Source organism: Pristis pectinata, chromosome 4 (assembly GCF_009764475.1).
Source record: "Pristis pectinata isolate sPriPec2 chromosome 4, sPriPec2.1.pri, whole genome shotgun sequence".
In the NCBI taxonomy this organism is placed as follows: domain Eukaryota; kingdom Metazoa; phylum Chordata; class Chondrichthyes; order Rhinopristiformes; family Pristidae; genus Pristis; species Pristis pectinata.
This window is the reverse complement of record NC_067408.1, coordinates 111,909,309-111,981,397: the sequence shown is the minus strand read 5'-3', so window position 1 is coordinate 111,981,397 and position 72,089 is coordinate 111,909,309. Positions and strand designations below refer to the sequence as shown.

Below are 72,089 nucleotides of genomic sequence, written 5' to 3'. Positions count from 1 at the left end.
ACAAAACAGGTTTTATATTGCAGAGAATGTGTGCAAGACACAGATAACAAAGTTCCGTGATCGGATGGAGAGCGGAAGAGATTGAGATACGTTGGTGGTGGTGAAAGAGGGTGGTGAAGATAATTTCTGTATGAGATGTAAATGGAGGAGATGAATGAAATTTGAAATTTAAATCACATTTTGGCATTTAATTTAGTTCAGATTTTGGCATGAGATTCCAGTCAAGTTTTGGTTAAAATTCCAATTAGTTTTCAGCATGAAAGTCAACTCAAGTTTTGTCACGAAAGTCAAAATTGGTTTTGACAAGTAATTCCAATCAGGCTTTGGTATGGGATTCCAATTATGTTTTAGCATATGATTCAAGTCAGGTTTTGGCATTCAGTTAATATCAGTTTTTGACATGAAATTCTAATAAAGACTAGGTGGGGACTGTACATGAATGAGCTCTGCAGAAATTGTTAACTTCATGCGGGGTGCAACCTCACTCTATCAGAAACAGTCATTTCACTCGTATTGTCTGAGAGCAATAGGTCTGCATGACTCAGAATTATGCCACACTTACCTACTAAGTCATTAGGAGAGTTCTGAATATTTTATGGCAGCTCTCTGTACTTGTATGTTTATTTGCCTTTGATTACTGTAATAGTTCAGACAGTTATGGCCACACACAGATTTGGTTATTTTTTCCCTCTGAATAGAATTATTTCTGCCCCAGCGCCAGAAGTGGTTTATCTTTAAATGTACATCTCTAAAAAAAAACAAAAATTAAAAATTATATGCTGTTTCATGAGGACATTAATAAATAAAAATTGTTTACCTTGTCAACTGCTAAGTACCTCATCAACATAAATTTGATTCTATATCATTATGAATATATGTCAGTGAAATACTCTTCAAACATTTTTTTAAAGTAAAGTGTTTTTTCAACTGAATAACATAAAGTTAATGAATACCATCTGAGTGTATTTAAATATAGGGCAACCTTTTTTTTAATCTAAAGAGAATTGATTTATAGTGTGGCCTAAATTTTGCTGGAGAAGCTCAAAGTTTCAGATGATATTATATCCAGCAGTGCCCTATATGAAAGAAAATATGGCTTTGTAACGTGCTTCTAATATATTTGTCAATATTCTTATCTCTGCAATCAAAGGGGATGCAATAATCGTTCATTGCCACATCCAACACCCAGTCCAAAGTATGAGACATCAAAGTCAGAAAGGTTAGTTCACATGGGATCCAGGGTGAGCTAGTCAATTGGATACAAAATTGGCTTGGTGGTAGGAGACAGAGGGTGGTAGTGGAGGGTTGTTTCTCAGATTAGAGACCTGAGATCAGCGGTGTGCTGCAGGGATTGGTTCTGGGTTCATTGTTGTTTGCCATCTATATTAACGATTTGGATGAGAATATAGATGGCACGGTTAGTAAGTTTTCAGATGACACTAAAATTGGTGCTATAGTGGACAATGAAGAAGATTACCTAAGATTACAGCAGGACCTAGGTCAACTAGGAAAGCAGTAGGAATGACAGATGGAATTGACATACTTTAGAACATAGAACACTACAGCACAGGTCAGGCCCTTCGGCCCACAATGTTGTGCCGACATTTTATCCCGCTCTAAGATCTATCTAACCCTTCCCTCCCACATACCCCTCCATTTCTCTATCGTTTATGTGTCTACCTAAGAGTCTCTTAAATGTCCCTAATGTATCTACCCCCACATCCTCTGCTGACAGTACGGTCCACGCACCCACCCCTCTCTGTGTAAAAAACCTACCCCTGACATCCCCTTTATATCTTCCTCCAATCACCTTAAAATTATGTCCTCTCGTGTTAGCCATTTTCACCCTGGGGAAAAAATCTCTGACTGTCCGTTTGATCTATCCTCTTATCATCTTGCACACCTCTATCAAGTCACCTCTCATCCTCCTGCTCTCCAAAGAGAAAAGCCCCAGTTCACTCAACCTATCCTCATAAAACATGCTCTCCAGTCCAGGCAGCATCCTGGTAAATCTGCTCTGCACCTTCTCTAAAGCTTCCACATCCTTCCTATAATGAGGTGACCAGAACTGAACACAATACTCCAGGTGTGGTCTAACCAGAGTTTTATAGAACTGCAACATTACCTCGTGGTGCTTGAACTCAATCCCCCGACTAATGAAGGCCAACACAACATACACCTTTTTAACAACCCGATCAACTTGCGCTGCAACTTGGAGGGATATTTTATAGAACTGACGGCTTTTGATAAGGGTAAATAAAAATAAATTGTTTCCATTTCTAGGAGAGTTGGTTACAACTAATTGAGATCAACCACTAAAAGAAGACCCACATTCGTAAGGGAGGGGACAGCCTCATGAGTGAAAAAGTATGTTAAATAGATAAATGAAAGAAAGTACAGTAGTTGTGCGTTAGGTTACTTGTGAAGGGGAAAGCTGAAAGAGGCAAATCAATGACATCAAAAAATACAACTTCAGACAAATTCTGAGTGGAGGTCGGTGACCAGTGGTGTACCTCAGGGATCTGTACTGGGACCCTTACTATTTGTGATTTTTATAAATGACCTGGATGAGGAAGTGGAGGGGTGGGTTAGTAAGTTTGCAGATGACACGAAGGTTGGGGGTGTTGTGGATAGTTTGGAGGGCTGTCAGAGGTTACAGAGGGATATAGATAGGATGCAGAGTTGGGCTGAGAAGTGGCAGATGCAGTTCAACCCAGATAAGTGTGAAGTGGTTCATTTTGGTAGGTCAAATATGTTGGCGGAATATAGTCTTAGTGGTAGGACTCTTGGCAGTGTGGAGGATCAGGGGGATCTTGGGGTCCGAGTCCATAGGATGCTCAAAGCGGCTGCGCAGGTTGACTCTGTGGTTAAGAAGGCATATGGTGTATTGTCCTTCATCAATCGGGGAATTGAATTTTGGAGCCGTGAAGTATTGTTGCAGCTATATAGGTCCCTGGTCAGACCCCACTTGGAGTACTGTGCTCAGTTCTGGTCGCCTCACTACAGGAAAGATGTGGAAGCCATAGAGAGGGTGCAGAGGAGATTTACAAGGATGCTGCCTGGGATGCAGAGCATGCCTTATGAAAGCAGGTTGAGGGAACTCGGCCTTTTCTCCTTGGAGAGATGGAGGATGAGGGGGGACCTGATAGAGGTGTATAAGATGATGAGAGGTATTGATAGGGTAGATAGTCAAAGGCTTTTCCCCAGGGCTGAATTGGTGGCCACAAGAGGACATAGGTTTAAGGTGCTGGGGAGTAGATATAGAGGAGATGTCAGGGGTAAGTTTTTTACTCAGAGAGTGGTGAGTGCATGGAATGGGCTGCCGGAAATGGTGATGGAGGCTGATACGATAGGGTCTTTCAAGAGACTGTTAGATCGGTATATGGAGCTGAGTAAAATAGAGGGCTATGGGTAAGCCTAGTAATTCCTAGGGTAGGGACATGTTCGGCACAGCTTTGTGGGCCGAAAGGCCTGAATTGTGCTGTAATTGTTCTATGTTCTATGTTGTGTGGTCCAAACTAACAGCTTTATAAAAGGAGTGCAAGAAGGAAAATGAAATGAAGGCAGTAATAGAGCTTCAAGGTCAAGATCAGGTGGTCATTGCTCAGGCAAGGCTACTCAATGGTCAAAACCAGGTATATCAGGTTATAAGATCTGCAGAAGAGATAGAGAAATGGAAAGAGGAGGGGAGTGGCTTCAGAGATTTTGGATGAAATCACTCCAGTGATGATGAGAATATAATAATATCATGTGGTATAGTGACGATGGTGGAGTTAAGGTGAGGGGAAGAAATTTTAAGGAGATCTGAAGGGTTAGTTTTTCACACAGAGGGTGGTGAATATCTGAAACGAGCTGCCGGGAGAGGTGGTGGAGGCAGATACAATTACAACATTTAAGCAGCACTTGGACAGGTACTTGGATAGGAAAGGAGGAGGATATGCACCTAATGCAGGAAAATGGGATTTGAGTAGATAAGCATCATGGCCAACATGGACAAAGTGGGCTGAAAGGGCCCCTTTCTGTGCTGTACAATTCCACGGTTCTACGATAATAAGAGATAAATTGGCATTGGAGATATTATGAATAAAGTTAAAAAAAAGTTGATCTAAGGCTAGTGAGCTGCCTAGGTCCCTGGTACCCATTTTGTGTAAAATCCTGCTGGGATGTGTGACACAGTAGAAGGCATAATTCAGACGTTAGCATGCATATAATAAAGATAGATTGGTTTTAATGGGTATTAACTTTCAAATAGGTTGGGGTAGAAAAGCTAGCTTGCATTAGAAAGAGAGCAAATTTCTTCAGGATAGTTTGCTGCAACAGTATGTCTCTAATATTAAAAGAGAATGGGCTATATAAATTTAACAATAACTAATAAGCCATTGTAGGTAACAGCCTAATGATCAATATCCTTCTAATAGTGATCATAATAGAGCTGATCGTATGATTTAAAAGAGAAAAATGTGAAACAGCTTTTTTTTTGGTAAACTAAATTTAACTTAATAAGAGAATTCTGTGTTAAATTAATCAAAGCTCATAATGAGTAAAGCTGCCCACAAAAAGCGGAGGAACTCAGCGGGTCAGGCAGCATCTGTGGAGGGAAATGGACAGTCGACATTTCAGGTCAAGACCCTTCATCTGGACTGGGTGCTGCCTGACCTCCTGAGTTCCTCCAGCATCTTGTTTGTCTGAGGCAAGATGAAGGCTCTCAACCTGAACCGTCGACTGTCCATCTCCCTCCATAGGTGCTGCCTGACCCACTGAGTTCCTCCAGCTTTTTGTGTGTTGCTCCGGATTCCAGCATCTGCAGTCTCTTGTGTCTCCAATGAATAAAGCCATATCAGCGGAGGGTGTTCAAAAATATAAGATAATATAAATTCAGGTTAAACCCCTTCTTCTTTTTAGGGAGTCTCTCGGGATCAAGGATGACTGCTCCGGTCTCTGAGTTCTGAGGTGCTGGAGAGGCCAATGAGGAAACCACAAACTCTTTCCACATGGATGTCACATGACAGTAACGACGCTGGCCCCCGCTGACTGGAGGACAGCATTGCTCCTCTGATCGGAAGTGATACTACTGTCAATCAAGGTGCGGCTCCACCCACCCCTCAGGTGTGAGAGTATCTTTGCATCTGAACCTGTCTGACCAGTATCCTCTGTCTCTGAACCTGTTGACCACTGGCTGTGGCAGGAACCTTTGTCTTTGACTTCAACACCATTGGTTTGTTCAAATCATAACAGTGAGGCTCCACCCAGCCTCCTAGCCCCATAAAAAGGGCTGTGTCTACTAGCCCTTCCTCTTTTGACGACCCCAGGAGTAGTGAGACAACGCTGCAGAGATCATTGGTAAGAGTGCATCACCACATGGTCAGGGAGCGTTCCACTCAGAATCCGGGCAGTATTAGAGCCAATGCTAGTGTGGGATGGGCATTGAAGTGTTATATCCTGAAGTTGTACATTGTTACTGTGTGCTTGTGTGTATCAGTGTGTGTGGTGTGAGTGTATTTTACCCCAGTTGCAATTCCCCTCTCATGTTCGTGGTATCCTGTGCGCGAGACCGTGTGTCTGTTCCCATCCATTCTGTCCCGCGTTTGCCTTTGTGATTAAACTAGTTTTGGTCTACAAAGCTCGAGTCCAGAGTTCTCTATCCTTAAGACAGTTAAAAGAACCATTTCACACAACAGGTGGGCAAGTGGGTAGTTGGTGAGATGGTACACTCCTTATGCCATTTATGCAGGGCCTCTGTGTGTTCCTAATACATGGCCTTGAGGTTCTCCATACTATCCTGAATATTGCTTCTCTTCTTTCCAGAGAGAAAAAACAATTGATGATAAAAGAGGAATTCCATAAGACGAAAAGAAAAGACATACAAAAATGCAAAAATGAGCATAGATCTTGGCAATAGACTCATGCAAAGAATAAAAAGGTGTTGAACCATACGAGAAGGACTGCAGAAAGGGAGTATGAAAGGAAAATCAAATTCAACATCAACTATTTTTACAATTACATCGAGAAAATGAGAGTGATCAAGACCACAGCAACTTCACTGAAAACTGAAAAGGATGAAACTGTAGATTAAAAAATAAATTATGGCAGAAATAAAATTACACTTAGCTTAGTATCTGCAATGATACCATGCCAAATATCACTTGGAAACTAATATTGAATCAGAGTTGGGTTAACCAAAATTAGCAAAATAATAGTATTGAAAAACTATAGAGTGGCAAGGCCCCAGGGCCAGATGGTTTTCATTCTAGGATCTTAGTAGGTGAGAAGATTACAAATACAATCTGCAAAAGTTCTCTTGGTTTAGGAAAGGCAGAGAATTGGAGGGCATAGCTTTAAGGTGAGAGGGGGAAAGGTTAAAGGAGATTTGTGTGGCATTTCTCTGTAACTGTAACACTTTATTCTTCATTCTGTTATTGTTTTCCCTTGTACTACCTCAATGCACTGATGTGATGAAATGATCTGTATGGGTGACATGCGAAACAAAGTCTTTCACTGTACCTCAGTACATGTGACAAAAATAAACCAATTTACCAATTTCTTTACACAGTGGATGGTGGGTGCCTGGAACAGGCTGCCAGGGGTGGTGGTGGAAGCAGATACAACAGTGGCATTCAAGAGGCTTTTAGATAGACAGATAAATATGCTGGGAATGGAGGGATATGGATCACGTGCAGGTGGAAAGGATTATTTTAATTCGGCATCATGCTTGGTGTCGACATCATGGGCCGAAGGGCCTGTTCCTGTGCTATGTTCTGTGTTAACTAACCACTGTTGTTGGGAAATTACTAGTGTGTATCATTAAGTTAAGAATGAAGTTACAAGATAAAGTGGGTGGTGGAGAATGTGTAACTCTCTTCCGCAAACATAGACTGATACTAGATCAATAAATAATCTTAAATCTATTAATTAATAGCCTTTTGTTAACTGTAGATTTTAAGGGATGTGGACAAAGGTGGATATATGGAGATCAAAATATTTCAGATGCGGGAAATCTGAAATAAAACAAAATGCTGGAAACATCCAGCACGCAAGGCAGCATCTATGGAAATAGTTCTGATGAAGAGTCCCGACCTCAGGCGTTGGCTGTTTTCCACGGATGTTGCCTGGCCTGGTAGATAGACAGAGTTGAGTTGTTCAACCTCTCCCACCTGTGTTATCTGTAAGATCATCAGGTAATCGCAGGATTGAGGAGATTAATGGCCTCTTCCTGTTCCTATGATCCCATCTAAAAGAATTGGCCAAGAGGAAGGTGGAGAGAATTTGCTTTATGCAGCAAGCTGCTTTGATCCCAACAACTTACTTTAATCTTTAAATAAATTTTAAGTCGACACAGACACAATGTCTAAAATGGCCTCTTTCAGTGTTGTGGAATTCTATGATATCAAGTTCAGTCCTCACTATAGGCATAGCTCTGACCTGTCTGTAGCTTATCGATAACTCCTCCAATAAAGTCCCACGGCATTTCAATTCTCCGGCAGCCTTCCACCATTGGAATCTCTGGAATTCTATACCCCAGCGAGCTGTGGATGCCAAGTCATTTAATATGTTCAAGGCTGAGATAGGTTTCTGGACTAAAGAGGAATCAAGGGCTGTGGAAATCAAGCATGAAAATGTTGAATCCAATAGTCATATCAACTTATTGCACAGGCTCAAGGCGATGTATGACTTTCTTCTCTGCCTATATATTACATACTTATATTCATCTGTCATTGGGAGATCCTGAGATTGCGGGTTGCTGTTTTTTTAACATACTTCAAAAATAAACTTTATTCATAATTTAAATATATATACAAAAAAGTGAACACAGTGCAAAGCGCTTTACATTCTTGGTGCCGTTTGGTCAATACATTCAGCGTTGCTGGACCATTACACAGAGGGCAGTGAGTGCCTGGAATGAGTTGTTGGAGAAAGTGCTCGAGGCAGGTACAATTGCAACATTTAAGAGGCATTTGGAAAGGTACCTGGAAGGGAGGGGCTTGGAGGGCTATTGGCTGAACACTGGCAACTGGGACTAGCAGGGAGGTTGCTGTGGCCAGTATGGACTAGTTGAGCCGAAGGTCCTGTTTCCGTGTTGTATTACTCTATGACTCTATGATCTATACATAGTAATGTTAGCGTGTTTTTTTACATGGCTCCATTGTTAATCATGTGCCCCCCCCCCCCCCCCCAGCGTGATACACCCTTCTGTTGTTTGAGGGGCTTCCCTGCTGGACTCAGCCCCTCAATGTCCAGTTGTGGAAGGAGCCCAGACTATGGGCCTTCCCCACAGAGCCTTGGCATTAGCTGCACCGAGCTTCAGTTCGTCCCTCAGCATGTACTCCTGCAGCCTGGACTGTGCCGGTCTGCAGCATTCCCTTACAGACTTCTCGCTGTGCTGGGAGACCAACAAGTTTCAGGCAAACTAAAGGGCATCTTTCACTGAGTGGATGACATTCCAGCAGCAACTGATTGTAGGTTGCTGGTTAAACAATGTGTTATGGTTTCTTTGAATTCTTTAGCCTGCAGTTCAATGAGACTGAATAGCCAAGCGTTAAACCCACCACTTAACAGATGGTGACTAGCCACCTTTTGATTCCAGAAGTTGTGGTGAAACAATTTTACCTTGGCTGCAGTTTGATAAATATGCTGCAAAGCTAGCGTCAGTTCAAGTTTCAGCTCTGAACAGGCGACCAGCTGTCAAAAGGGATCTCACACCATGTGAAGTGTAACCAATTTGTGTCAAGTGAATTATATAATGTTTAGAAAAGTTCCAGCCACTTTTAAGTTTAGTACAGTCATAAAAGAGCAGACTAAGTCTCAGAATCCCAAGAACAGTTGGATTGTACACCTGCAGACATACTGTTCTAAATTAAGTATCAAAACTAGACTAGTAGTTTCGGAATGAGTACTGTATTGGGAATATCCACACCCTAACTACCCCATTATTCTTCAATTATTGTACTTATAGTCAATCACGAAAGAAACATGAATGCATGACCCATGCTAACAACACCAAGGCATACTGTTGGAGGTGCTGTCTCTCAAATGAGGAATTAAACAAATCTGTCATCTCAAGTGGATACAAAAAATCTCCAGGATTTATTTTGAAGAACAGATTATTCATTGGTAAAACTGTTTCAATGACCTGGAGATTTGGTGAGCTGTATGACTTATACAAACACTCTATTTCACCGGAAAACAAGGTCCACTTAAAAAGCAGAGGTACAGCTACATCTCCCACTTAAAATAGGGGAATTTCCTGAGAAAAATACAGTGAGTGGTGGATAGGTGCATACAAACTATATGTAGAAATGAAACTTAAGTCACTTATACAGTAGTTGTGTGGTCACCAAACTTGATTGACAGGGCAATCAGTCAATCACATGCCTGGTGGTGACATTGTAACCAGATAAACCTTTGCAGAAAAGCTGGGAGTTTATTAGTGTCCAGGCTAATTTAATTCTCAACCAATGTTTTAAAAATCAGGTTACTCGGGGTAATGTCAAGAACTGTTCCATTCAGCTATGTGTAGATAATGTCCCAGACATATTGTCCATGGATTTCGAGTGTGGCCATTAGGAGATAAAACATAATTTTTGTATATTTATTTTTACTATTTTTAGAAACATAGAAAACCTACTGCACAATTCAGGCCCTTTGGCCCACACAGCTGTGCTGAACATGTCCCTACCTTAGAAATTACTAGGCTTACCCATAGTCCTCTATTTTCCTAAGCTCCATGTTTTAGTTGGCTATCAGTGCTTTAATGGGGTTAATATATTTCATTTCAAAAAAAGTGTTTTTTTAAATATTTAAAGCAATGTTAATAGTAATTAAAAGACCATCTAATACTCTTGTTATGTAGTACAGGCTTTGACACGAGGCAAGGCTCCATATCCCCGGTCATCTAGGGGCAGGGCCCCACTTTATGCCAGCTGATGCCCAGTCCTACAGAGGCCTTGCTACATCTCACTGCTCAAGTCTGGGACCTGAAGACGCAGGGCAGTCCGAGCTATTGCTACGATACAGATTTGGTGCAGGTTGGGGGAGAGCATAAGGGGGGAGCAAGAATGAGTCCAAGCTCATTGCTTTTGTGGGGGGGTCTGCAATGTGAAAACTGGTTGCTTTGTTTCCTATATCACAAACCTCAAAAACCTTGAGGTTATATTCGTCCTGATGCAGGGTTTCAACCCAAAACATCCATAATCCCTTTCCCCTCCACAGATGCTGCTCAAACTGCTGAGTTCCTCCAGCATCTTGTTAGTTGCTGCAGACTCCAGCATCTGCAGACTCTTGTGCCTGGAGAATTATTTCACTGGCTGCAAAAAAACTCTGGGACATCCTGAGGTAGATCAAGAGTCTATATAAATGCAAGTGTTTCTGTTCCTTTAAAAATAGATAAATTAAAAAATAATCTGGTAGACTCAAAAGCAGTCTGAAGTTAAACATATCTGCACTTAATTATTGGACAGGGTGGTCTATTTTAATCACTCAAAGGGACATCTGTGAAGGAAAAGTTTTGAATCATGAGTACTGCCCAAGAATTGTCTTGCCTTATAAGTGCGATTAAAATAGGTTAAAACCAAATGAGACCAGAGAAGCTACATTGTTTAGGACAACAATGTTATTTCTGGTTAGGAGCTGATTATTATTGGTGCTCAGAGATTGGCCTACAGAGCTGGCTAGTTAGGCTTTGCTCCTGTCATAGTTATTTATCTGGCAGATGGAGACCGAGAAATTCCTGCCAGACCACAGAAATATTACAGCACAAAAAAAAATCGCATCAGCCAAAGGCATTACAGCTACACACACACACACACACACACACACACACACACACACACACACACACACACACACACACACACACACACACACACACACACACACACACACACACACACACACAAAGAAACATACAGCTCTTTAAATCGATAACACTGGAGTCCTCTGCTTGGCTTCAGACTTCACCACAACCTTGGTCCAAAGGTTGACCAGAGAACTGAGTTCGAGAGGTGAGGTGAGAGTGACTGCCTTGACCACAAGGCAGCATCTCACCAAGCATGATGTCAAGGAGCTCCAGTAAAACTGGTCAATGGGCATCAAAGGGAAAACACTCCAATGTTTGGTGTCAAACGTCACACAAAGGAAGTTGGTTGTTGTCGTTGGAGGTCAGTCTTCCCAATCCGATGACATCAGCCCAGGAGTTCCTCAAGGCAGTGCCTTGGGCTCAACAAACTCCAGCTACTTCATCAACAACCTTCCTTCCATCATAAGTGCGGATATTCCTTGATGATTGCACAAGGTTCAATTCCATTTCAGATTCAGATTAGTTTATTGTCAGGATGCAATGAAATTCCTTGCTCACATAAGCTCACAGAATACACGGTAATAATAAATACAGCAATAAATACAGCGACGAGCGCAAAACAATGCAGTGGTGCAAAGTATAGAACATAGAACAATACAGCACAGAAACAGGCCAATGGCCCATGATGCCAAATTAAACTAAATCCCTTCTGCGTGTACATGATCCATATCCCTCCATTGCCTGCATATTTCTGTGTCTAACAGCCTCTTAAACGCCATTATCGTATCTGCTTCCACCACTACCCCTGACAGCCCATTCCACACCCACCGCTCTCTGCGTAAAACACTTGCCCCACACATCTCCTCTAAACTGTCCCCCTCTTGCCTTAAATGAATGTCGTCCAGTTTTTGACCTTTCTACCCCGGGAAAAAGAATCTGACTGTCTGCCCTATCTCTGCCTCTCATCACTTTATAAACCTCTATCAGGTCTCCTCTCAGCCTCCAGCAGCCCAGAGAAAACAGCCCAAGTTTGTCCAACCTCTCCTTGTAGCTCATACTGTCTAATCCAGGCAGCATTCAGATAAACCTCTTCTGCACCCTTTCCAAAGCCTCCACATCCCTCCTGTAATGGGGTGACCAAAACTGCACACGATATAGTAATGCAGACTGAAGTAGCACAAAAAGAAATGCCAAAGAGAGAATAATGGAAAAGATAGAATTAAGGGTTCGAGAATGTGCTGAAATGAAGCAGCCCTTGCCTGCTTGCAGCAAGACCAAGACAAATTTCAGGCATGTAACATTCATCAGCCAAAGGTGCCGGGCAATAATGATCAAGGGAGAGCGCAATCATCTACAGCTAACATTCACAGAGTCATAGAGAAACACAGCACAGATACAGGCCCTTCATCCCAACCAGTCCATGCTGACCACGGTGCCCACCCAGCTGGTCCCAATTTCCTGCGTTCAGCCTAAATCCCTCCAGGCTCTGCCCCTCCATGTACCTATCCAAGTGTTTCTTAAATGATTCTATTGTACCTGCCTCACCCACTTCCTCTGGCAGCTCATTCCATATACCCACCACCCTCTGTGTGAAAAAGTTGCCCCTCACGTCACTTTTAAATCTTTCCCCTCTCACCCTAAACCTATACCCCCGAATTTTGGGCTCCCCCACCCTGGGGAAAAGACTCTCACCTTATCTATCCCTCTCCTAATTTTAAACGTATCCATAAGATCGCCTCTCATTCTCCTATGTTCCAAGGAATAAAGACCGAGCTTGACCAAGCTCTCCCTATAACTCAGGCCCTCTAGTCCTGGCCACATCCTCGTAAATCTTTTCTGCACTCTATCTAGTTTAATTACGTCTTTCTTAGTACAGGGTGACCAGAATTTAATACAGTACTCCAAGTGCAGCCTCACCAACAACTTATACAGATAAGATCTTTATTAGTCACATGTACATCGAAACACACAGTGAAATGCATTTTTTGCGTAGTGTTTTGGGGGGCAGCCCGCAAGTGTCACCATGCTTGCGGCGCCAACATAGCATGCCCACAACTTCCTAACCCGTACGTCTTTGGAATGTGGGAGGAAACCAGAGCACCCAGAGGAAACCCACGCAGACACGGGGAGAACGTACAAACTCCTTACAGACAGTGGCAGGAATTGAACCCGTATACAACTACAACTTAATGTCCCAACCCTTATACTCAATGCCCTGACTGATGAAGGCCAGCGTGCTAAGCACCTTTTTCACCACCCTGTCTACCTGTAATGCCACTTTCAATGAACTATGCACTTGTACTCCTCTGTTCCATTACATTCCCCAGTGCCCTACCATTCATAGTGTAAGTCCTACGCTGGTTTGGCTTTCCAAAATGCATCACCTCACACTTATCTGTATTGAAGTCCATTTGCCACTCCTCAGCCCACTTCCCTAACTGATCAAGATCCCCCTGTAATCTATAATAACCTTTTTCACTATCAACAACACCTCCCAATTTCATATCATCTGCAAACTTGCTGATTAAGCCTTGTGCATTCACATCCATATCATTTCTATAAATAATGAATAACAAGGGTCCCAACACCAACCCCTGTGGCACACCACTAGTCACTGGTCTCCAAACCAAGAAACAATCTTCAACCACCACCCTCTGCCTCCTACCTCCGAGCCAATTTTGAATTCACCTAACTAGCTCTCCCTGGATTCCATGGTGCCTAACCTTCCAGACCAGCCTGCCATGTGGAACCTTGTCGAAGACCTTGTCCAAATAGACCCCATCCACTGCCCTACCCTCATCTACCCTTTTGGTTACCTCCTTAAAGGACTTTAAAAGATTTGTCAAGCACAACCTCCCATGCACAAAGCTATGCTGACTCCTCCTAATCAGACTCTATCTATCCAAAGGCTGGTAGACTCAATAGCATTACTATCACTGAGTCCCCACCATCAACTTGCTAAGGGTCATCATTGACTAGTTCAACTAGTCCAGTCACATAAATTCCGTGACAACAAGTCAAAGGCTGTAGCAAGTGACACAGCTGCTGACACCACACCATCTACAAAGTCAACAGAGTGGTGGAACACTCTCCACTTGCCTAGATGTGCAGCTCCAGCCACTCTCAAGAAGCTTGACAACATCCAGGACCAAGCAACCCACCTGTTAGCAACCACGTAAGATTTTCATCCCCTCCACCACCAGTTCACAGTGTCAGTAGTGTGTACAATCTACAAAATACACCCCAGTTACTCGACAGCCCTCTTTGACAACACCTCCCGAACTTGCGATGTATACCGCTAGGGTCAAGGGTCCCCTCCAAATCGCACATCACACTGACTGGGGAATGTTTCGGGTGCATCAGGGTCTGGTACCGCAATTCAAATGTGCAGGAATGTAAGAAGCTGCAGAGAGCAGTGGACTCAGCCTAAAACATCACGGGCACATCCCTCCCCACCATCAGTAGTATCTACAGGAGGTGCTGCCTCAAGAAGGCAACATCCATCATCAAAGATCCCCACCATCCAGGCCATGCCATCTCCTTGCAGCTACCATCAGGCAGGAGGTACAGAAGCCTGAAGTCCCACCCCACCAGGTTCAAGAACAGCTACTTCCCTTCAGCCATTTGGTTCTTGAAACAACGCCAATCACTACCTCAGTATCACAACATTATGAGCACTTTGCACTACAACAGTCTTTATTTTTCTTTGTTCTAATTGTATTCTTTCTTGTAAAAATTGTGTATTACTTATGTTGATCATTTATGTTTTTCTTGTGAATGTTGTGTATCTTACGCTATGTGCCTGTGATGCTGCTGTAAGTAATTTTTTTCATTGCACCTGTGCACATGTACTTGTGCATATGACAATAAACTTGACTTTGACTTTGTAATATATTGCAGGTCCTTCATGGTCCCTGGGTCTATAACATGGAACTCCCTCCCCAACTGTACTGTGGGAGCACGTTCACCAGAAGGACTGCAATGAATCAAGAAGGTGGCTCACCTGCACCTTCTCAAGGGCTCATAGGGATGTGCAATAGATGCTGACTATGCCCATTAACCATAAAATAAATTTAAGAAACAAAAATCCTGCTAGGAGGAGAGAAACATGTATAAGACCTCCATCCTAATTAGTTCACTTCTAATTTTCTTCAGCCCTTTTCCCGTATTTCCTTTCTCCTCGGAGAATTCTTCAAATTATCACCCGTGCACTGTAATTTCCTTCAATGTTCTTCCTCTGTTCCTTTCCCAGGCACTAAGGTCCCAGCTGCCAAATGGATCCAAGAGGTCAGAAAGGAAACATTCCCAGCAACTGCGTCCAAGTACTTTGCCACTGATACGTAATGTTATTTGTAGATTGTGTGTTTATTCCCAAATACAGGAATATACATACACACGACAGATGGATCGAGAGACAGATAGACAGATGGACATGGATAGACAGACAGACAGACAGATAGATAGATAGATAGGATAGATAGATAGACACATACAGACAAATAGATAGATAAATAGATAGATGGATAAATAGATAGATAGATATAGACAGATAGGCAAACATATAGATAGAGATAGATAGGTGGATATATAGAGATAGATAGACAGACAGATAGGCAGACAGATAGATAGACATAGATAGAGATAGATAGACAAACATAGATAGATAGATAGACAGACAGACAGACAGATAGATAGGCATAGACATAGACAGATAGATAGATAGATAGATAGATAGATAGATAGATAGATAGATAGATAGATAGATAGATAGATAGATAGATAGATAGATAGATAGATAGATAGATAGATAGATAGACAGATAGATAGGCATAGAGATAGATAGATAGATAGATAGATAGATAGATAGATAGATAGATAGATAGATAGATAGATAGATAGATAGATAGATAGATAGATAGATAGATAGATAGATAGATAGATAGATAGATAGATAGATAGATAGATAGATAGATAGTAACAAATGCGTGCGTTTATCTATGTGTAGGCAGAATCATGCTGGAAATTACACGGAATAGTCGCACATACAGACTGAACCTGTGTTTCCCGCTCGCAGTCTATGAACACTGCTCCCTACTGGGCACATAGAGTATAGACTTAACTTTTCGAATTTTACATCAACAATCAGTATTGCACGGATTCATTGTTTCGGCGATTAAAATTTCCTAAATATAACTGTGCAAGATTTTAGTGCATGCAAAACATCATTCTGTATATTTCAGTACATGCGGTTGTTCTGAAAACAGAACAAGTCTGCCACCTCACATCAACGGTCGGCAGTCAGTCATCACAACCAGGTGGATGAGGTTAGATGCGGGTCTTTCTCTGTGTTGTATTTACACAAAGCACAAACTCCCGGCTAAGACGTGGGATAAGAGGCGGCAGTAACGTTCTCCGCTAGAATGAAACCAGTAATTTGGGAAACGGTTACATTTTTAAACACCTCCTTTCATGTGAAGTAATGTTTGCACATTCCTCAAATTCTCACCCAGAAATTATATACCGGTTGAGACTGTGAATGAAAGATGTCCCGTCGCAGATGGTTTTGCAAAGCGTTCGGGGGTGGGCAGAGAGGGGGGAGACGGAGGGGGAGGGGGGGGAGGTGCGCAAGGAACGCAGTTCCATGGTCTCCCCTTTCCCGGAGGCGCCTGCCCTTGCTCCTATTCGGGACTGGGATTCACCTGCCCGGCCAAGTGAAGGGGCATCACACCCCAGCCAACCCCGTGCGGGACTCAGCAAATGGGACAGGGACTCTCCGACAGGTAGCGTTTCTCCACGACGAGGGGTTCCCTTCACGACCCAGGCACCGTGCACTCAAGTGCAGGTTGGACTACAAACCTAAGAGCTTCCTAATCGAGTAATACAGCACGGAAACAGGCCCTTCGGCCCAACCAGTCCATGCCGACCAAGATACCCATCTAAACTAGTCCCATTGGCCCGCATCCCTCTAAACCTTTCCTATCCATGTACCTGTCCAAGTGTTTAGTTATTAGTGCCTTTACATGTTGTTACTCGCTATGTCCATCCCACATCACTGCGCTAAAGATGTCAACCCGCTTTTCGAAGGCAAAATTCCATTAACCAATTCCCTTGCCAACTCGGGAGACACAAGAGACTGCAGATGCTGGAATCTGGAGCAAGAAAAAACGGCCCGGAGCTTGGCCCGCTGAGTTCCTCCAGCATTTTAATGTCTAGCCCCTGTCAACTTACAGTAAGATTAAAGGCTGCGTGCAGGTGCATAGAGAGAGAGCGAGAGAGACGATTCTGGCATCATTTCCCCCAATAAGCTTTCCTTGAAAATGACTGTCCCTGGGATGTAATCAGATAATCAGCCATCGTTGAACCAGTGACCCAGACTTTACGATTGGTCATTACGAACAATATTTCGCGCCGCCAAGTTTGGGGTGCGTGGTTGGAGAGTGTGAACCCACGTCGCTTTCACAATCAGGTCTTGACTGAGTAAACGGGTGACGCTGTTTGGACGGCGGTGATTGGGTTACCGCCAGGCTATTGCCAAAGGGAAGGGGGAGGGTGCGGTGGGAACCTCGCCTTTAACACGCAGCGGTGACGATCTGTTGCAGCCGGTGCCGGTATGAGAACTCGCTATAAATTCAATGGTACTCTACCTTCCCTCTTAGACTCGACTCCCTTCTCCGCTGGTCGCAGTGAGGAGGGGGAGGTGACAGCAGCTTTGCAAATAACTTTACTTGCAAAATAAACATTGCAAGGCTAAACATTTGGGAACTTGGGAAGTTTGCGGTGTCTTTTCATGATTTAGCTTTGAGATAATTATTTAGCGACCGGTTCATTTTTTATCGCATTTTTTTTTTCTTATTATCCCCTGCATTGCCTGCGGACAATGTTGTGGTTGCTCGCCGTGTGGAGTGTGCCGGTGCTGTGCCTTGCGGGTGAGCCGCCGGCTCTCGGTCGGAGGCACGCCGAGCGGAATCTGTTCCCCCTGCGGCCGGGATGGAGGAAGAGGAGCGGGATAGTGCAGGCGGTGGATCGGATCTACGCGGGGGACGGCAAGCTCGGTTACATGCTGTACGCGGACGGCAAGAGGTTCCTGCTGGACCTGCAGCGGGACGAAGCTGTCACCTCGCCCCGCTTCGGCGCCTCTGTGCTGGGGGGCTTGGAGCTGGGCGAAGGGACGAGCGGCCGCTGCTACTACCGGGGAACGGTGGACAGTAACCCAGAGTCGCTGGCCGTCTTCAACGTGTGCGGGGCTCTGGATGGCTTCTTTGCCCTGGGCAACTCGCGTTACACCATCAGCCCGTTGTTGGCCGGCACGGGATCCCGGGGGCACCGGGCGTTCGGGGATGGCTCGGAGCCGGTGCTTCACATCTTCTCCAGGGATGGTTTCAGGTTCCAGACCTTGGGGCAGCCCAGCCGCTGCGAGATCCGTGACAAGGACGGGCAGCCCGCCAGGCGCAAGCATCCCAACTCCTCCGACAGCCCGGGGGAGCCGAAGCTGCCCGGCCGCTCCAAGCGCTCGGTGTCCCGGCCACGGTACGTGAAGCTGCTGCTGGTGGCCGACGCCTCCATGTCCGCCAAGTACGGGCGCAACATCCAGCACTACCTGCTGACGCTGGCTTCCATCGCTTCCAAGCTGTTCGGCCACGCCAGCATTGAGAACCCGGTGCGCCTGGCCGTGGTCAACATCACGGTCATCGGCGATGCGGCCGAAGGTCCGCGGGTCAACAAGAACGCCGCCACCACCCTGAAGAGCTTCTGCGAGTGGCAACACGCCCGGTACGGCGAGGCGGACGGGCAGACGGAGCGGCACGATGCCGCCCTCCTCTTCACCCGAGAGGTAAGCCCCCCCCCCCCGCCCCTTGGTCCGGGTCTCTGACACCCTCCCCTGCCCGGTGCCAGTAACGTGTACCTCCTGTGGTTTGCATTGAGAACTTTCCCGTGGATTGGAGCTAGGTGGGAAGGGTCATGTAGTCCCATAGAATCTGACCGTTCCCCCCCCCCAATCCCATAGAATCTGACCCTTCCCCCAATCCCATAGAATCTGACCCTTCCCCCAATCCCATAAAATCTGACCCTTCCCCCAATCCCATAGAATCTGACCCTTCCCCCATCCCATAAAATCTGACCTTCCCCCCCCCGTTCCATAGAATCTGACCCTTCCCCCCCCCCCACTGACTCTGTGTGTGTGTGTGTGTGTGTGTGTGTGTGTGTGTGTGTGTGTGTGTGTGTGTGGAGGAACATGTGTCAGATTCCAAAGTGCCCTCTGGTTGAACCTGCCCCCCCCCCCGTAAAACAGAGGGGCGTCATGGACACGACCCCGCCGCACATCCCAGAATTTGTGCTGGTCACCCCTGCCTCACCCGTATCTTTCCCCCCCCCCCCCCCCACCCCATCCTTCCCCAGTCCTTTATCAATAACTTTGTCCCTATTCCCCCACTTACAACGAGCCTCGGTGTGCCATCATCAGTGTGTGTTTACTTTATAAAATGGTTACTAATCTCCTGGAGAATGGACCAATTGGTTCTCCTCCAACCAATTTGCAAAATTGCTTTAAAAAAATAAACTTTATGAATACGGTATTTTGAAAATGAATTGCATTGCTGGCGGTCATCTGTCAAGCTGTTTGGTGGGCATGCTGTTAGCCTTGGGCTCCCGAGTTGTACAGGAGGTGGTCTGGATAACTTGTCTGTCCCCTCGGGTCGGGATAGCAACTTGCGGTCGTTCTGCAGAGCGCCTGCGGACGAAGTCAACCCGAACCGGCAACATCCTACCCAATTCAGTGAGATGTTTATAAACACGGCTCTGTGGGTTGCAAGCCGGGAACACGTGCTTGCAAATTAAAGGGATACCAAGTTCATTGAAGCGTCTTCTGGCAAATGTTATTTTCCATTTGTTCGCAAACATGTTGTGTCAGTCGAGTGCATTGTGATTTACGGGCTTATTCCCTCTGCGAACTGTCTTGCCAAGCGTTTAATCTTCCTTTAAAGGCAGCGTTCCTTTAAATCGTCCTGACGGTAATTCTCGTCCAGTTTTGGGATTTGGTCAAATGCAAGAGGTTCCTCCGCGGGAAATATCAGCAGCCACGGTCTGTGCGTTCAGTAGTTGGAGGAGCCCTTGCGAACATAAACCCCCGCCTTATCCTCGCTGTTTCTTCACGTTTGTAATCTGCAGAAGGCTTGTGGAATTTAGCTAAAGACTACAGGGGAGTAAGCACCCATTAAAAACACAGGCATTGGATGAGAGTTGGCGGGGGGGGGGAGTGTTTGGGGCGGGGAGAGAGATAATCCACCCCCAGATTATGTTGGTGTGCATTCTGTTCTTTCTTCACGCCCTGCTCCATATCCCAGAATTAGCTGGTCAACCATCCCCCCACACATCAACCTCCACCCCAACACTTTATGGACAGATTTGTCTCCAATTCCAATTACATTGGAGTATTGTGTGCAGTTCTGATCTCAACACCATAGGAGGGATGTGATAGCGCTAGAGAGAGTGCAGAAGAGATTCACCAGGATTGGTATTGGAATTGGTTTATTATTGTCACTTGTACCGAGGTACAGTGAAAAACATGTCTTGCATACCGATCCTACGGGTCAATTCATCACACAGTGTAGTTGCATTGAGTTAGTACAGAGCGCACTGAGTACAATCCAGGATGTTGCCTGGATTGGAGGACTTTAGTTATGGGAAAGATTAGATGGGCTGGGTTTGTCTTCTCAGGAGCAAAGGACCCAATAGAAGTATATAAGATTATGAGAGGCATAGATATGGTAGATAGTCAAGTCTTTTTTCCCATGGGAGGGATATCAAAAACAAGAAGTCATAGGTTCAGGATCAGAATCAGGTTTATTATCACTGACGTATGTCGTGAGATTTGTTGTTTTGCAGCAGCAGTACAGTGCAAAGACATAAGAATTACTATAAGTTACAAAAATAAATAAATAGTGCAAAAGAGGAATAACGAGGTAGTGTTCATGGGTTCATGGACCGTTCAGAAATCTGATGGCGGAGGGGAAGAAGCTGTTCCTGAATTGTTGAGTGTGGGTCTTCAAGCTCCTGTACCTCCTCCCCGATGGTAGTAACATGAAGAGGGCATGTCCCGGTTGGTGAGGATCCTTAAATTACAAAAATAAATAAATAGTGCAAAAGAAGAATAATGAGGTAGTGTTCATGGACTGTTCAGAAATATTTAAAGGGGATCTGAGGGGTGAGATTTTTACACAGAGAGTGGTCGATATCTGGAACTCACTGCCAGAGGTGGTGGTGGAATCAGGTACAATACTACCTGTAAGAGGCATTTAGACAGACACTTAAATAGACAAGGCATAGCAGGATACAGTACTAGTGCAGGCAAATGGGATTGGTGCAGATGGGCAAAAAGGTCAGCATGGACGTGGTGGGACAAAGGGCCTGGTTCTGTGCCGTGTGAATCTGATATTAAGCAGTGACATTTTTTAAGTGAATTGTGGTGTTCTCAGTTGTGCAAGGCCTTTTGTGGTACAGGTCCTTCTTGAAATGTCAAGTGGAGTGGCACATGGGAAGTAATTGTATAGTTTTGGCATCTTTCCCTGTCTAGTTATCTATTCTTCCCGCTCAAATGACTGCATTTGTAAAGCCATGGAAATTCAGTTCTGTTCCAAGTTTGTTTCTAAGGAAGAAACCAGATTTCAGAATAAGGTGAATCGCCAGAGTTATCTTTTGGGGTCTGGGTGTCACTGACAAGGCCAGCATTTATTGCCCCTGCCTCATTGCCCTTGAGAAAGTGGTGGTGAGCTGCCTCAAACCACAGCAATCCTTCTATTGAAGGTACTTCCACTTTGCTGTTGGGCAGGCAGTTCCAGGATTTAGCCCCTGTGACAGCCAAGGACCAGTTGCCCTTGTACTGTCCTGGAGATACGTCTACCTTCAAATTCCTGAGGGTAGTGTTCCTTTCCTTCCTTCCAACAAGTTATGGAGACATGATATTTCTGGTGCATTTCCCAAGTGTGCTTTCAATTCTGATGCTCACCTACCATCCTCCAATCTGAACTCTGAAAATAACTCTTGTTTTCTACCATTAAGCCAATTTCTGATCCAGTGACCCTGTTATTCCATGGGCCTCCATGGGTGAGAGGAGAGAGATTTAAAAGGGACCTGAGGGGCAAATTTTTCACCCAGAGGGTGGTGGGTATATGGAACAAGTTGCCAGAGGAAATGGTTGAGGCAGGTAAAATAGTGTCATTTACAAAACACTTGTATAACGGTTAGCGCAACGCTATTACAGCGCCAGCCACCTAGGTTCAATTCCACTGCTGTCTGTAAGGAGTTTGTACGTTCTCCCCGTGTGTCTGCATGGGTTTCCTCCGGTGCTCCAGTTTCCTCCCACATCCCAAAGACGTACGGGTTAGGAAGCTGTGGACATGCTATGTTGGCGCTGGAAGTGTGGCGACACTTGCAGCTGCCCTAGAACACTCTACACAAAAGATGCATTTCACTGTGTGTTTCGATGTGCATGTGACTAATAAAGATATCTTATCTTACTTGGATAGATACATGGAGGGGCGGGGTTTAGAGAGATATGGGCCGAAGGCAGGAAATTGGGACTAACTGGGTGGGCACCGTGGTCAGCATGGACTGGTTGGGCCGAAGGGCCTGTATCCGTGCTGTATTGCTCGATGAATCTACGACTCCATCTTGCTAACCATCTTGATGTCATATCTAACTCAGTTTTTTTAACAAGGATCTGGAAACTGTTAACATGGCTTTTATCCATGGTATCGAGCCATAAAGTTGAAGATTGCTGATTGATTCATCGAAGCTGGATAACAGTAACATGATTGTAAGATAAGATTTCTTTATTAGTCACATGTACATTGAAACACACAGTGAAATGCATCTTTTGCGTAGAGTGTTCTGGGGACAGCCACAAGTGTCGCCACGCTTCCGGCGCCAACGTGACATGCCCACAACTTCCTAACCCGTACGTCTTTGGAATGTGGGAGAAAACCAGAGCATCCGGAGAAAACCCACGCAGAACAGGGGGAGAACGTACAAACTCCTCACAGACAGCGGCAGGAATTGAACCCAGGTCGCTGGCGCTGTAATAGCATTACGCTAACCGCTACACTACCGTGCCATTAATGCCACTGGACAAGGGGTATTGAAGCACTGAGTTTCCCGCTCACAATTTCAATTGGTCCCCATCCCTAACCCCCACCCCTCAGAGAAACGTGTACAGTGATTGCTGGAAGATAGGGTTGATTTTGCCCATTGCTCCTCCAGCATTAACTCATTGTCAGACGTACTGTGACATCGTGACCAATTGGAGTGAGGTCAAAGAGTCATACAGCATGGAAGCAGGCCCTTCGGCCCAACTCATCCATACCAACCAAGGTGCCCATCTAAGCTGGTCCCATTTGCACATATCCCTCTGAACCTTTCCTTTCTGTGTACAAGTGTCTTTTAAGTGCCTCAACCACTTTCTCTGGCAGTTCATTCCAAATACACACCACGCTCTGCATGAAGTTGCCCCTCAGGTCCCTTTTAAACCTTTAAACTCTCACACAGTTGTGTAGCGGTTAGCGTAACGCTTTACAGCGCCAGAAACCCGGGTTCAATTCCAGCCACTGTCTGTAAGGAGTTTATACATTCTCCCCGTGTCTGCGTGGGTTTCCTCCGGGTGTTCCGGTTTCCTCCCACATTCCAAAGACATACGGGTTAGGAAGTTGTGGGCATGCTATGTTGGTGCCAGAAGCATGGCAGCACTTGCAGGCTGCCCCCAGAACACTACGCAAAAGATGTATTTCACTGTGTATTTCGATGTACATGTGACTAATAAGATCTTATCTTATTCCCTCTAGTTCTTGACTCCCTTTCCCTGAGAAAAAGATCATGTGTATTCACCCTATCTACAGCCCTCATAATTTTATGCACCTCAGTGAGTTAACTGCTCAGTTTCCTATGCTCCAAGGAATAAAGTCCTAGCCTGCCCAACCTCTCCCTATAACCCAGGCCCTCGAATCCTGGCAATATTCTCCTAAATCTTCTTTCCAACGAAATGACATCTTTCCTATAACAGAGCAACCAAAACTGTACACAATACTCCAGGTGTGGCCTCACCAATATCTTGCATAACTGCAACATAACATCCCAACTCCTATACTCAGTGCCCTGACTGATGAAGGCCAGCTTGTCAAACCCCTTTTACACCATCCTGTCTACCTTTGACGCCACTTTCAGGGAACTGTGCTTGGGCTCCAATGTCCCTCTGTTCTACAGCACTCCCCAGGGCCCTACTGTTCACGGTGGAAGTCCTACCCTGGTCTGACTTCCTGAAATGCAACACCTCATACTTGTACATGGTCCCACCTATGGATCTATTGATTCAGACTGCAGCCAGGGGAACAAACTGGAAAAACCCAAAAAAAAACTTTAAAGGAATCTGGTAGTGGAACCAGGCAAACATCTCATTGGGGGATGGGGAAAAAAGGATTCATGTAACTCTACGATCATGTTTCCAAAATATTACCAGGTTTCACATTGGTATTGGTATTGGTTTATTATTGTCTCTTGTACTGAGGTACAGTGAAAAGCTTGTCTTACAAACCGATCGTACAGGTCAATTCATTACACAGTGCAGTTACATTGAGTTAGTACAGAGTGCACTGATGTAGTACAGGTAAAAACAATAACAGTACAGAGTTAAGTGTCACAGCCACAGCTACATCAAGTGAAGCTTAAGCATTTCCTGTGTATGAGACTGATTTCAACCTTGGCACTTGGTCGCCAAGATACTGAATTAATACCGGGAAGGTTTTACTATCTCTGGCTTGCAAACCAAGGAAGTAATATTTCACACCCCTGCATACCCACAATCACCCCTTGCCCAAACTAACAAGGAATTGTTTATCAGTTTTCCCGCGAGAGTAAAACATGAGACCAGTGCCTGGGTCGTGTGGTGGAGGGCAGACCACGTTATTGTTGGTTTCAGTGCCCTGACGCTGAAGTGCATTGACTGCATTGAGTGTATTACCAGAGGTTGTCTCATTCCTCAGCTACTGTCAGCTTGTCCTCTCGGTAACATTACTTGAAGGACCAAAGAGTGGTGGTGAAAGGTTGTCACTTGGTCTGGAGAGAGGAGTACAGAGGACTTCCCTGGGGTCAGTGCTGGGACGACTGCTTTTAATATTCATTCATGATTAGAGCAAAATTCCCAGATCAAAGTCGAGTTTATTGTCATATGCACAAGTATGTTTATGAACAGGTGCAATGTAAAACTTGCAGCAGCATCACAAGCACATAGCATCAGATATGCAACATTCACAAGAAAAACATGAATTATACAAAATTTACACAAGAAAAAACACAACTAGAACAAAAAGAAGAGTCCATTGTAGAGCAAAGTGGTCAAAGTGTTTCTTATTCTGAGGTAGTGATTAGGGTTGTGCAGGTTGGTTCAAGAACGAAATGGTTGAAGTCAAGTAGCTGTTCTTGAACCTGGTGGTGTGGGGACTTCAGGCTTCTGTACCTCCTGCCCGATGGTGGCTGCGAGAAGATGACATGGCCCGGATGGTGCACAAGAATTGGAGGCAGACTGAACTGTGGGAAGGTGGTAGAACAGTAACACAGAGCCCTGCACAAGCAATCAAGAGGCCCAAGGACAGCACTGAGGTACAGTGGGTAGAACCACTGCCTCACAGCGCCAGAGACCCAGGTTCAATCCCAACCTCCGGTTCTGTCTGTGTGGAGTTTGCACTTTCTCCCTGTGACTGTGTGGGTTTCCCCTGAGTGCTCCAATTTCCTCCCACATCCCAAAGACGTTTGGGTCAGTGAGTTAATCGGTTGCTGCGAATGGGCAGGTGGGAGAGAATGGGAGGTAACTGTGATTAAAGGGATTGCTCCTCTGGGAGCCAGCATGGTTCCTTAAGGTTGAATGGCCTCCTGTGTTGTTCTACACATTAGATAAGAAATCCCAACAGCCATTAAAGATCTGGAATTAAAAGAAATACGGTCTAGTCATTAGCAATAACAAATACAAAATGACAGGATTGTCGTACAGCTCTTGTTAACCGATGTTGTTTGGGGAGGAGATGTGCTGTCCCCATCTGGTCCGTGATTCCTGACCATAAGACATAGGAGCAGAATTAGGCCATTCGACCCATCGAGTCTGCTCCACCATTCGATCATGGCTGATTTATTGTTCCCCCTCAACCCCATTCTCCTGCCTTCTCCCCGTAACCTTTGACACCCTTACTAATCAAGAAACCATCAACCTCCGCTTTAAATACACCCAATGACTTGGCCTCCACAGATGTCTGTGGCAATGAATTCCACAGATTCACCCTCTGGCTAAAAAAAATTCCTCCTCATCTCTGTTGCAAAGAGACGTCCTTCTATTCTGAGGCTGTGCCCTCTGGTCCTAGACTCTCCCACTGCTGGAAACATCCTCTCGACATCCACTCTATCCAGGCCTCTTAATGTCCTTATGCAGGCCTTGTGACCCACCCATAGAATGGACTCCTGGTAGCCATGAGAGATAGCCAGCCAACCGCTCAGCTCCAGAGCAGTAAACGTGAGTGTTACCAGTAACACCCAGATCTGGAAACCTGAATAAATAAAACGCGGATGAGCTGGTGTGAACTGGTGAACAGGTGGCAGAGTTTGATGCTGAGGAATGGAAGGTGTTACAGGCTGGCAGGGAGAACAAGGAGAAGCAACACAAGTAGAGGGGTATAGTGTAAGGGTGTACAAGCACACAGGGGCCTGGGGTTAGATGGAGTATTGTGTTCAGTTTCGGTCGCTCTGCTATTAAGAAAGATGTTATTAAACTGGAAAGAGTGCAGAAAAGATTTACAAGGATGTTGCCAGGACTCAAGGGACAGAGTTATGGAGAGAGGTTGTGCAGGTTGGGACTTTATTCCTTGGAGCGCAGGAGACTGAGAGGTGATCTTAGAGGTGTATAAAATCATGAGGGGCATAGATAGGGTGAATGCACTCAGTCTTTTTCCCAGGGAAAGAGAATCAAGAACTAGAGGGCATAGGTTTTAAGGTGAGAGGGGAAAAGATTTGATAAGAACTTGAGGGGTAACTTTTTTACACGAAGGGTTGTCGGTATGTGAAACGAGCTGCCAGAGGAAGTGGTTGAGGCAGGTACAATAACAACTTTTAAAAGACAGTCAGACAGGTACATGGATAGGAAAGGTTTAGAAGGTTATGGGCCAAATGTGGGCAAATGGGACTAGCTTGGATGGGCATCTTGGTCAGCATGGACCAGTTGGGCTGAAGGGCCTGTTTCCCTGCTGTATGACTGTAAGAAGTTGGCTCTCCTCATAACATCACAAGAGTACAATGACATTGGTCAAAAATAGCACCTGCTATGCCAGTTTCAGCAAGTACTTCTCCATTTCCACAGACTATGTAATGTAGTGACCTCTTAGACAGGAACTGAAAGGTCAATGGATTGTGCTTTCCGTGAATTGTCAAATGCTTTTCCATTATGCATTCTCATCCGCAATGCAAGGATGTCAAAGACACCAGAATCATTGCTCCTATCCTGCACAAGCAAGAAAAGAAACCCATGCACCCAAGAACACTCTCATTTTCTCCCACCTCTCCAGAAGCTGTGGTTGATGCAGTGGTACTGTAGGTGGTGCAACTGCAGTGCCCCAGGTTTGATTCTGTCCTCTGGTGCTGTCTGTGTGGAGTTTGCACATTCTCATTTAGAGCGTGTGGATTTCCTCCGAGTGCTCCAGTTTCCTCCCACATCCCAAAGATGTGCTGGTTGGTAGATTAATTGGCATTTGTAAGTTACCCCTTGTATTGATGCTGGTCGGACAATCAATGTGGATGTTAACATGCAGGTGTGAGGGGATAGATTACAGTGAGATTGGTCGGAATGCTCTGGCAGCCAGCGTCAACCTGATGGGCTGAATGGCCTATTTCTAGGTCATTTGGAGATATAAGCTCTCAAGCATGAGGTGTGACAACAATCCAGGTGTCAAACACATCTCAGTCCATCACTCAAGTTGTTCTTCTTTATGCATGAATCAAGACAGTGAACATCACAAGGCTTTACTAGTCACTAGGTGAGCGCTTTGCCAAGCCCCTGTGCTCCATCTGCCATGGCCATCTGGAGCTCCCGGATGCCTGCCATTTTAAATCCCCTCCCCGTTCTCACACCAACCTGCCTGTCCTTGGCCTCCTCCACTGCCAAGGTGAGGCCAGACACAAACCAGAGGAACAGCCCCTCATACTCCGCCTGGGTAGTCTTCAACCCGACAGCATGAACGTCGAATTCTCCAATTTCAGGCAACCTGCTCCCCCTCTGCCCCTTTTCTCTCCTTCTCCTGGTCCACACAGTTCCTCCTACACCTACACCCCACTCAACCAGCCCCCTATCATTCTGTTTCTTTCCTCTCCTCCACCCACACACTCTGCCCACCATCCTTCCCTTATTTGGTTCCACACTCCACCTCCGTCTTCTATCAGATTCGATCACCTGCAGCCCTTTGTCGCCTCCACCCCTCACCTCCCAGCCTCTGTCGCTGTCTCCACCCTTCCCACCTCCACCTACCTGTCACCCCTCCTCACCTGGATCCACCAATCACTCGCCAGCTCTTGCCCCGCCCCTCCCCCTCGCCTCTTTCTACTGGCTATCTCCCTTCTAATCTTTCAGTCCGGATGAAGGGTCTCGACCCGAAACGTCGGCTGTCCATTTCCCTCCACAGATGCTGCCTGACCCGCTGAGTTCCTCTGGCAGTTTATTTTTTGGTCCAGATTCCAGCATCTGCAGTCTCTTGTGTGTTCACTTTAGTCTCTCTCAGTTGCTCCTCATTGCATTTGAGCTATTTAATCTCAATTTTTGAATTTTTCCCAAGAAGGCCCAGGTGGTATAAATCTTAAAATACTTATGCTTCTTCTTGAAACTCCAACAGTACATGACAACCATACTTTTCAACATAGATTGCCACAGTTTAATTGCTGTTAAATTCATTTTGACTGTACAGAACAAATTGAGTTCTGCTTATAATTGTACAGCAGTTAAGTATGTTTCTATTATCAATTAGCGCTGCCTAAGGATAATTACTTTAAATTCTGCAAGTTTGTAGAGGTGAACTATCTAAATTGGGTAAAAGATTAAGCAAAACCTCTTACCCAGGCAGCTCTCTTATGTAATCTTGCCAGCTGTTGAATAAGCATGTAAGTAGAAGTAGAGAACCAACTGGAGATAAAAGCAGAAAATGCTGGAAACACTCAGCAGGTCAAGCAGCATCTGTGGAAGGAGACACAGTAGTGTCTCAGGTCTGGACCCTTCATCAGGACCCTTCTGAGTAAAGACATGTTTCCAGTTGAATGAATTGGATGGGGTCATCTTTGCATGAATAATATTGCTTCTTGATTGCTTCCTGAGTAAAAGCATTGATCCTTTCAGACAGGGGAATCTTTGGGTCTTTGATTGAGCTGGATTTAGCCAATTGTTCTCAGCTGCAGTGAGGGTAAGGGTCTGGGTTCCAGTGCCAACAGGGTAAAGGTTGTTACTCCTGATCACTGCTCCTCCTCTAGACGGTGCCTAGATGTGGATGTGGACACCACATTAAAACATGGCCTGACACAGACTCTGCAAGATTATTTTTAGATCTGGAGGGCTGTTATCACCAGCAGGCTCGTACCTCTGGACAAATCAACACCTTCAGAAGAGCAGGCATGCAAGAGGGAAGACAAAGTTCTGTTTTAGCTACGTTGATGTAAGTCAGAATCTGCTTCAAATTGTTGTTTGAAAGACTGTCAGATTCCTGGTTTATGCTGTGGTATAACCCCAGTGCTGACAATGTAACCCCAGTGGCAACACAGTTAGTCCCCTAGCATTACAATAACCCCATTGGTAATACAGTAACACCAATGTCAGCACTGCAACCCCAGTACCAACAGAATTACTACATTGATAACACAGTAACCCCAATGCCAGGACCATAACACCAATGCCATAGTCACAGTTCAAATACTTTAACCCTACTGGCAACACTTTAACCCCAGTGCAAGCACCAGAACCCCAGTGCCAACACAATAATTCTGTTGATTATACAGTACTCTAACCCTATCAGCAACACAATAACCCCAGCGCCAGTAAAAGTCAGCCCCGTGCCAAACCCCAACAGCAATGCAGCAATCCCACTGGCAATACAGTAAGCCCACTGGTATTGTTTTATTATTGTCACTTGTACCAAGGTACAGTGAAAAACTTGTCCTGCATACCGATCGTACAGATCAATTCATTACACAGTGCAGATACATTGAGTTAGTACAGAGTGCATTAAGGTAGTATAGGTAAAAAAAACAATAACAGAGTACAGAGTAAAGTGTCACAGCTACAGGGTAGTGCATTGCAGGTAGACAATAAGGTGTACGGTCATAACAAGGTAGATTGTGAGGTCAAGAGTCTATCTCATCATATAAGGGAACCATTCAATATCACAGTGGGATAGAGGCTGTCCTTGAGCCTGGTGGTACGTGCCCTCAGGCTCCTGTATCTTCTGCCTGATGGGAGAGGAGAGAAGAGAGAATGACCCGGGTGGGTGGGGTCTATGATTATGCTGGCTGCTTCATCAAGGCAGCGAGAGATATAGACATAGAGTCCAAGGAGGGGAGGCTGGTTTCCATGGCGCACTGGGCTGTGTCCACAACTCTCTGCAGTTTCTTGCGGTCCTGGGCAGAGCAGTTGCCATACCAAGCTGTGATGCATCCAGATAGGACAGTAAGCCCACTGGTGATACAAAGACCACATTGGCCATGCAGTAGCCAAAATTCTCTTGCTTTTAGCCAGTAGGTTGTTTTTTAAGTGCATTGGGTAGAATTCCCTTATGGTCCACTCCCCTGTCTATAAGCTCAACTGAGTATCTTGTGAGACCTTTCATCAGAATTTAGTGTGCCTTTCATTGAGGCAACCTGCCCATGTCATTTAGTATATTACAGGGGGAAATGGCCATTAATTACTTATCTATCTGCTCACCATGTGGTATGTTATTTCTAGAACATTTTAAGCAAAGTAATTTTAAATTCCTGTCCCATTTTAGAGCGGGTGCATGGATTGAACCAGACGTGTGTAGGAACAGGTAAAACCTGTTTGGCTGTGTTGAGGGGAGGGGATTCAGTTCAAGAGTGGTCAGCACCTTGTGTTTATCAATAACTGTACTATGAATAGATGAACTTACTCAGGAAAGGCTGACTGCTGACAAGGTAACCATCAAATCCCACACCGGAACATAATTGTGACCAATAACATACAAGGGGTTTTGGGTCCTAATACTGTGTAAATAATGAACACTAAGGCTGTTTGTTTCTGTATGTTTGTCCATGTATATTTGTGCATGTGAGTGTATGTGTTCCTACACACTTTCACAGACATCTATTTATTTTCCCAAAGATATTGTGTTGGCCAAAAGGAAAAGCAACACTGCTATGTTGCCCTGTGCCTTTAATTGGGTGCACCAGTCGGTACAGTGTGCTGACCAACAGACACCTGACTCTAGAGCCTTTGAACTAATGCCAGGGTTTTGCATGAAAACACCACACATTGCCTCTTCCCTCCACCGTGTTATTTTTTATAATTACTATTTTTTTTGTCCCTCTGCAATGTTATTTTTCTCTCTTCCTCTCCCTTTCCAGTGAGCCACTAATGGCCAGCTTGCACAGTCTGCCATCTTGCTCAGTTACCAGCCAACCTTCGGCACCATCCACAGAGGGAGAGAAACATAGAACATAGAACAGTACAGCACAATACAGGCCCTTCGGCCCACAACGTTGTGCCGACCTTTAAACCTCACCTAAGACTATCTAACCCCTTCCTCCCACATATCCCTCTATTTTAAATTCCTACATATGCTTATCCAGTAATCTCTTGAATTTGACGAATGTACCTGCCCCCACCACTGCCCCAGGCAGCGCATTCCATGCCCCAACCACTCTCTGGGTAAAAAACCTTCCTCTGATACCTCCCTTGAACTTCCCACCCATTACTTTAAACCCCCGCTCATTAATTTCACAGAGCGACTATTCCCTCTAAGAAGGAAGCAGGCTTTTTAGTAGCAACAAGAGCCTTAACTGCTCTGAGATGTTCATCAAACCATCAGCTTTGCACTGGTGGTGACCTCCTCAATGACCCTGCTTTCGTTTCACTTATTTTTAATCAGATTAAAAGGTGTTGTAAATCAACATAACAGTACCATGGAATCATACAGCACAGAAACAGGCCCTTCAGCCCATCGAGTCCCTGCCAGCCATCAAGCTCCAATTTGCATAAATCACATTTTTGCTCCCCGTCAGATTCAGAATCTGATTCATTATCACTGTTTATTTGTTATTTTGTGGCAGCAGTATAGTGCAAAGACATAAAATTACTATAAATTACAAAACTAAATAAAAAGTGCATGGACCATTCAGAAACCTGGTGGTGGAGGGGAAGAGGCTGTTTCTGAATCATTGAGTGTGGGTCTTCAAGCTCACATACACTTGTACACTTAGGAGCAATCTTACAGTGACCAATTAACCTACCGACCCGCGTGTCTTTGAGATGAGGGAGGATACCAGAGCAGCCAGTGGAAACACAGGGAGAACATGCAAACTCCACACAGGCAGCACCGGAGACCAAGACTGAACCCAGATCACTGGAGCTGTGAGGCAGCGGCTTCACTCGCTACACCACCATGCTGCCGACTTAGCCCACTTTTGTCTGATTTGCCTATTAAAAATATACCCAACAACATACATAGAACATAGAACACTACAGCACAGTACAGGCCCTTCTGCCCACAATGTTGTGCCAACATTTTATCCTGCTCTAAGGTCTACCTAACCCTTCCCTCCCACATAGCCACCTATTTTTCTATCATTCATGTGTCTATCTAAGAGTCTCTTAAATGTCCCTAATGTATCTGCCCCCACAACCTCTGCAGGCAGTGCGTTCCACACACCCACCACTCTCTGTGTAAAAAAAAAACTTACCTCTGACATCCCCCTTATACCCTCCTCCAATCACCTTAAAATTATGTCCCCTCATGTTAGCCATTGTCGCACTGGGAAAAAGTCTCTGACTGTCCACTCAATCTATGCCTCTTATCATCTTGTACGCCTCTATCAAGTCACCTCTCATCCTCCTTCTCTCCAATGAGAAAAGCCCTAGTATCCTATAGAAGCAGATTATTGGTCACAATCATGTGCCGATGTGGGATTTGATGGTTACCCTGTCACCAGTGTTGCAAAAGAGCGTGTGTGAGATATTCAGCGGAAGGCTTGCATTTATATAACTTTGAAGTGTGGCCACTGTTGTAGGCCAATTCAGACACAGCAAGAGCCCACAAAATGTATGTTAATCGCCAGATGCTCTGATCTAGTAATGTTGATATAGGATTAAATATTTTTCGGGGCACAAGGGATAAATAAGTAAAATACTTCAGGTCCATTGGGTGCCAGCGACCTGGGTTCAATTCCCGCCGCTGTCTGTAAGGAGTTTGTACGTTCTCCCCGTGTCTGTGTGGGTTTCCTCCGGGCGCTCCAGTTTCCTCCCACATTCCAAAGACGTACAGTTTAGGAAGTTGTGGGCATGCTATGTTGGTGTTGGAAGCGTGGCGACACTTGTGGGCTGACCCCAGAACACTCTACGCAAAAAAGATGCATTTCACTGTGTGTTTCGATGTACATGTGACTAATAACGATCTTATGATCTTATCTTATTTTACCCTCATAAAGTCATAGTCAAAGGGTCATACAGCAGAGAAACAGGCCCCTTAGTCCACCATGTCCATGCTAACCATCAAGTACCCACCTATGCCGACAGCTTCCATGCCTTGGTGATTCAAGTGTTCATCCAGATACTTCTTATGTGCTGTGAGTGTACAAGTCTCCACTGCCCCCTATATAAGTTTTGAGAGAAGTTTTATGCTTGCACTTCTTAGCAAATATTTTTTAAATTATGAGAGGCATAGATAGGGTAGACAGTCAGAATCTCTTCCCCGGTGCGACAATGGCTAACACGAGGGGACATAATTTTAAGATGTTTGGAGGAAGGTACAAGGGGGATGTCAGAGGTAAGTTTTTTACACAGAGAGTGGTGGGTGCGTGGAACGCACTGCTTGCAGAGGTTGTGGGGGCAGATACATTAGGGACATTTAAGAGACTCTTAGATAGACACATGAATGACAGAAAAGTAGGGGCTATATGGGGATGGAAGGGTTAGATAGATCTTAGAGCAGGATAAAATGTTGGCACAACATTGTGGGCCGAAGGGCATGTACTGTGCTGTAATGTTCTATGTTCTAAATGTCAAACACTGGAGGACACGCTTTTAAGGTTAGAGGGGAGGAAGTTTAAAGGCGATGTGAGGGGCAATTTTTTTACACGGAGGGTGGTAGGTACCTGGCATGAGTTACCAGGGATAGTAGTAGAAGCAGGGAGTTTAGTGGAGTATAAGAGGCTTTTAGATAAACACACGAATATGAAGAAAATGGAGGGATGTGGATGATACACAGGAAGAGGACATTTAGTATAAATTGGCATCAAGATTGGCACAACATCATGGGCCGAATGGCCTGTCCAGTGCTGTACTATGTTCCATGTTCATTCTACCATGGCTAGGTCTTTAACAAGTACCAAGGAGAGAAGAGAGGACCTCATCCAAAAGATAGCTTAAGTCTCTAAATTTGGACTTGAACCAATAACTCAGAAGCATCGACGTGATCCACTGAACCACTTTCCAGGAGAGAAGTGACATAGGAGAAAGCACAGTGGGGTAAAATTAATGCATCAGTAGATGTTAATTTGAACCTAACATTTGGAAAAAGAGCCTGTATTGGTCATGATTATTGTACCAACAATGTCTCAGGAGGTTTTAAGTGTAGCAATTGTGATACTGACCTTTGAAAGCTAGAATATGTATAACCTAGAAATGCAAACAATTTTAAAGATAAAACCAGAAAGGAAGCCAATTATCTTTTGCAGAGTTCTTCTGAGATTAAGTCTGAAATTTGCAAGCAGCTACAATTACCCAAATTTATTTATTTAGAACACTGCCTCAAGGAGTACTGACTGGAGCAGTGGACACACAAACAATTCAGCTTAAACAGCTAGACATGGCGATGTTTTTGCAGACTATCCTCAAGCAGTTGAACTTGAGGTTGGATAATATCATATAAATTACCTAATTTCTGTAACATCTGTGAGAAAGAGATGGAAGGAGCATTCTATGGCCTCGGAATAAATATTAATGCAAATGTGAATATTAATTTGAGGCATAAATAAGATAAGATATCTTTATTAGTCACAGGTACATCGAAACACACAGTGAAATGCACCTTTTGTGTAGAGTGTTCTGGGGACAGCCCACAAGTGTCGCCACGCTTCCGGCACCGACATAGCATGCCCACAACTTCCTAACCCGTAGTCTTTGGAATGTGGGAGGAAACCGGAGCACCCGGAGGAAACCCACGCAATTCTAAAGAGGAAAGACTTGTTATTGTCTCATCTGCAGTCCATTCCTAAAGAAGGAACTCACTTAAGTTATCAGTTTGGAATTGGTATTGGTTTACTATTGTTACATCTACCAGGATACAGTGGAAAAACTTGTCTTGCATACCGTTCGTACAGAGCAATTCATTACAACAGTGAATTGAGGTAGTACAAGGTAAAACAATAACAGAATGCAGAATAAAGTGTAACAGCTAAGTTACCAACTCATTTGCCATGCATAACCATGAGATGATAAAATATGGGAGCAGAATTAGGCCATTCAGCCCATCGAGTCTGCTCTGCCATTCAATCACAGCTGAACCCATTCTCCCACCTTCTCCATGTAACCCTTAACCCCCTTACCAATCAAGGACCTGTCAATCTCTGCCTTAAATACACCAATGGCTTGGCCCCCACAGCCCTCTGTGGCAATGAATTCCACAGATTCACCACCCTCTGGCTGAAGAAATTCCCCCTCATCTCAGTTTTAAAGGGACATCCCTATATTCTGAGGCTTTGCTAACCAACATATCTATCAATGTATGTTCTTAAAACCCTGCTCTAGCCCAGACATTCAGATAGAGAATGAATCTCTTCACCGAGTCAGTACACAAGACATTGAGGTCTTGTTAGCCAAATAATGTTGCTTTCAAAGCAAGAAGCATCTGTCTGCTGGTATCTTACTGATGAAAGCTCTTTGCTCATCTTAAATTGGTAAATTGGTTTATTATTGTCACATGTACAGAGTTACAGTGAAAGTGTAACGCTATTACAGCACCAGTAACCTGGGTTCAATTCCACACTGTCTGTGAGGAGTTTGTACGTTCTCTCCGTGTCTGTGTGGGTTTCCTCCAGGTGCTCCAGTTTCCTCCCACATTCCAAAGACGTAGGGGTTAGGAAGATGTGGGCATGCTATGCTGGTGCCGGAAGAGTGGTGACACTTGCGGGCTGTCCCCAGAACACTCTATGCAAAAGGTGCATTTCACTGTGTGTTTCGATGTACATGTGACTAATAAATATATACAGTATCTTATCTTATCCATACAGATCATTTCATTACAACGGTACATTGAGTTAGTACAAGGGAAAACAATAACAGAATGCAGAATAACGTGTTACAGTTACAGAGAAAGTGCAGTGCAGACATACAATAAGGGGCAAGGCCATAATGAGGTAGATTGTGAGGTCGAGAGTCCATCTTATTGTACTAGAGGACAGATCAATAGTCTTATAACAGCGGGATAGAAGCTGTCCTAGAGCTTGGTGGTACGTTCTTTCAGTCTTTTGTATCTTCTGGGGGAAGAGAGAATGTCCGGGGTGGGTGAGGTCTTGATTATGTTGGCTGCTTTACCAAGAAGTGTAGACAAAGTCCATGGAGGGGAGGCTGACCGTTTTAGCCCACCATTTTGCTGTTGATTGACCTACTGTGTGATTCTGATTATAATCAGAACTTCTTGCCATCATACTTTTAAACTCTAGCTTGGATCTAATATATTTTATTTCTCTTCTTCTCACAGAATCTGTGTGGACACCAGTCGTGTGATACCTTGGGAATGGCAGACGTCGGGACTATATGCTCCCCTCACCGTAGCTGTGCGATCATTGAAGATGATGGCCTCCACGCTGCGTTTACAGTCGCTCATGAAGTTGGTGAGTTAAATAAAGCTGAGCCTTATATTGCCAACTCAGACCCCACAACAGGGTCAAGGGACAATGAGTCTGTCTCAGCTGACATCTTGAGCATTCTCTGTATGTGCTTAGAGCTCAACCCTTACAGTGGAGTTAAGAATTAGTATCTGAGTAGCAGGGCAAGGGCTGTACTGCATTTCCTCAGTCCTGTCTGCTTTAGATAAGGCGATTCTGAGCTGTATCCTTCGCAAAAGATCTCACTGATTGGCCACTCAGTTTTACAAACAGAGGCCACTCAGCCCATTACACAGATACTAGTTCACTGGACAAGCCAACCATCTCTCCAAACACTTTTAAAATTGTTCTTTTAACAATATTTGCTTGCATTTTAAGAGTTGTAATGGATTCAACGTCATCCCTGTATCCGGTTGCATAACTAACATCCACTACATGGAAAAAAGGAACTTTCAACCCCAACTTTTTTTTTGTTCTGCTTATGATGGTCTGTTGTTTTATGCTTAATTCATCAACCAATGGGGATAGTTTTTCTTCCAAGTTTACTTCATCGAATTGATAAACAAAGTCATTGGTTGATGAATTAAGCACAAACCAAAGCTAAGCAGCAGAATAAAAACTGGGATTGCAAGAATTTTTCTGTGTAGTGGCTTGTTGGGGTGTTAATTATTCTATCAGATGCAAGGATAATGTTGAATCCATTAACAACTCTTAAAATGCAAGCAAACAAATACTGTTAAAAGTGGTTGGGGAGGTGGTTAGTGTTCTTTCTACTATAATGAGGGGAAAAAAATTTTGTACGCACTCCTCATTGCTAAAACTGCTCCTCCTTAACACACCCTTGATGAGTCACCTCTGTACATTCTTCATGGTCCAACCAAGGGGACGTTTGCCTGAAACCATTTTAGCAGATTTCAGTCTCTTTGCAAAGAATGGCTTTGGGTAAAGTTTCTCGGAGCAGGATACCCATCTAAACTCTCAGACTGTCTGTGGTCATAGTGTAAGGGGCTCAAGCATCATTATGTTTCAATAGAGTAAGAGGCTGGACAAGATTGATCATGACTCGGTGTTGGAGTGATACCTGCTTCAGATTTGAAGAGTGATTTGATGCTCAAAATAGTGAAACTAGCTTTAAACTGAGAACTATTTACGGCTCCACATCAGACCGTTTCGTGTTTGAGTATAATTACTTCTTGTTGATCACAGGGCATCTGCTAGGGCTATCGCACGATGATTCCAAATTCTGTGAGGAATCTTATGGCTTGACAGAGGATAAGCGACTAATGTCTTCCATCCTGACCAGTATTGACTCCTCCAAACCCTGGTCCAAGTGCACTTCAGCCACAATAACCGAGTTCTTTGATGATGGCCACGGTAAGTATATCGGCAGACTGGTTATTAATGTTCTGTGGTTGCACCCCTCCTTTTATACTCAAATCAAGTCGAGTTTATTGTCATGTGCACAAGTACGGTAATTGTTCATTGTTGTATTATTGTCACATGTACCGAGATACAGTAAAAAGCTTTGTTTGCGTGCCATCCAGACAGATCATTCCACACATAAGTAGCACTAAGAGCAAAAACAATTAACAGAATGGAGAAAATAGTGTTACAGTTAGACACAGTGAAGTGCAGGTAGACAAATCAGGTGCAAGGTAGATTGAGAGATCGGGAGTTTGATATATATAAGAGGTCCATTCAAGAGAGGTACAGGTACAATGAAAACCTTGCTTTCAAGCATGGAGATTCAGACAACAACACATGGAACATAAATTATACATAAGTTATACAAGACAGTGAGAAAAAAGTGTGCAAAACAAGACACTGGTGCAAGAAAAAACACGTCCATGATAGTGCAAGAGGTGGTCCGTAATGTTTCGTTGCTGAGGTAGGATTAGTATTGTGCACTGTATTAATGCACAGCTCTTGTGTTGATATTGATGTACCAAATCATAATCCCTATCAGCAGAACACAACCCAAATCCTGTTGCATTAGTCATGCTCAAGATGATCATGTACCTGCATTTGTTTGAAGGTTCACAAAATCCTGCAATGGGTCAGTTAGACAGGGTACCGAGCCAATTAGACTGAGGAAATTCTCAGTTTGGTCCCAGTACTGTGCTGGGTGGTTGGCATTCCAGGCCTCTGGACTGACTGGGGGATTCCAATGCCCAAAAATCGTGGGGGCCTTTATAGAAACAGTATCAGACTCAGCCACAGTGTCCCCAGCAATAAAACAGCCTACCACCGTCGAGATTCACACCTGAAAAATGACGGTGAGGCAGTTAATGTGTAGAACCATGATTCATCTTTAAGAGTAAAGCCTAAGAAACTGAAAGGGGATTCCAAAGAAAACATAGAATAACAAGAGTGTAAACAGAATTAAAATAAAGCACCTCATCTGATTATTTACTGCAAAGTTCCAAGTGGAAAATATGAATGACCAAACTTACATTTACTGTATGTGGAGGCTTGCTACCTCTCACAAGCTGTGCCAAAATGATTCACAACCAGTGAATTCCTTTTTGAAGCGCAGTTATTGGATGGAGTTCAGAAGGATGAGTGGGATCTCATTAAAACCTACTGGATACTGAAAGGCCTGGATAGAGTGGACGTGGAGAAGATGTTTCCATTAGTAGGAGAGTCCAGGATCTGAGGGCACAGCCTCAAGATAAAGGGATGTCCCTTTAGAACTGAGATGAGGAGGAATTTCTTCAGCTAGAGGGTGGTGAATCTATGGAATTTGTTGCCATGGAGGGCTGTGGAGGCCAAGTCATTGGGTATATTTAAGTATAAACACACATACATACACACACACACACACACACACACACACACACACACGCGCATGCAAAGAAAGACACGCAGACGCTTTCACACGCAGACACATGCAGATACTTAGAAACACAGGCTGACACAGACACATGCAGATACTTAGAAACACAGGCTAACATAGATACATGCAGATACTTAGAAACACATATAGACACACACATGCATACATACACAGACTAACATGCACACACATGCTCACAGACTCAAATACACTCAAATGCACACAGAAATCTATGGGTCACCAACAATTGGGAGAGGAAACCTTCATTTTTGCACCTCCGTGAGAAGGGACTCTGTTCACAGCACTGGGTCAAACCTGGAACTTGTTCTTAGTAAGCTCTCGATGAAGCTTATTCCCACAGAGCTCTGGAGTTAATGTTGTTATGACTGCTTTCTAGAAGTTGTGTAATGTAGGAGTGTGTTACTTTATGGTGTGCTAATTGCTTCCCTTTCTAGGAGACTGCCTCCTCAATCCTCCAAAGAAGCCCATGCGGACACCAGAGGAGCTGCCAGGGCAGAGCTACGACGCAGCCCGCCAGTGCAAGCTGGCCTTCGGACCGGAGTACACAGTCTGCCCGGGGATGGATGTGTGCTCCCGCTTGTGGTGTGCCGTCATCCGTCAGGGGCAGATGGTGTGCATGACCAAGAAGCTGCCCGCCGTGGAAGGGACCCCCTGCGGGAAGGGGAGGATCTGCCTGCACGGGAAGTGTGTGGACAAAACCAAGAGGAGGTACTACTCGGTGAGTAAGAGATCGGGGAGTGACTGCACTGGTCTGAGAGCATGGGATCCATTTTAGTGTAGGCAGGGACTGAGTTCCCACTCATCATCCTGGGTGTCTGCATTTATGGATTCATGGAACACAGGCATGACTGCAAAGCCCAGAATTTATTGCCCATCCCTAATTACCCCTACACTGAATCCATCTGTCAATCAACCCCTCCTCACCTGGCCCCACCTTCCCCTTGCCCCACTCCTCCCTCTCACCTCTCCTCTTTCAGTCCAGATGAAGGGTCTCGACCCAAAATATCGACTGTCCATTTCCCTCCACAGATTCCGCCTGACCCATTGGGTTCCTCCAGCAGCTCATTTTCTTGCTCCAGATGCCAGCGTCTGCAGTCTCTTGTTCTCCGTACTCCTGTCAGCACAACATTGTGGGCCGAAGGGCCTGTACTGTGCTGTAATGTTCGATGTTCCTACAGTGGGCCTGGAGTCCTGTCGGCCAGACATGATAAGAATGGAAGATTTCCTCTCCTGAAGAACATTATTGAACCGAATGGGTTTATGCCATTACTGATCCTTCCAATTTTACTGAGTGAAGCAAATTAAAATTCTCCATCTTCATTTAGAGGACTGCGTCCAGTTCTGGTCGCCTCATTATAGGAAGGATGTGGAGGCGTTGGAGAGGGTGCAGAGGAGATTTACCAGGATGCTGCCTGGATTAGAGCGTACGGAATATGAGGAGAGGCTTAAGGTGCTAGGGCTTTATTCACTGGAAAGGAGGAGGATGAGAGGAGACATGATAGAGGTATATAAAATATTGAGAGGAATAGATAGAGTAGACAGTCAGCGCCTCCTTCCCAGGGCACCAATGCTCAAGACGAGAGGGCATGGCTTTAAGGTTATGGGTGGGGGGTTCAGGGGAGATGTCAGAGGGAGGTTTTTCACCCAAAGAGTGGTTGGTGCATGGAATGCACTGCCTGGGGTGGTGGTGGAGGCAGATACATTGAACAGGTTCAAGAGCTTGTTGGATAGGTATATGGAGGAACATGAGATAGAGGGATATGCGGGAGGAAGGGGTTAGGTAGTGTGAGGGTGGTCTGATGAACGGCACGACACGGTGGGCTGAAGGGCCTGTTTTGTGCTGTATGGTTCTATGGTTCTATGGTCACAACGGCACAGAGTTTCAAAATAAGGGTTCAGCCATTCAAAAGGGAGACAAGGAGGAATTTCATCTCTAGGGGTCTGGTCCTGACACTCAGGAGCCCAGGGAGCTGTGGATGTGATGTCACTGAAGTTATTCAAGGAGGAAATGGATAGACATTTAAACTACAAGGGAGTCAAGGGTATGAGGAGGAAAATGACGTTGAGGCCAAGATTGAATCAGCCATGATCTTGTTGAATGGGGGTGGTGGGGGGGTGGGGGCTGTGGAGCCTTGAGAGGCTAACTGGTCTACTCCTGCCGGGGTTCTTGTACTGCCAGCCCTATAGCCTACCCCAAACCAGCAGAGTAGAGGAGTTGAGGCCAGCATAGATCAACCATGAGACGCGTAGATAAGGTGAATAGTCATAGTCTTTTTTCCCATGGTAGTGGAGTCTAAAACTAGAGGGCAAAGGTTTAAGGTGAGAGGGGAAAGATTTAAAGGGAACCTGAGGGACGAGTTTTCCACCTGAAGGGTGGTGGGAAACATGGAACGAGCCGCCAGGGGAAGTGGTAGAGGTGGGTACAATTACAACATTTAAAAGACATTTGGATAGGAAAGGTTTAGAGGGATTTGGGTTAAATGCAGGGAAATGGGACGAGCTCAAGTAGACAATTTAGAACATAGAACAGTACAGCACAAGAACAGGCCCTTCGGACCATGATGTTGTGCCGAACTAATTAAGCTAATGACACCTAATCCCTTCTGCCTGCACGTGGTCCATATCCCTCCATTCTCTGCTTATTCACGTGCCTATCTAAGAGCCTCCTAAATGCCTCTATCATATTTGCCTCCACCACCGCCCCTGGCAGCACCTTCCAGGCACCCACCACTCTGTGTAAAATAAAAACTTGCCCCGTACATCTCCTTTGAACTTTTCCCCCCTCACTTCAAATGCATTCCTTCTAGTCTTAGACATTTTGACTCTGGGGGGGAAAGATACCAGCTGTCTACTCTGCCTTCTCTCAGGTCCCCCCCTCAGCCCCTGCCACTCCAGAGAAAACAACCCTGGTTTGTCCAACTTGGTCGGTATGGACGAGACGGGAGGAAGGGTCTGTTTCCGTGCTGTATAACCCTATGACTCTATGATCATATTGAATGGCGGGGTAGGTTTGAGGGGATTGGTGCCCTGCTCTTATGTACTGCAACACCCATGTGGTGAGGACAGGAACAGGAGGGTCTTAGTTGAACTACGTGCCATCACTCTGCCTGGGGCTCACACACTAAACAACAAAGGTGCAAATATCTGGTAGGATGGATGATTGTGCTGGAGTGTTATCAGTGAGTTGGCTGCCCTGCCACTGGGAGCAAGAGCCACAGGGTAATTGACTAAGTGTCTGTGACATTGCAGCATTATGTTAGAAGCAGGAAAGTAGCTGGCAAACCTACCAGAGCCTCGTTCCAATGGAAATAACGCCAGCTAGCTGAAGAACAACAGGCCCTTTACTGGAATGCGTCAGACGAAAGCTATTTTCCCACAGATCCCCTTGATGTCAGCTGCCAAACAGTAGTTGGTTCCTTCCAGTTCCCGTGAATTATAAAATGCCCATCTGAGCATTCCTGTAAAACCAAGCTGCAGCGAACCCTCTGGTTCCCTGGGTGACTGGCCAGGTTGGGTGTCTTACGGCCCCATCGGGACATGTGTGCGTGGACTCCCAGCTACCGAAGTGGGTGGCCAGTCACCTGTTCTCGCAGGGGGCAGAGCAGGACTTGACACGGATGCAAGTGTTATCCCTTAGCACCAGTTCAGAGGTAGCCCGCCCAGTTGAATGGATTGGAGCAGTCCAAGCCTAGAGCCAACAATGATAGCTCCCTCGCTGGTCTAACTCCTGAATAAACCAAGTGTCTCAGGTTTCCTATCTCTCTTCAGTCCGCTGTTGCAAATTGGAGTGGAGCTGAAATATCACTTACAGAGCCACAGCCGGGATTGAATGTCAGAATGGGTTTGGTGGGAGGGAAGGGTAGATTTGGGTGCCTTTTGGGTCAAACAGCACTGGGAGAGAGGGTAGATTTATCTGGACAGAGAGCAGCCATTGAGAGAGTCAACAGCCATACAATACAGAGAGGTTTGCCATACAGGACCAGGACATTGGAGTGGCCTCTCTAGAGGGGAACAGCAAAAGGGAAGCAATCCCCCCTCCAAGGGAAGACCTCCACATTTGCAATGATGCTCACTCAGTGTGTTAAATAACAAGGCAATTTTTATTCACAAAATTGGAACATTTCTAAAACAGTCTTGCTCTTGGTAACGTGCCAACAATGTCCCAGTTCCACAATCCAGAAGCCCCTGAACAGGTTTGACTGACCCTTGTTCCCTTATATTGGTCCCTATCTCACCACTCCCCCTCTCCTCTTTATCCCGGCTACCTCCCCTCTCCTCTCTCGACCCGAAACGTGGACAGTTCCTCTGCCCCCGGAACAGATGTGACTCAACCTGCTGAGTTCCTCCAGAAGATTGTGTGTTGCTCCATTTTCCAGCATCTGCAGTCTCTTGTGTCTCTGACTGACTTCTAATGACTTCATACCATTAACATCTTGTTCTTGCTTCTTGGCTTACAGGTTTCTGCGAATGGCAACTGGGGATCCTGGGGCTCGTGGGGTCCGTGCTCACGAACGTGCGGAGGGGGTGTTCAGTTCGCCCACCGGCACTGCAATAACCCGGCTCCCCGAAACAACGGCAAATACTGTGTAGGCAAACGGGCCATCCATCGATCGTGTAACGTGACACCTTGCCCGCAAACCGGTATGTGGTTCCTGCAAACTCTCGATATAGGGATAACGGGACACACAGTTCACTCATTCCTCTCCTTTTACAGAGGCATAGGCTGTGATAGAGTCACAAAGAGAGTCAAAGTCGAGCTTATTGTCATCTGCTCAAGTCCATGTGTGCATAGATGCAATGAAAACTTACTTGCAGCAGCATCACAGGCATATTGTATTAGAGAGACAATATTCACAAGAAAAACATAAATTAAACATACATTATACAAAATTAAACAAGAGAACACAATTAGAACAAAAAAAACAAAGTCCATTGTAGTGTAAAGTGGTCATCGTGTGCCATACCGAGGTAGTGATTAGGGTTGTGCCGGTTGGTTCAAGAACCGAATAGTTGAAGGGAAGTAGCTGTTCCTGAACCTGGTGGTATGGGACTTCAGGCTTTTGTACCTCCTGCCTGATGGTAGCTGCGAGAAGATAGTTTTGCCTGGATGGTGGGGATCTTTGATGATGGATGTTACCTTCTTGAGGCAGCACCTCCTGTAGATACTACCGATGGTGGGGAGGGACGTGACTGTGACGTATTGGGCAGAGTCCACTACTCTCTGCAGCTTCTTACATTCCTGCCCATTTGAATTGCCGTGCTAGACCATGATACAACCAGTCAGGATACTTTCAACAGTACATCTGTAGAAATTTGATAGTGTGTTCAGTGACACACCAAACCTTCTTAACCTTCTAAGAAAGTACAGATGCAGGCATGCTTTCCTTGATTTGCATCTACGTGCTGGGCCCAGGACAGGTCATCCTATACGTTAACGCCCAGGAATTTAAAGCTGCTGACTCTCTCCACCGCCGATCCACCAAGACAGACTGGCCACTGTTCGCCCTCCTTCCCCTTCCTGAAGTCAATAGTTCTTTAGCTTTACTAACGTTAAGCGAGAGGTTGTTGTTGCGGTACCACTTAACCATAAAATCATACAACACAGAAACAGGGCCTTTGGCCCAGCATTTCTATGCTGACCGTTGTGTCTATCTACTCTGATCCCATTTACCCGCATTATGTCCGTAACCTTATCAAGTCATAGAGTTATACAGCATGGAAACAGGCCCTTCGGCCCAACCCGTCAATGCCAACCAAGACGTCTTTCTGAGCTAGTCCCATTTGCCTGCATTTGACCCATATCCCTCCAAACCTTTCCTATCCACGTACCTGTCCAAACATCTTTTAAATGTTGTAATTGTACCCGCCTCTACCACTTCCTCGGGCAGCTCATTCCATATACCCATCACCCTCTGTGTGATAAAGTTTCTCCTCAGGTCCCTTTTAAATCTCTTTCCTTTTATGCCACAGCAATTCAAGTACTTGTTTAGTTGCTTCTTGAATGTCCTGAGAGTCTCTGCCTCCACCACCACTTCAGGCAGTGTGTTCCAGACTCCAACCACCCTCTGTGAAAACATTCCCACTCAGATCCCTTCTAAACCTCCTACCTGTCACCTCACACCTATGCCCTCTTGTCTTAGACACCCCACCATGGTAAAAAGATTTTTAATATCCCCCTCTATCAGGTCACCCCTCAGCCTCCTCCACTCCAGGGAAAACAAACCCACTCTATCGAGTCTCTCCTATATTGCTCCAATCCAGGCAAAATCCCGGTGAATCTCCTCTGCTGCTACCACATCCTTCCTTTAGTGTGACATGTTCATTTCAGTAGCTGCACAGTGTGTAAACATCATCCCCATTTAATCAAAGAAACATTACAGCATGGAAGGATGCCATTTGGCCCATCAGGTCCATACTGGTTCTACGTAAAACAATCCAACTGGGTCCACTGCCCTATTCTCTCCCCAAAGTCCTACAAATACTTGTCCAGCTCCCTTTTGAATACTACAACTGAATCTATTTCCACCACTGTCCCCAACAGTGCATTCCAGACCCAAATGACTCACCGTGTAATAATAATTTTCCTCGTATTAGTTTTTGTTCTTTTGCAAATCACCTGTGTTATCTGGTTCTTGGCACCTTTGCCAATGGGAACAATAATTCTGTGTCCTTCATAATTTCTATCAGATCCCCTTGCAAACTTCTCTGTTCCCAGCTTCACCGCAACCCTTGAATCATTTTTGTAAATCTCTTCTGCTCCCTTTCTAAGGTCTTCTCATCTCTGCTCCCATGGTTACACAGCTTGTGCCAGCTTTTTGGCTCCATGCCCAAATACCATTCTTATTGCACAAGTCCTCAGGCTATTTGACCATCAAAGACAACATTGCTGAACTCACTCTCAACCCAGACCCATTATCCAGGCATACAATTTTCAGCTAAGTTATGACTGGATGCACAAACTTTGACTGATTTCACCAGCTCTCCCCCTTTTCCCAAGCCTAGGGCATTGAGGTCTATTGTAGTATCTTAACTGTTAGTTCAATTAACATCATTGCTAAGTAAGGACTGAAACATGGTCCACGGCCACACTGGGTGGTGCTTGTACCCGCAGGGTTGGCTCAAAAGAATGTTAATAATAAAAATGATTAGAGAAACACTGAACCTATTGTCCAGTAAATAGAAGTATTTGACTGGAGATGGCATCCTGTCATTAAGGTTTTTAGAAGCCCAGCCTCAGCTAATATAAGGAACTATTCATAAATAAAGAGCTGTTTATTGACATTGATGCATTCGTTCTCATCACATTATATATATATTCCATTATAATTCCACCCACAATAGAAATGAAGATATTCATACTAAGATCTTACTTGATCTATCCCAATATTCCTCTGTGTTAAACACCTCAAAATCGACCAACCATTGCACTTCTCATTAGCTGCTGCCCGTTGGTCTTGACATTATCCTTGGTTAAATTCCTTCCTTTTAGTCCTAAAGTTAAGCTGTTAGTGGTTATTCCTCATTGGAACTCTCACTGCACGAAGTCTTTCTTCCCTGCTGCTCTCCCCCAATCTCAGAATTAACCATTGACCTGTAAGGTAAACAGGAATAAATGGTGGATTTATCATTAGCCTTAGGATAACACATATCTTTGTAGTATCTTCTGTCTACGCTTCAGATTCACTGAATTCCCTGTTATATTAGCTAATAGTATTTTCCTGAGTGTTACTCAGTTTCCATGAGAACATCTTGTCTCCTTTGAAGCAATGCACAAAAAGTGCTGGAGGACCTCAGCAGGTCGGGCAGCATCCGTGGAGGGAAATAAACAGTCGACGTTTCGGACCGAGACCCTTCATCAGGACTGGAAAGGAAGAGGGCAGAAGCCAGAATAAGACAGTGGGGGGAGCCCTCTTCCTTTCCAGTCCTGATGAAGGGTCTCGACCCGAAACGTCGACTGTTTATTTCCCTCCACAGATGCTGCCTGACCTGTTGAGTCCCTCCAGCATTTTTTGTGTATTGGTCCAGATTCCAGCATCTGCAGAATTTTTGCTTGTCTCCCTTGAATATGGCCAGGGGCTGCTGACTGTATTGCAGAGCAGACTAACAGGATCTCTTCTTACTTTTACAATGAAGGAAAAGATCTTTAATTTCCTCAATTTAAACAGTGACCAAGTCACCCGTGACCTTCAGATTTATAGGCAAAGGAGCTATCATCTGATATTTGCATCATTGATCATTTAGGATAGATACAGAACTGCAGTTATTGGGCAGGAATTTTTCCAATAACTATTCCAAAAACTTTGCCAGAAGTCTTAATAAAAACAGACACAAGAGACTGCAGATGCTGGAATATAGACCAAGGATCTGTCCTGATGCAGGGTCTCGACCCGAAACGTCGGCTATCCCTTTGCCTCCACAGATGCTGCCTGACCCACTGAGTTCCTCCAGCAGCTTGTTTTTACATTAATGAAAACACTTATGTGCGCAAGGGGTTCCTGCCACATTTTCTGGAATCCTCAACAACAGGGCAGGAGCACCTCTGCGCAAGTATCTGGAGGGAAAGTTGGATCAAGATAAATTCAAATGATTTATCCAATAAGTTATATTGTCATTCTGCTTGAAACACATTCAACCTATCCAAGCAGTACTTCAGAAGTGTATCTCCAGATGGGATTTACAGACAAACGCCAGGAAAATCTTTTGGATTATCCTAGTTGACTTGAGCAGCTAAATAGCTCACACCACAGTGGCTGTATAACTAAAACTAATGAGATAGCAAGAGAATTTCTAATGCCCCACTTGTAAGCTAGATGCTACGATTGACAAGGAGATGGTCAAAGGACGTTCTCATCACTTCTGTCACAGAGACATAGTCGCAGACCCGAACCATTTTACTGTTCCTCTTTCCACAGATGCTGCCTGGCCTGCTGAGTTTTTCCAGCACTTCTGGTCTTTGTTATAGAGGAACAGGAGTAGGAGTTGGCCACTCGGCCCTTCGAACCTTCTCAGCCTTTCAATACTATCGTGGCAAATCCTTCAAATTTAGTACCCTGTTCCAGCTTTCTCCCCGTATCCCTTGACGCCTCAAGCCCTTGGAAATATACTCCTCCTCCTCGAATATGTTTAATGATTTGGTATTTGCTTCTGTGGCAGAGAACTCCACAGGTTCACCATGGGGATAAATGGGGATACCGTGGAATAGCAAATTACTGCTCCAGACTTTGAATTACATTCCAATAAAGTTTGAAGTCTTGGGAATTAACATCATAATGAGGATAGATCGTAATGCATTTTTCAATCCTGTAAGATTGAGCTGTATTTTTTGTGCATAATGCAATGGAAAATAGTTTGAGTAGGGCCTTAAATGCTAGAAATATGCCTGTGTCTGGCACGTTTTAAATGATGAATTTGAAACCTGGCAACCTCGCCTCTCCTAAAGAAATCTAGCTATTGGACCGTGTAAATTATAAACAAAGCCACAGCAATGTTTTCAAAACACTGCCTCTGAATATGAATTAAGTGGTGATTAGAGTTGACTTTCTGAAGAAAATCTAAATTTGTCAGGAAGACAAATCTGTGTGTGCTTTGCAGATCTGCACAGAGCAAGGGGAGTGAGAGTTTGGTGCGGTCAGTCATTTGAAAGAGCCAGGGCTTATTTGCACTTTCAAGTATTAGAGGTGGCCAGTGTTTGGAGTCTGCTGTCAGATCCTGTTGTTCTTGGCTTCTGATGGCCCAATGTCTTATTGCAAGATGCCAGAAAAGTGATTTTTTCCAGCCTATGGCTCGCTTGACCGTACTTTATATTCTGATCATTTATATGTGAAAAATATGACTGCATTTCCAAAACAGTGGAAAGTATTAAAAGATGTGCTGTATGCACAGAGCAGTAAGCGAAAGGAATACCGCACACAGAGTAGATGAGACACAGTAGAAACGATTTATCTGTGACACTGCAGAACATGTGTGGAATAAGGTTGGTCAGGAGAGGAAGAGAGTCCAATAAATTTAGGGGAAAACTCAAACATTTGCATTGGTTGTGAGAGTATAGTATTTTAAAAAATAAAGTTGGGTGGAGAATAAAAAATGATCAGGGAAACACTGAACCTATTGTCCACTTGATAGAGGTGTACTAGATGATGAGGCATAGATTGAGTGGACGGTCAGAGACTTTTTTTTCCCAGGGTGACAATGGCTAACACGAGGGGACATAATTTTGAGGTGATTGGAGGAAGATATAAGGGGTATGTCAGGGGTAAGTTTTTTACACAGAGAGTGGTGGGTGCATGGAACACACTGCCAGCAAAGGTTGTGGGGGCAGATACATTAGGGGCATTCAAGAGACTCTTAGATAGATATGAGTGATAGAGAAATGGAGGGCTATGTGGGAGGGAAGGGTTAGATAGATCTTAGAGCAGGGTAAAATGTCGGCACAACATCATGGGCCGAAGGGCCTGTACTGTGCTGTAGTGTTCTTTATTCTATGTTCAATGTAACAAAATGCATAGAAGGGACATAAAAAGAGCAGAAGAAAGTTATTGGAGAAGGTGGACGTAATTTTAGGAACATTTAATCCTTAAGCAGTGAAGACATTAGACGTATTGAGTCTTGGTGTTCTCTGGAGGAGGGTAAATGTAGCAAAAACCATATTACTGAAGTGGGAATAAGGAACAATAAAATCACTATGGGGGGGATTGGCCAAGGTGAGGAGATGATATGAGCAGAACCTAATATTGGGGGTAGTTTGAGGGGAGAATGGTTAAGACTGGGTGAAGAATTCATTGTTAGCAGAGGTTCTATGGTTTGGTAGATACTTTAATGTTGGAAGTGGTGGGTAGAAGGAAAACCTGAAAATGTAAAAGCATGGTGGTGAATGTAATATTGAGAAAGAGAAAGGAGTCACTGTAGGAAGAGAGACTAATTATGGGTAAAGCAGTCATGTTAAATGGAGAGACCATTGAAAAGATATTTATGATTCCCACGGAGGATTTTTTTTATTACTGCTCCAAAGGTGCCCGTGGTCATTTCTCCCGACACACCAAGAATAAAGCAGAGACTGCTAAAAATACTCAGTAGATCTCTGGAAAAGGAAGCAGAGTTAAGCTTTGAGTTCTGGTGAAGGGTCATAAAGCAGAAACATTAATTCTGCACAGACGCTGCCTGACTTGCTGGATATCTCCAGCTTTCCCTGTTTTTATTTCAGGTTTCCAGCATCTGCAGTTATTTTGCTTTTCTTTTACCTAACACCACAACAGATGCAGTTTAAAATAAAAACAATTGGTTACTCACGCCTCCTCTGGCCTGTCGTGTGCTTGTGCTTTTAAGGATAGACCACTTCTGTGGTGATGCACTGATCCATTAAGTCCAGTGCTGAGTTTATTAATAAAATACCTTTTATCCAAATAGGCAAATCTTTCCGAGACGAACAGTGTGAGGCAAGAAATGGGTATCAGACCGATGCCAAAGGAGTCAAAACCTTCGTGGAGTGGGTTCCAAAGTACGCTGGAGTGATCCCTGCAGATGTCTGCAAGTTAACCTGTCGAGCAAAGGGAACGGGATACTATGTAGTGTTCTCCCAGAAGGTAATGAAATGAAGCACACACATTAAGAGACCACACCCTTTCAGTTCACTAGTTAAATAGTCTGAATGTACATATCTACATCTGTGATGTAGAAGTGACTGGAACAGACAACTTGAGACAGTTACAAGTATGACAAATGTGTCACCAAGTCGGAAACACACAGGTTACTTGGAGAAATAGCTATCAGAATGTAGAGTGCTCCTCCTGGGTCTGTCTGTACCCAGGTCTGCTGCTTTGCCTTCTATTCTCAATTGCTTCTCTCCTACCTGAAGCCCACTGCTGGTGATGCATTTTCTCAAAACCAAAATCCTCTTCAGCTAGCGAATCGCCGGGGGATGTGTAGCGGACATTTGCTGGCTTGGCCATCTCACGTAACGAGAGACCCAATAATGAGTGTGCCTTGGGTTATGCATTCAGCCAAGTGCAGTTCCATCGTCAGGCTGACGTGAGGCGATTTCTAGACCAGCATGTCCACAAGTTGGTTCATTTTAAGTGACATGACTTGGGATTGGGTGGTGCTTTTGGTCGATGGCCAACAAGATGGACAGAGCTTCTCTTGCTGCCAACTGTTGGGATCCTAAGCAAAACAATTTTGGAATGGACTCAGCCCAACCTCAAGTGTTAGATCAGCCTGAGGTTTGATCCTAAGTGTTGGCCTCACCCAATAATTCCATATCCATGGCTGAGGGAAGGAGCAAGAGGGTGTGTTGTTCTGTCTTTGAGTTGAAACACATGGGCAGATATTCTAAGTTTGTGACAGAAATTGAAAATCTTCTTTTATAAAGAACACATGTAAATCCACGTATGTAGTTGAAGGAGATTAATGTCTGTCTGGTGCTACAGCTGACCTGAGATGACACGATCCAGCTGTCACATCGCATGAGTGTGACAATGGCCACTTTGTGGCACTGGCATTTCTTGTCTTAATGCGCTCAAGTCTAACAAATTTCCTATTAATTCAAGCCTCTGATTAAATTGACGTTTTTAAGAAATCTGCAGTTTTTCTTATTGCAGCTGCAATAGAAGAGGCGCTCAATCACCAGTTGAGCAATTAAATGGTATGAGTTCAAATCTCACCAATGCAGTTGGGGCAATTAAATTCAATTAACTAAGCAAAGAAAAACTCTGCAATGGTGACTGTTTAAATGCTCAATTCTTTGGTATAGGGAAGGAAATCTGCTGCCCTTACCTGGTTGACCTATCTATTGCTCTTAGTTACAGTTGCTCCAGAAATGGCCTAGAAATTGTGTTGAAGAGCGGTCGGGGATAGATGTTAAATGCCAGTCTGTTCTGTCAGGCCCACATTCCATGAATGAATTATAAAAAAAATTTTGATTAACTATAATGTGAAGTTAGATATGAATTGGTGCCCAAGGGTTGAAAGCATATTTTTACAGTAAACACTTTATGCAACATGGTGACCAAAATGTCTTAACATTTTGGCTCTTTTCATCTATAATTGAAGAAAGATTGTATTACTTAACATCCCTGCCAACAATAATCTAAAGTGTCATCAAGAGGGCCAGCCTGTGCTTTGTTAACATTGGGTTTGACACATTCCTTCCCCACCCACTGTTAACTACCGATCTATAACCACATCCCAGTTGAGAAATGTTAAACCAATACTTAGTGCCCATGCCTTTGCAAAGCCTCTGCCTTTTACTGGCTTCCTTGATCGACATCCATTTCACATTAAGGGTGGGGGAAATGGTCCTGTAAGGGTGTGGCTCAGTCCCAAGTCATGGATGAGTTCACTGCTCATGAAGGACTTAGGAAGTAGCTAAATAAGGAAGGAAACATTCTTGGAGAGTTGCTGCACACTCTGCTTCTGTCCTAGAAAGCAGCTGCTTTGTAACATACTAATCAACTGTGGCTGGATTCATGTCTGATAGGTAACTCTCAGTCTAAAGTTTTCCTTACTGCAGCCTATCTGAATTTGCGCCAATTTACGCTGGTAACTTGCCCCTTTGAGGCTCAGCCTCTCAGATGACAGTTGTACAAACTGACTGGCTTGCAGAGTTTGGGGGGGGGGGGGTGGGGTGTTAACATGGGTGCAAGAAGCAGACAAGTGGAGGCTTCTGAAGTGGCACTTCAGCCATTTCAGGAGCATGTGTTATGGGTTACTTGTCCGCTGGGACTCCCTGTCCCGCAACTGAACCTGCTCCGGATTAAGATTGCCTACACCCCTCAATCATTCGGCCACACTGAGCAGGGTTTTCTAACCTAAGCTAACCACCACCTAGTTTGTGATTTATCTCCTCCTCGCTCCTGTTCTTTTCAATTAGAGCGATCTTCTATGTAAAGGACCCTGACCCTTCTAAAAAGCATCTGGAAGCATTTACAGCTTGAGTACACGGAGGTCCCTACAACCTTAAAAAAAAAACAAAAATAATTCTGGCAATTGGCTCCTACACTACAGAGGCTTTCTTGCTTAACTGAATTATTATTTAATTGGGCTTTATAAGAGAGAAGATGGAAAGTTTGAATAATATTGCTTGACTAAGTCATGGCTCAGAATGTGGAGTATCAACTGAGTTAATACATAACATTATTAGATTTCTAAGACAAAATATATTTACCGTAATGCCTTACAAAGTCTCCACCCAAGAAAGATCCTGGTTCACCTGTGCCAGCTCTGGATTTCGAGATGGATTTCCTGACTGCATTGCGCCACGTGCAGTTGATTTACTTAGAACACTGGGAGTCACAACAGGTGACCCTTGCATTTTTTAGGGATGGCACAATAGTGGCTCAATTAGTAGAACTGCAGTCTTGCAGCGCCAGAGACCAAGGTTCAGCCCTGACCTCGGGTGCTGTCTGTGGGGAGTTTGCACTTTCTTTCCTGTGACTGTGTGGGTTTTCTCCGGGTGCTCCGGTTTCCTCCCACGTCCCTAAGACATGCAGGTTGGTGGGTTAATTGGCCGCTGTAAATTGCCCCTTGTATGTAGCTGAGTGAGAATCTGGGGGAAATTGTAGAGAATATAGGAAGAATAAACATGGGATGAGTGTAAGAGTTTGATTGATAGTCAGCATTGACTCTATGGGCTCAAGTGCCTGTTTCCATGTGTACATCTCCATGACTCTATGATCTGCAACCCGTGCAGTATCTTTCCAGTTTCCCGAATTGTATTTTGTTTTTAATCCCCAGGTAACAGACGGAACGGAATGCCAACCGTACAGCAATTCAGTTTGTGTGCGTGGTCGCTGTGTTAAGACGGGCTGCGATGGTATAATTGGCTCCAAACTGCAGTATGACAAGTGTGGAGTGTGCGGCGGAGATAGTAGTACTTGTGTGAAAGTATCTCGAACTTTTACCAAGAGAAGGTAATGTGAATCAATATGTATGTATGTATATGCAGTATATTGTATATGTATATCTGTAAGGAGTTTGTATGTTCTCCCCGTGACTGCGTGGGTTTCCTCCGGGTGCTCCGGTTTCCTCCCACATTCCAAAGACGTACGGGTTAGGAAGTTGTGGGCGTGCTATGTTGGCGCCAGAAGCGTGGCGACATTTGCGGGCTGCCCCCAGAACACTCTACGCAAAGATGTATTTCACTGTGTGTTTCGATGTACATGTGACTAATAAATAAATATCTAATCTAATATCTAATAAGACGGACAGGGAATGTGGATTGTATAGGTAACTGGGAATATTTTGTATATATCTTATATACTCGAAGGACTGAGTTATAGACAGAGGTTGAGTAGGCTAGGACTTCATTCCTTGGAGCATAGGAGACTGAGGGGCGTAGAGAGGGTGAATGCACACAGTCTTTTTCCCAGGTTGGGGAATCAAGAACTAGAGGGCATAGGTTTAAGGTGAGAGGGGAAAGATTTAATAGGAAGCTGAGAGGCAACTTTCTTCACACAGAGGGTGGTCCATATATGGAATGAGCTGCCAGAGGAAGTGGTTGAGGCAGCTACAATAATAACATTTAAAAAACACTTGGACAGGCACATGGATAGGAAAGGTTTAGAGGGACATGGGCCAAACACAGGCAATTGGGACTAGCTTAGATGGGCATCTTGGTCAGCATGGACCAGCTGGGCCAAAGGGCCTGTTTCTGTGCTGTATGACTCTATGACTATTAGTGGGAAGTGGAGTTATTCTGTGAGCTGGTATAGACGTGATGGGCTGAATAGCTTCCTTCAGCCATTAAATATCAAATAACCCCACCTCTTTTACATAACAACTCCCATCCAAAAATCTGTAAGTATTAATATCGTCCCCATTGACGGGAGATTTCATCGTTCTCTGCTCGTACTTTGTGAGGACAGGAATGTTAATGCAGGGAAATGGAATATTATTCACATTTCCTTTTCCTAATTTTCCCCTCATTTGTAATAATTGTTCTGACTATCATCTCACTTCCATTCCATTAGCATCTGGGGATTTCTGATGTCTCGTTCAAGCTGCCTTTCTTGATGTGTAATCCTAAACTGTGGCTGTCAGCAGCCAGTACAGCAGTGGATACAACGTCCTCAAAGCTGAAAATCAGAAAAACTGCGGATGTTCGTAATCTGAAATAAAATCAGAAAATGCTGGATACACTCAGTGGATCAGGCAGCATCTCTGGAAAGAGAAACAGTCAACGTTTCAGGTCTAAGACCCTTCATCAGAACAGTTCTGACAAAAAGTCTTACATAGAACATAGAACATTACAGCACAGCACAGGCCCTTTGGCCCACAATGTTGTGCCGGCATCTTATCCTGCTCTAAGATCTAGCTAACCCTTCCCTCCCACATCGCCCCCCCCCCCCCCATTTCTCTATCATTCATGTGTCTACCTGAGAGTATCTTAAATGTCCCTAATGTATCTGCCCCCACAACCTCTGCCGGCAGTGCATTCCACGCACCCACCACTCTCTGTGTAAAAACTTACCCCGAATTCCCCCTTATATCTTCGTCCAATCACCTTAAAATTATGTCCCCTCGTGTTAGCCACTTTCATCCTGGGAAAAAGTATCTGACTGTCCACTCGCTCTATGCCTCTTATCATCTTGTACATCTCTATCAAGTCAACTCTCATGCTCCTTCTCTCCAAAGAGAAAAGCCCTAGCTCACTCAACCTATCCTCATAAGATAGGTCTTCAGGTCTTGGACCTGAAATGTTAACCGTTTCTCCTTCCACAGGTACTGCCTGACATCAGACCTGCTGAGTGTTTCCAGCATTTGGTATTGGTTTATTATTGTCACATGTACTGAAATATGGTGAAAAGCTTTTGTCTGCGTGTCATTCAGGCAGATCATGCCATACATAAGTATATTGAGATAGTAAAAAGAAAACAGAATGCAGAATATAGTGTTACAGTTATAGAGAAAGTGCAGTGCAGGTAAACAAATAAAGTGCAAGGGCCACAACAAGATAGATTGGGAGATCAACAGTTCATCTTTTAGCATATGAGAGGTCCTTTAAAGAGTGTTATAACCATGGGTTAGACGCTGTCCTTGAGCCTGGTGGTACGTGCTCTCAAGCGTCTGTATCTTCTGCCCGATGGGAGGGGGAAGAAGAGAGAATGTCCGGAGTGGGAGGGGTCTTTGATTATGTTGGCTGCTTTTCTGAGTCAGCGGGAAGTGTAGACTGAGTCCATGGAGGGGAGGCTGGTTCCATGGCAGAGATGGCTGTGTTCACAACTTCTAAAATTTCTTGCGGTCTTGGGCAGAGCAGTTGCCATAGCGAGCTGTGATGTATCCGGATAAGCTAATCTTATTCTTTTACTGCACACTTTCCAATGATTGTATAACCACTATCTGCAAGAACCCCAGCTATATTCTCTGCCCCTGGAAAATTAAGGTTACCTTAATTCCTTCATTTCCTCCATAGATACAAAATGCATCTGGACACAAAAGTCTGTTTTGAAAGGAGGTGAAAGCAAAAGGCTGGTGAGAGGAAGGAACCTTCCTCAATGCCAGTGTGGATCAGATCCACACCATCTAGGAGCCAAATGTAACCAGACTGAGATTCATGTTATGGCTTCTGAAAGCAGCTTGTCAATTGCAAAAGGTCCCAGATTCTCATAAAAATAAGAACAGGAGCAGGGATCAGATATCTCCAGAAGTGCAGGGAGGTCAGTACTTAGCAGGCAGCCAGTTAAGAAACGCACTTAAGATACGTTAATGAGCAATAATTGTCAGGAAGGGAGGAAGGGATGTTTGCAACAACAGTCTCCAAATATTTACTGCCCTGTCTTCCTGTGGTATCCCATTGACCCAATTTTCACTAGTTTATATAACATTTAATTCACTTGGTGGCAAATGTACTACATGGTGTGACATTAACTTATACAGTTCAGAATGCCACAGGTTCACTTCATAGTCTGTGCTAAGGAGCTAGTTGAGATGCTATGTTAATCCTCAGCCAGAAAAGATCAACGAGCTTGCCCACCCCAGTGCAGAAGCTGATCTGAAACAGACAGTTTATTTTTTCTGAACCTTCCTTTGAACATTGGAATTTCCTCCACTTTAACCCATGGGAGCTATCTTATCCCTGATTACAGTTGCGGAGACCTTCAAGACAGAATTCTACTCCTGATGACTATTTGTTGACCCACTTACTGAAAAGTGAGTGGAGGATTGGGTCCAGCTGTGTTTCCTCTTGCAGTCAGCTCGCCTGAGAACTTACAGCCTGGACCTGTGCCAAGAAATGATATACAGGGGGACCTGTGGGTGCAAGTCCACGGCTCCCTGGAAGTGGCAACACAGGTAGATAGGGTGGACGAGAAGGCCTACAGCATCCTTGCCTTTATCAGTCAGGGTGTTGAATATAAAAGTCAGGAAGCCATGTTGTAGCTGTATAAAACTTTGGTCAGGCCACATTTGGAGTATTGTATGCAGTTCTGGTCACTGCATTACAGGAAGGATGTGAATCTTTGGAGAGGGTGCCAACATACCAAAAGAGGTACACCAGGATGTTGCCTGGATTAGAAGGTACTAGCTACAAAGAGGGGTTGGGCAAACTCGGGTTGTTTTCTCTGGAGCATCAGAGGCTGAGAGGAGACCTGATAGAAGTTTATAAAATTATGAAAGGCATGGATAGGGTGGACAGAGTCTTTTCTCCGGGGTGGAAGTGTCACATACTAGAGGGTATAGTCTTAAGGTGAGAGGGGGAAAGTTTAAAGGAGATCTATGAGGCAAGTCTTTTTCACACAGAGTTGTAGGTGTGCCTGAAACGCACTGTCCGGGAAATGGTAGAAGCAGATACGATGGCAATGTTTAAGATGCATTCAGACAGGCACATGAAGAGGCAGGGAATGGAGGGATATAGACTATGTGCAGGCAGATGGGATTAGTTGGGATTGGTATCATGGTCGGCACAGACATTGTGGGCCGAAGGGCCTGTACCTGTGCTGTGCTATGTTCTAATAGCCGCTATCAGGACTCCCGGGACTGATCTGTTAGTGAGGCATTGGTGATGACTTGTGCTTGCAGAACCACTGGCGGGATGGGTGTGCATCTGTACAGGATTGGGGACGTTGTTCTGAGGGTGTCTGTTTGTGCACCAGGTAGTGAAAAGGTTACAACATTGTTGTGAAGGCATTGGAGCAACGGTTGCTGACATGGTAACAGCCTACAGTACAGTTTTCAGAGTACTTGCAACATCGTGGCTATCAACAAAAGGGTTAAGCACTCAATAGCCTGAGCAAGTCTGCTTTGATGTACATTGGCCCGTGCAGTGGTTTATACAACCTACAGCTCCTGCAGGTTAAAATGAAGGAAATTCCAGCGTTCTGCGGAATGTTATGAAAAAATAAATGGCATTAGGTTGCAGACTGGTCTCCGTTCAGTGAGAGGAAAACTGGTTGAATCAGTTTGTGTGATTTCCAGTTCAAGGACACAATTATTGAGGCCACAAGGTCATCGAAGACCACCGTGTGGTCTGGTGCAACGCCAGCATAGTCATTCTGAGATCCATAAGCTCGAAAATCAAGGGGCTTTTAAAATAAAACCACAAAGATGATAATCTCCTGCTCCTGAATGAAGGTCTGTCTAATGCTGTTGGAAACACTATTCACAAACACGCGATCCAGATGTGCAGGCTGGCTGCAACATCTCGCAGACAGACATGTGCTGGGCCAATGAAACCTTCAAACATCAAGTGTTACCAGCTGTTTAATAAATTGAGCATGTGTACGTGCAATACATTAGATCAATTAATGTGATTAACTTGGACTTAATAAATGTGACTATGCTAGAGAGGGTGCAGAAAAGATACACAGGGATGTTGCCGGGACTGGAGGGCTTGAGTTATAAGGAGAGACTGGATTGGCTGGGGACTGTTTTCCCTGGAATGAAGGAGGCTGAGGGGTGACCTTATAGAGATTTATAAAATCATGAGGGGCGTAGATAAGCAGGATGGTCACATTCTTTTTCCCAAGGTAAGTGAGTCTAAAACTAGAGGGCACAGGTTTAAGGTGAGAGGGGAAAGATTTAAAGGGGACCTGAAGGGCAAATTTTTCACAGAGGGTGGTGAGTATATGGAATGAGCTGCCAGAGGAAGTGGTTGAGGCAGCGACAATTACAACACTTAAAAGACATTTGGGCAGGTTCATGGATGGGAAGGGTTTTGAGGGATATGGGCCAAATGCAGGCAAATAGGACTAGCTCAGTAGGGCACCGTGGTCAGCATGGACAGGATGGGTCAAAGGGCCAGTTTCTGTGCTGTATAATTGTGACTCTGTAGTTCTTGGTATGAGGCTTGCATTTAAGGAATTGACAGTCAGCTGTGGTACGTTGCACGTGGACGGAATGTGACTGTGATTCCTGGCACGTCACTTGATTGCTCTCAGGAGGAAGAAATGATATGCCTGGAAATATCCCAGCATTCAAAGCTGTAGAGAAAGCCTTCTATTAAAGCTGTAGCTTTGAGATTACATTGTACCTGCGAATGAAATATGAAATTGCTTGTTCGATATTCCAGCAACAGTATTAATACATTTGTTTTAATTGAGTGAATGTATCTCTTGCACTAAGTCCCACACACTGTGAGAAGCATTTATGCAGTCAGGTTGGCTTAATTTTCCAGCTCATAGCCTTGTTACCATGGATACCAGTGTTTGTACATACCAATGCGTGAAAGGTCCCCGTAATCACATTATGATATGAATTACTGCAATATTATAGCTTGTGGCTACATATTACAAAGCAAAAGCAGGGTCAGTATATCATAAAACATCGCAAGAGACCATTCAGCCCATCAGCTCTGAGCTGGCTGTTTCTCCAAATTCCTGCATTATTTCTCCTTAAAGTTTTAATCAGACTCTGCTTTGAAAGCTAATATTAAATCTCCACCCACCATCCATCCAGGCACCACACTCATAGAAGAAGCTTTTCCTCTGCCTCTTTTGCTGGTCCCTTTTAAATCTTTTAACAAAGTTTCTCTGTACTTTCTGTAAAGCATCTCCAAATAATTAATGATTTTAAATGTCACCTTGGCCTTCTCTCTTAGAAAGAGGTCGTCTGCAGTTTCTTTAGTTTCTTCATTCCAGGGATGTGGGCTTCACAGACCGAGCCAGCATTTAATTGCCCATCCCTAGTTGTCCCTGAGAAGGTGGTGGCGAGCTGCCTGCTTGAACCGCTGCAGTCCTTGAGGTGTGGGTGTACCTCACAATGCTGTTAGGGAGAGAATGCCAGGATTTTGACCCAGTGATGCTGAAGGAACAGCGACATATTTCGAAGTCAGGATGGCTTGGAGGGCAACTTCCAGATGATGGTGTTCCCCAAGTTTTTGCTGCCCTTATCCTTCTAGCTGGTAGAGATCTTGGGTTTAGAAGGTGTGTATCATGTAACTATAATCACCGATGCCCAGAATCTACTCTTTATCCTATTCAAAACCTTCATATGGCTTCTGAGAGCCCAGTGACCAAAACTGGGAACAATATTCCATTTGCCTTGCAACTATTGCTGTACAATGGTTTTGCAAACCTACTGACTTTGTTAACCTTTGCCTTTGCTTACTAAGGCCAGGATCCCCAATACTTCGGGATGCCACAGTGGCGTAGCTAGCAGAGCTGCTGCCTCATGGTGGTAGAGACCCGGGTTCAATCCTGACCTCGGGTGCAGTCTGTGTGGAGCTTGCACGTTCTCCCGGTAACAGAGTGGGTTCCTCTGGGTGCTCCAGTTTCTTCCAAACATCCCAAAGACATGTGGGTCAGTAGGTTAATTGGTCACTGTAAATTATCTGCAGTATAGTGTGTAGATGTGGAAGACTCTGGGGTGAGTTGATGGGAATCTGGGGAGAATAAAATGGGATTAGTGTAGATGGTCACATGAACTCAATGAGCCAAAGGGTCTGTTTCTGTGCTGTATGACTCTGACTTTACTATCGACACACTGAGAACTCCTTCTTCCTGCCCCTGCTCTTTGTTATTTTAAATAAGTGGAAGGGTGGGTTAGTAAGTTTGCAGGTGACACGAAGGTTCGGGGGGGTTGTGGATAGTGTAGAAGGTTGTCGTAGGTTACAACAGGATATAGATAGGATGCAGACTTGGACGAAGAGGTGGCAGATGGAGTTCTATCTGGAAAAGTGTAAAGTGATACACTCTGGAAGATTGAACTTGAAGGTGGAGTACAAGGTTAATGTCAGGATTTTTAGCAGTGTGGAAGAAGAGGGATCTTTGGGTCCAAGTCCATAGATCCCTCAAAGTTGCCGTGCAAGTTGACAGGGTAGATAAGAAGGTGTATAGTATGCTAGCCTTCATCAGTAGGGGGATTGAGTTCAAGAACCACGAGGTAAAGTTGCAGCGCTATAAAACTCTGGTTAGACCACACTTAAGATGAGATAAGATATCTTAAGAGTATTGTGCTCAGTTCTGGTCGCCTCATTATAGAAAGGATGTGGAAGCTTTAGAGAGGGTGCAGAGGAGATTTACCAGGATGCTGCCTGGAGTAGCGAACATGTCTTCTGAGGAAAGGTTGAGCGAGCTAGGGTTTTTCTCTTTGGAGCGATGGAGGATGAGAGGCGACTTGATAGAGATGTATAAGATAATGAGGGGCATAGATAGTGGACAGCCAGCACCTTTTTCCCAGGGCGGCAATGACCAATACCAGAGGACATCAGTTTAAGGTGAGCAGAGGAAAGATTAGGGGAGATGTCAGAGGTAGGTTTTTTACACAGAGAGTGGTGGGTGCCTGGAATGCACTGCTGGGGCTGGTGGTAGAGGCTGGTCCAATAGGGACGTTGAAGACACTCTTAGATAGGCACACGGATGTAAGAAAAATGGAGGGTTATGGGCTGTGTAGGAGGGAAGGGTTAGATTGATCATGGAGTAGGTTTATATAGGTTGGCACAACATTGTGGGCCAAAGGGCCCGTACTGTGCTGTACTGTTCTATGTTCAAAACACACTTCAATCTCTTGAATTTCATCAGTTATATGTCTGCCTGTTTTACCATTTGATCCATATCTTTCTCATTGTATAATACTCTTTAAAGTTTCATGTCTGACTCAACCCTGTCTTTTGTTGTAAAATTATCCCTTCCTTTTGAAATTATATCTGTACCCACAAGGACACGTTGTTAATGTGTATCACAAATAACAGTAACCATTGTGCTGAGCCTTGGGGAACTCCAGTGTATTCAGTCTTTCAGTTTTCCATTGCTTATCCAGTTTGGTCCTATTCTGCCCCTGCTGCTGTTATTACATAACTTCAATTCTTCTAACAAGTTAATATGTGGTATTTGGCTTTTGAACATTCATATTCACAACATCACAGCTGATAAAATTGCTTTCCTCCATCTCCCCTGTTACCTTATACATAAATATAATCAAGTTAATGGGACATGATTTGCCCTGATAAATCACTGCGAGTTCTCCTTTGGCAGTGGCTGTTAAGTTTCTACAAAAAAAATACTGTGTCTAACAGCTTCCTGACTTCGATGCTGTCTGTGTGGAGTTTGTACATTCTCCCTGTAACCGCGTGGGTTTCTTCCTGGTGCTCCAGATTCCTCCTACATCCCAAAGTTGTGCAGGTTGGTAGGTTAATTGGCCACTGTAAATTATCCCTAGTGTGTAGGTGTGTGGCAGAATCTGGGGGAGTTGCTGGGAAATGGGGAGGAGAATGAAACAGGCTAGGATAGGACAGGCACGGTAGTGTGGCGGTTAGTGTAACCCTATTACAGTGCCAGCGACCCCGGTTCAATTCCAGCCACTGTCTGTAAGGAGTTTGTACATTCTCCCTGTGTCTGCGTGGGTTTCCTCCGGGTGCTCCGGTTTCCTCCCACATTCCAAAGATGTACGGGTTAGGAAGTTGTGGGCATGCTATGTTGGCACCGGAAGCGTGGCGACACTTGCAGGCTGCCCCTAGAACACTCTGCTCAAAAGGTTCATTTCACTGTGTGTTTCAATGTACATGTGACTAATAAAGATATCTTATAGGATTAATGTAAAATTGGGTGCTTGATGGTGGGTACAGAGGGCCTGTTTCTGTGTATATCTTTATGGCTCTCTCTATGACTCTTCCCCAGAGACTAACATTAAACTATCTCGCCTGTAATTGGCAAGTTCATCCTTTTCCTGGGTCCAATATTTATAATCCTCCAGCCCTTTAGCGCTTTCCCTGTACCTAAATAGACCACAGCCCTTTCTGCTCTCGCTTCACTCTGCAACTCAAGAATGTATTCCAACCAGGACTGGGTATCCTATTCAGCCTGACTACTGCCAAGATTTCTAGTACCCTCTTTATCTCGTTGTCTTGTTTAGTATCCCGGTAACCTTATTTACCCATAGCTTCCACAAAGTTCTTACTCTGGGTAACCATGTGCAAACTATGTCATTAGTACTCAGCCTTGCTGTCTGACTCAACCATGTCTTTTGTTGTAGAATTAACCCTTCCTTTCCTCCAACCCTTTACTGTTGTCATCCCATAAATGCCTTTGGCTCTCTTATTTGCCGGCCACCAACTGCTTCTCAAGTTATCCTTTTACACCTCTTATTCCTTTTCCTCTGCACTTTTTACATTTTGCCTGCTCCTTGCATTAACAAGGTTACATCTTTATTTTCTTTACCCCATTCTCCAGTTCTTTCATTAGATTTCTAGCTTTGTTCATCCTCCCTTTCCTCCTTGTGGGAATGTACAGGTTATACGCAAGCAATCTCCTCTTTCAACAGCCATTCATTGTCCCATTGCTTTTTTAACCCCCCCCCCCCCCCAATCCTTCCCTCCTCCAATTGTTGAGATTAGCCCTCGTCCATATTACTGTTCCTCCACTGGCTTGTTTCTTTCTCCATGAGTAATCTGACCATCACGATATTAGACTCATACAACACAGGAACAGGCCCTTCAGCCCAACTGGTTCATGTTGACTAAGATTCCCATCTAAGCTAGTCCCGTGTGTCCGTGGTTGGCCCATATCTCTCTAAACCCTTCCTATCAATGGACCTGTCCAAGTGTCTTAAATGTTGTTAGTGCACCTGCCTCAACCACTTCCTCTGGAAGCTCATTCCATGTACTGACCCCGCTCTGGGTGAAAAATTTTCCCCTCATGTTCCTATTAAATATCTCCCCTCTCACCTTAAACCTATGTCCCCTCATCCTTGATTCCCCAACCCTGGAAGAAAGACTGTGTATTGAGCCTATCTATGCCCCTCATGATTTTATACACATTGTGCCCACAGTTTCTCAGGGTTCCCAATTCTGACAGTCTCCTCTTGGACCCCTGGCTCCTCAAGACAAGCTCCAACAGTCCATCTACCCTCGTTGGGCAAGAAAACTCCCCTGAAAGCACTTATAATATTCTTTCTTTTCTCTGCCTTGAACACTCATTTCCCCAATAGGTAGCTAAGGTCTCTATGGTCACTTTTTCAAAAGACCCTGCACATCTCTGTAATTTCCATGACAATATTTATTAGTCACATTTACATCAAAATACATCTTTTGCGTAGAGCGTTTGCATAGAGTGTCGCCATGCTTCTGGCACCAACATAGCATGCCCGTAACTTCCTACGTCTTTGGAATGTGAGAGGAAACCGGAGCCCCCAGAGAAAACCTATGCAGACATAGGGAGAATGTATAAGCTCCTTACAGACAGCAGCCGGAATTGAACCCAGGTCGCTGGCTCTGTAAGCGTTACACTAACCGCTACACTACCGTGCCTGCCCCAATCTGCCTCTCTGTTTATTGTAGATAATACAGATGCTAGAGGGCATAGCTTTAAGGTGAGAGGAGGAAAGTTTAAAGGGGATGTGCAGGGCAAGTTTATTCCACAGAGAGTGGTGGGTGCCTGGAAAACACTGCCAGGAGTGGTAGTGGAAGCAGTTACGATAGTGGCATTCAGGAGACTTTTACGTGGGCAGGGAATGGAGACCATGTGCAGGCAGAAGGGATTAGTTTAATTTGGCATTGTGCTTGGCACAGACATCGTGGGTCGAAGGGTCTGTTCCTGTGCCACACTGTTCTATGTTCTATACCTCCATGACATTAGTATAATTTTGAGAAGAACTACAGGTCTTGTGTATTTTGCAAAAGAATAGCAGACCCTCGCTGTGTTCTGGAAAAGTAGTGTGTGCCTCCTGAAGGGAAACAGACCCTATGTATATTTAGAGGACAAGAAAACTCAGAGCAAAACATTCTGTTATGGGACAACAATAGGACCCTGTGCATATCCTATTCTACAGGACCAAGTGCTGCTAAATGAGATTAGTAAAGATGGGTACTTGATAGCATGGACATGATGGGCCGAAGGGTCTGTTTCTGTGCTGTGTGACTCTATGGCTATATATATGCTACTGGGAATAACCAACCCTACATAGATTACAGGATATTACAGATCCTGTATCACAGAGGCATAATCGTCATATATAACAGTAAAGAAGTCTGCATGTTTTATGGGGATAGTAAGTTGTGGACAATAAAATAATGTCCTTTTCATTCTTATCGCCACAGTGTTGGGTACAGAGAAGTGACAAGAATCCCTGCCGGGGCGATCCATATCAAAGTGAGACAGCACAAACCCAAGGGTCAGCAGCGATTCACTGCTTACTTGGCAGCCAAGAGGAAGAACGGGGACTATCTTTTCAATGGCAAGTACATGATCTCAACTTCGGAGACCATCATTGACCTCAATGGCACGGTGCTCAACTACAGTGGATGGAGCCAGAGAGATGATGAGATGCATTCCATGGGCCACGGCCCATTGAAGGAGCCGTTGATCATTCAGATTCTTGCCACCGACCCCGGGAAACCAGTTGACGTGCGCTACAGCTACTTTATCCCAAAGAAGCCACAGCCTGCGACCAGTGAGAATGCCATCAAAACTCTGGCTGCACAATCCCACCTGCCCAAGTGGATGACAGGACCTTGGTTGACATGTTCCAGAACCTGCGACACTGGCTGGCAGACTAGAACCGTTCAGTGCAAGAATGGAGAAGGGAAGTTGGCCAAAGGGTGTCCCCTGTCCCAAAGACCATCAGCATTTAAACGGTGCTTTCAGAGAAATTGTTAATGCACATTTACCTGTAAGAGTCTCTTTTTTTTTAAAGTTTGTCATTCCATTTTCTGTGTTAATTTAAAATTCTCAGAGGGAAGGAAGGAAAACATTCTCAGTGTATCTTGACGTTAAGCAGAAATTGCTCCTACATCAAGAACGTGGGCAGAATCCATCTCATTATCCAAATGAGTGCACGTTGGAGAGTGGGGGAGCATCGGACACATGGCTCCAGGAGTCTACAGATTTGGTGAGAACGAGTGAGTAGAAGCTGATGGCAGCTGGCATGTCACCTACCTCAGATGCCTCCCTCATCCACGTTGAAATGAGAACCTGGCAACTATCCTTTCCACAGTTATCAGGCAGTGCATTGATTCCAGAATCCTTTCCATCCCTTCCGTAGAAGCAGACATCTGCAGTTTTGGCACAGCCTCCATTTTGCTTTGCTCTTCCGTGGCCTCTTGATTGGGGCCAGTGACTGATTCCTGGGAGTTTGACTAAGAGAGTGCAGGACTGACTGCATCCTCCAATGACGGTGAAAGGCGCCAGCTGCGTGAATGTTTGTGAAAGGAATGAGTAATCTGGTGTCTCAATGAGATCACTGCACTTTGCGGACTCTCGGTGGAACATATGCCACAGTGATTGCATTAGAGTGTTTAGTGTTATTGCCTCTCGCTACATTGCCTGGCCGTGAACCACTTGTGATGGACTTTCTTAAACGAAGCACTATATGATTCCAGTTTGTAATTGCAAATCTCTCTGGCACAAGAATGAAGAGCTGTCTGGAGTTGAACAGCAGAAGGGAAGCAGGTATGGAAAATCCAACATTGTATCCCTGATGGACCATCAACCATACTGACTGCGTTCCAATTGGTGAATGAACAATGCAAACCTGAAGCCACACCAAAGACCTTTCCCAGAAAATAGTGGTTTTACAGAACATCTAAATCAATTATCATCTCAACTTACCACTCTTAACTTGAGTGAATATCTGTCCATGGTTTGTCCCAACCCACCGTGTACTCTGCTTGGTGTATCAGTAGCATCACAGAACTCCAAAGGACAGAAAGGACAAGCTTGTGTTTCATCTCCGACTGAAGGAATTTTTTTTCCTTTGACACATACTTTACAGTGCAGGTTATAAACTGGTGGGAGCATGGAATTAATTGTCAATAAGGTACTTTGATCTGATGAAACAGCAGTTCCTTTCAAAGTTGTCTCACCAGGGGATGGGGATGATGAAAGGGAGTAAATTCAGGTCTGGTTCTGATATTTGCTTAAGGACAGTTCATCAAATAATTTGGAAATTTTCAGTAACTAGCAATTCCACATGATGGGAACAGGAGTAGCAGACAGAAGGAAGTTTACTTCCAATGGGACTGACTTTTCCACTCCAAATTGCTTATTAGAAAAGCTGCCTCAAAATCCAAACTGTGTATTACAAGACTGCACTGGGGCAGCCCTGGCCCAATGGGGACCAAGTACACACATCCCGAAAAGCCTTTGGTTTACAGCTGTGAGCTTGCCAAAGGTCAGTTTTAAGAGGGCAATTAGTCAGTCAATTCATGGGCTTCACGAACCGTCCACTGCCAATTCCATGATTTTAAAAAGGGACGTGGTGACTTACATTAAAAGTAGATGATTTTACTCACCATCCTGCAAGGGGTTCTATGGAGTCATTTAGGGTGTTTCTGATTAGCTAGCTGTGATTTCCATGGTAGCTATCAAACCAGTGCTAGAAGCTATCTAATCAGAAGTTATTTGCAGGTGGGAAAATGTGCAATTTTTATAGTTAATGCTTTTAGTTTCCTGCTTCATCCCTCATCTTAATGAAGCACTCAGCTGCCATGCCACTTATAAATGCATCATTATCTCTTTCCAAATGGTTCTGTTATTACTCATTCTCAAAATATAGTTGTACCTGTGAAGTCAAACTTTCCCCATCCCTATTTATCAGGAGAAGCTGTTGCTGACAGGCTTTCTGCTGTTGTATTGGTACAGCAGCATTGTGTTTGCCGACTCAGTTAAGAATCAACCACATCGGTGTGGAACTGAAGTCACACATAAGCTGGTGAGATAAAGGCAGCAAGTTTCCTTGCCTGAAGGTCATTAATTGATCATTTCAGCACTTATGATAACGCAACCACTGTGGTCACTTTTACTGCCAACGGCTTTTTAATTCTAGACTCTTTCTGAACTGAATCCAAAGTCACAGACTAGCAAGAGGAGACTTGGCATTGCATTATTAGGATTATATGTCCAGACTTCAGTCTAGCCAGACTATATGTGACTTCAGTCCTACGAACCCAGTTACATAACCACTATGTTGAATGCACAATGTAGTACTGAACCACAAGTTCAGTCCTTCCTTATGCTTGATCTCAAAGGAACAAGTAAAGATTGTTGTCATTGTTGAGATAAGACCGTTCAACTCATTCAAATTGCCGCTGTGATGGCCTAACTCTTCCAGCCTATTTCTTTATCTCTATTGTGTTCCTGGTAAGCATGTCTATCTCCTATCTGTAAGTGGCCTCCTCGCAATTTCAGTGAATATATTAGCATAGGTTTCACTTACCCTAGGGAGGATAAAAATTACCACTTGTAATGGGATTGAGTAACCAAACTGATCCAGGGACATGAGTTCAAGTCCCACCACAGCAGCTGAGGAACTGTACTTCATCTGGAGTCTGCCACGCTCACCTGGTCTGGCTCCAGACCCACAGCTTTGTGGCTGACACATGGAAAGATGTTTCATAGCAAACCACTCCGTTCAAGAGAAGCAGAGATGACAATTAAAAACCGGCCTTGGCAGTGACTACCAAATCCTGTGAATGGATAAATAAAGAATAAGTTGCACTGCCATACTAACCTGTAGAGTGAAGATCTTACACAATTTCAATATCACATGTTGATTCTTGCGTATGCCAGAGATGCAATAATTGTCTATGTTGGTGAGATAGAGTAGAAGGAAAGATCTTTAGACCTATCGATACCCAAATTTTTTTCAATTAGCCACACTTAAACAATACTTTAGAAAACTAAGTTGTATGGTTGCCCTTTCAATCAGACCATGCCAACTGGATTGTTGTTCTGTCTAAAGTGAAATCAAATTGGACCCAATCTGAAACTGGTTTGGTCTCCGAATGACCTAAAAGCAGTTGACTACAGTGTCCTAGTCTCTACCTCTACTCTCAGAGAGATTGTAGCACATTAAAAAAAAAGGAGCAAGCTACTCTTAATGTGGATCAGTGATGAAGATAACCTCTTTTGTCTCTATATGTTGTTTATAAAGAGTTCATAACTTCTAGAATATTTATTACAGTTCCCAGGACTTCAGTGAAAGTCTGTCAAGAAAGCATGTGTACATCTGGCATGGCAAGGTTCAACTTTCTAAAAGACTAGTATTGAAACCATGCAATTTCTACTTATAGAATTGGAATGGAATATAGCTAATAGGAAAGGCTAGACAAAGATCATTGTTTGATATGCTATTTAACAATTATTATGGAAGTTGCAAGAAAAAACATGATGATTAGATATTGAAATGGAATAGATACATGTGGATAATTTACTCCATCTGGCCAGGTAGCTATGAGTATTAATCTCCTCACACTTTGGGTGTGTATTCTTGAACTGTATGGGTAGATATCAAAGCTGTAGATTTAATGATGGGTCCTAATCAATATGCTGTTCTGGCATCTTATATACATCCAAAACCAAAATAATTTGCTCTGGTTTATCCAAAATAATTATCTGCTTGTATGTGTTTGTGGTTTCTGCAGCAGATGTGCACACCTTGTAGATAAATGCACTTTCAATCAAGAGAGATCAGTTGCATTCCAAATAACTATAATTCATGGCTGTTATAAAGAAGGCCTCTATGTATTATTCCAGAGACATGAATCTGCTTTATCCTCTGTAGTGATCGATGTAAACCACTCCTGTTTACTGCCCAAAGCCCATTCAGACCAATTCGGGGTAGTCAAAGTAACTATTATATAGTCAGCAGTGGTAGGATTTAAACTTGAAAGCTCCCACAAAACAGCTCAATTTGTTACATCTTAACCAGGAAACTCAGTGGGGAGTACTGAAGAGACAGAAGTTCCCCTCTTTTCTTTGAGAAAGTCATCAAATCTTCTAAATCTCCAGCACCCTGTAGGTTATTAACCTTTGAACATTCAAAGCTGTGCTCCTATACGGTGGTCACTGGACCGAGGTAATAGGGAGAGCCAGAATCCTTCAAATGTGAGTCTGAAAGCCCAGCTTTCAAACTAAATTCCTGGCAAGCACTCCCTTTGAGTTGATACCCCACTGCTTACTTGTCTCTGGTAGATGGGTGTGGCCCTGCATAGTCGGGAAAAGGACTGTGTCGGTGATGGAAGGAGCTTCATATCTAGAGTGTATCCTGTGTATATCAATCCTTCCATTACTTCTCACTGTTGTCCAAGGGAAGCTTGAAAAATGACAACCATTGCTTTCCAGAAAGAGGGAGGAGGGGGAAAACTCCCAGCAATTGAGAACAAATTGTATTTGATGTTATTTGAATGGGAATAGGCGAGGTATAAACTTGACTCTTTAGCCTTTATTTACATGAAGGCCAATATCTACTATTCATAGTTACCTGTGGATACTATCTCATGATGTATGTGGCACATATTACAATAGGGAAACTCCAGTTCCAGCAGCCAATGTTTGCTTCTGGAAGAAATACAGGACTTCTCTAATACCCAGGGATCAGGATGAACTGCCAGTTCAAAACTGAGTGCAGGGGCCTCAAAGGTTTAGGGAGTGGTGGGAAGGAGTGTGGGTGGGAGGGCTTGGTAGAAGCTTGTGGGGAGGGGGGTGGGTGGCGGTGGAGTGGAGTCATGGGCGAGAACGCTATCATTTTCACCTGCAGCCTTAAGCTCAATGATCTTTGGGCAACATGTCCAAATGATTATCGTAAAAGGAAACACAAAATGCTGGGAACACTCCTCAGGTCGGGCAGCTTGTGTGGAAAGAAAAACAGAATTGATAGAACATAGAAAACCTACAGCACAATTCAGGCCCTTTGGCCCACAAAGTTGTGCTGAACAAGTCCCTACCTTAGAAATTACTAGGCTTACCCATAGCCCTCTATTTTTCTAAGCTCCATGTACCTATCCAACAGTCTCTTAAAGGACCCTATCGTATTCGCCTCCACCACCGTTGCCGGCAGCCCATTCCACGCACTCGCCACTCTCTGAGTAAAAGAACTTACCCCTGACATCTCCTCTATACCTACCCCCCAGCACCTTAAACCTGTGCTCTCTTGTGGCAACCATTTCAGCCCTGGGAAAAAGCCTCTGAC

The 72,089-nt window shown here is 44.5% G+C and overlaps 1 protein-coding gene across 1 annotated transcript; it reads left to right on the top strand.

Annotated features, from left to right (window-relative positions):
• Positions 1–15,871: 15,871 nt before the first annotated feature.
• Positions 15,872–71,532, top strand: LOC127569393 (A disintegrin and metalloproteinase with thrombospondin motifs 5). Its single transcript, XM_052013994.1, has 8 exons — positions 15,872–18,623; positions 36,778–36,910; positions 38,111–38,278; positions 40,196–40,479; positions 44,219–44,402; positions 51,165–51,340; positions 54,489–54,664; positions 66,220–71,532. The coding sequence occupies exons 1-8, from the start codon at positions 17,670–17,672 to the stop codon at positions 66,776–66,778; spliced, it is 2,634 nt and encodes an 877-aa protein (XP_051869954.1). The 5' UTR covers positions 15,872–17,669; the 3' UTR covers positions 66,779–71,532.
• Positions 71,533–72,089: the final 557 nt, after the last annotated feature.

Coding starts and splice junctions, on each gene's coding strand:
- LOC127569393 (XM_052013994.1), top strand. CDS start 17,670: ATGTTGTGGTTGCTCGCCGTGTGGAGTGTGCCGGTGCTGTGCCTTGCG. Junction 51,341..54,488: donor ATGTAGTGTTCTCCCAGAAG/GTAATGAAATGA, acceptor TTTAATCCCCAG/GTAACAGACGGAACGGAATG. Junction 54,665..66,219: donor CGAACTTTTACCAAGAGAAG/GTAATGTGAATC, acceptor TTATCGCCACAG/TGTTGGGTACAGAGAAGTGA.